Consider the following 72,089-nt stretch of genomic DNA (forward strand, 5'->3'; position numbering starts at 1 on the left):
TGGGGCCAATGCATAGTGGCCGCTAATAATACACTATTAGCGGCCAAATACAAGTGGCCGCTAATAGTAGTCGCTATTTTATAAACTATTAGCGGCCACCTAATTGTGGCCGCTAAAAATGGACGCTAATACACAAAATATTAATATTAGCGTTGAAATTCGGGTCGCTGCTGATAACTTGGTGGGGAGTTGCGGGAAATTCCGGGAAGCTATTAGCGGCGACATTAGTGGCCGCTAATAATCAACTATTGGATTATTAGCGGCCATTAATGTGGCCGCTAATAACTTGGCAGAAGCTGTGGGAAATTCCGAAAAACAATTAGCTAATAATAAAACTATTAGCGGCCACATAAGTGGCCGCTAATAATTGATTATTAGCAGCCACTTTTTTATGGCCGCTAATAGTTGATTATTAGCAGCCACTTTTGTCATGGCCGCTAATAATTGATTATTAGCGGCCACTAATGTGGCCGCTAATAACTTGGCTTGAGCTGCGGGACAGGACAGCAATTGAATAGGGACAAGACATCCCTTTTCTTTAGCCATAATACCGGGTAGGCGGATAGAAATACTATATTACAAGGTACGAGGGTTAGTGCCATAGCCCGGTATGAGAAATATCTAGGTCTTCCAGCCCTTATTGGGAGATCTAGAGTGTCTACATTTAAAGGGATTAAAGATAGGATTTGGCAACGTATTAACGGCCGGAAAGAAAAGTTTTTATCTCATGCCGGAAAGGAAATCCTCCTTAAGTCAGTCATTCAAGCCATACCTACCTATACTATGAGTGTGTTTCGACTCCCCAAAACTCTTTGCCGCGATATTAACTCTATGATGGATAGATTTTGGTGGGAGCATAAGGAGAATGACCGGAAGATGTCATGGATGTAGTGGAAAGGTTTGGGTCAAAATAAGCATTCAGGTGGTTTGGGCTTTAGGGATTTGGAAAGTTTTAATACTGCACTTCTTACAAAACAGTGTTGGAGATTCACTCAAAATCCTGGTTCATTGGCAGCACTTGTATTCAAAGAAAAGTATTTTCAAGGTGGAGATTTTCTGAATTCAACTCTTGGTTCGCGGCCTTCCTATGCCTGGCATAGCTTGTGGCAATCTAAACCAACTTTACAAGAGGGTCTCCTATGGCGGATTGGGGATGGTTCTCAAGTGAAAATATGGGGTGATAATTGGCTACCCTCTACTTATTTCCACAAGATTCAAGCACTAGTTCATATTTTAAGTGCGGACGCAACAGTCAGTGAATTAATCAACACAGAGAGTAATTGGTGGAACATACGATCTTGTTGAGAGCATTTTTCCTGCTGCTACGATGGAACAGATTTGTATCTTACCCATCAGTCCTAGGATGATGAGGGATCGGTTGGTTTGGGCGGGTACTAAATCGGGGCAGTTCACGATTCGAAGTGCTTATCATCTGGAAGTTGAGCGACGAGCTAGGCCACGGTGGAGTGCATCGGCTACGGCTTCTTCCCAGTCCATTTGGGAATTACTTTGGCAGTTGAAGCTCCCGTGCCCAACCCTGTTATTCATCTGGCGTGCTTGTAATGAATTACTCCCGACTAAAGAGAAGCTATATAGGCGACGTGTTGTGGAGGACCCATTCTGTCCTCTCTGTGGTAATATGGTGGAGTCCGCTTGTCATGCCCTGTGGGATTGTGCAGCTTCTCAGGTTGTCTGGTCCGAATGTTCACCTCGGATAAGTAAATGTAACTTTTCTGTAGTTGACTGTTTGTCTCTGTTTGAGCATTTGAGTTCCAGACTGGAGAGGGAAGAATTGGAGTGCTGGGTGTTTATGGCACAAAGAATTTGGCATAAGAGCGGATTTTTTGGGTGCTATGTGTTCGATGCAACGATATATCAGTGATCCTGCCACGGCAGAGGCTTTAGGTGCCCTTCGAGGAGCGGAGTTTGGGTGTTTTATGGGTCTTCAATCACTGATTCTTGAAGGTGATGCATTAGAGGTGGTCCTTGCTATACAACGAGATGATGAGGGGGCTGGATCGTATGGTAACTTAACATTGGACACCAAGGCTATTCTAGCGGGGGTTGTTTCCTGGACTGTCCAACATATTGGGAGAGATGGAAATCGTTCTGCTCACCACCTGGCTAAGTTAGCTGTGTCTAGTCAGTTGAATCTTGTTTGGCTTGATTCGTTTCCTTTGTGTCTTTCTGACATTGTAAACTCTGACTCTATTTTGTCTGATTATTAATGACATTCTATAGTTTCAAAAAAAACGTTCGTGAATGACAAGCCACGTGACATGAAAAAGAATTTCCAATTTGTTTTTGTCAAAAGATTTAAAAAAAAAAAAAAAAAAAAAAAAAAAAAACGGTTGCCGTGAATCATTAAATGGATTTCGGGCGTTCTTTCAATTTTGGCGTTTCTTCTTAAAGAGGTAAATCATTTATGCTATGAAATTAAAATTAAATATTATTTAATTTAAAATTATATTTTTATTTGAAATTCATTTTTCTCGCTTTTTGAGATACAAAATTACTTATTAAGTTTTTTTAATATTTCTTTTGCAATTGATAATATGGCTAATCTATTTAATATTTCTTGTGATATTGTTGATTTTAGCTTTTTTGCCTTAGATGAAATGAAGAAATGGTGGAAATTGGCTTACTGGATCTCGCCTCATTTGGTTCGCGGAATAAATTCTTGATGGAATAGTCATTCTTTTGTTTGGTAACTATTCCATGGTTGGAATACCTATTCTTTTACGAAGATGAATAAACTACATTTTTCACAAAAACCACTCATTATTTTATATTTTCTCTCAATTTTTTTTTTTAAAAAGAAAACGAAAAAAACAAAAAAGGGAAAAAAAAAAAAAAAAAAAAAAAAAAAAAAAAAAACCCTTACAATGGCTGGCCCACCACCCATTGGAGTGGCCGACCGGCTACATAAGGAGTCGGGGGTGGTGCGACCACCCTCGGACTATTTGGGGGTGGCCAGGCGACCCCCGATTTTCATCGGGGGTGGTTGAGGCCACCCCGGACCTTTGGTGGTCAGCCACCCATTGGTTTCCAAATTTTTTTTATTTTTTTTTAATAATTTGATTTTTTTTTAACTTTATTTTTAAAAAAACTAATAATAAATAATGTGAGGTTCTTTTAGTAATTTTGATTAAATTCCAATTAAAGTATATGAGTTGATACCAAACTAAAGAGTATGAATAGTCGTTCCATTCCGCTCTCTTTTATTCCTGGTAAGAACTATTTCATTTCTCAATGGAATACTCATTCCGCAAACCAAACGAGGTTTATGTAGGATTTTAATTTTTATGATAGGATTATCTAACACTTTTAACCTGCACAAGGAAAAGCAAATTAGTGTAAGAATATTTCCTAAAATCGAATAAAAAAATTAATGCAAATTATGCAATTGATTGATCGAGTTTTTGGTAACTAACCATTTCTTTTGTTTTTTATTTATTATTATTTATTATTATTCTTTTATCACTGATCAGATATGAAATGATTTTAAGGACTTTAATAATAAGTTATTGGGAAATAATGAAATTGGAGAAGAAGAGATAAATTCAAATTTGAATAACACTTGAATATGGAAATTGAGATTAAAAAAAAGAAGGGTTAAATATATTTTAGCCCCCCAAACTACCACCCTTTCTCCGGATGGCCCCCCAAACTACCAATGCTTAGATTCTGGCCCCCCAAACTACCACTTTCTGATTTTTTAACCCCATCCGTCTATTTATGCCGTTAATTATAACAGAAATTGGTCAAAAACCCGAAAATACCCCTCCCTTAACTGTGAGAATTTCAAAGTGTAGGAGGGGTATTTTCGGAATTCTGTTTAGAATTGACGACATAAATGGACGGATGGGGCCAAAAAATCAGAAAGTGGTAGTTTGGGGGGCCAGAATCTAAGCATTGGTAGTTTGGGGGGCCATCCAGAGAAAGGGTGGTAGTTTGGGGGGCTAAAATATATTTTTCCAAAAAAAAAAAAATGAAAACTTATAAAGAGTAGGATTTGTAATTGAATAAAATATTTAGGGACTTTCCATCTTTTTGACGTTTAATTTTTTTTTTCCCATTATATTTTGGTTTGATTCAATCATAAATGCACAATTTTTGAATGTTGTGTACGTATTGAAGCAACACATGTAAGAAAGAGGAAAAAAAATAAAAAATCATATCTCATGCAATGATATTAATGCATTTCTTAAATATTTTTTTACTAGAATTTTGGGCCTTAATTAAAAAATATTGATGGTAATTAAATAAAATATTTAGAGACTTTCCATCTTCTTAGCATTTTTTTTTTCAATTCTATTTTGAACTTGGGCTCAATCATAAATGCACTATTTTTGAACGTTGTGTGTGTACTGAGCAACACACGTAAGAGAGATAGAGAAAGAAAGAAAGAAAAAAAACCATATCTCATGCAATGATATTAATGTATTTATTAATTATTATTTTTATCATAATTTAAGGCCTTAATTAAATAATATTGACGGTAATTAAATAAGATATTTAGAGACTTTTTATCTTCTTAAAATATTTTTTTTGGGGGATAATTGCATCGTTGGTCCTTGTGGTATGCCATAATTATTTTTTAACGTTGTGTGTGTACTCAAGCAAAGATGTAAGAGAGAGAGAGAGAGAGAAAATCATATCTCATGCAATGATATTAAATTATTAATGCATTCCTTAATATATTTTTACCATAATTTGGGGCTTTAATTAAAGAATATTGATGGTAATCAAGTCCTTGATTTTTTTTGAAATAAATTTCGATTAATAGTTCATAATTGGAGGCCTTATTTAATTGGGGTCGCTTGCATGGTATTAATGCATTTCTTAATTATATTTTTACCATAATTTGGGGCATTAATTAAAGAATATTTATGGTAATTAAGGCCTTATTTTTTTTTGAAAATAAATCACCATTAATATTTTTTAATTGCGGGCCTTATTAAATTGAGGACCTTAGGCAGCAGCCTAATCCGTAGGGGTGTAAACCCAGAGTGGATTCCCGGGTATTGGCTAAAAACCAGGAACCGGCTCCGGGTCCCCGGGTTTTTTGTTTTCAATACTCGGCCCCAACCCGAGACCCGGGTACCCCGAGTATCCGGGATACCCGGATAACCGATTTTACCCGGGTACCTGGATAAAACCGGTTATTCGGTTCGGGTGTTATTTAAAAAAAATATATATATATTTTGGACTTATTTTAGCATTGGACCTACTTTTTTTTCAACTTCATTTAAACTTTTTTATACTAGTAATGCCCAAAAGCAACACTAGAAAGCTTATGCAGTGCTTCATTGGAGCTAGCTTCCATATCTTTCACTGCAGTGCCCGGGCTTTTATACTCAAACAGGAAGGAGAAAAAAAAAAGTTAAATGTTTTTGGTTTTTGTTAATGAAATAACTATAAGTTACATGTTTTTGTTAGTAAAATAACTAGAATATGCAGCTTTAGAAGAAGTATTTCTCAGCCATAATTCTGAACACGAACCTATAGCCTATAGCTTGATGCACCGTGGTTCAGAAGAGAGATTTAGGAGCCACTCTTCGACTCTTCGTGAGTGATATCTGTGCCACTTAAGGCAGAGACAATTATCAACATAAATGAAATATCAACTAATCCACGCTCAAAAACAATATATCCACATTTGGCAACATCATACACCAACATAATTAAAAAAAAAAAAAAAAAAAAACAATAATGCAAATATAAACATATTACAAATTACATATTAAAAAAGTTCAAACCCAAAAGTCCATAAACAATAAACATACAAAAAAAGTTCATAACCAAAAGTCCATAAACATATTAAAAAAGCTCATAACCAAAAGTCTATAAACATATTAAAAAAGTTCATAACCAAAAGTTCATAGAATCATAAACATATCCCAGCATGGTCCGGTTTCTGGCTTTTTGTAGCTTTGCTCTCAATCATCTATAACTACAATAGAAGGAAAAAAAAAAAAAAAAAAAAAAAGAAAAAAAAAAAGAAAAGAAAAGAGAGAATTAGTTACATGAATAAATAACTAAAATGAATTAATAATAATGAAAACTAAAATGAATTTATAAACATTTACCATGCTCATCAAATATTTCAATAAAATTCTCATACTCCAAGTCTTCATTGCTCTTTAACCAATCTTGTGTGCAAACCAAGGCCTCAACTGTAAATGGAGATAAAGAACTCTTAAAGGGATCCAATATGCGTCATCCGTTGTTGAATGCAGACTCAGATGCAACTGTAGAAATATGAATGGCCAATATAGCACGGGCTATCTCTGCGAGGATAGGATATTTAGGTGCATTAACCTTCCACCAAAGTAAGATTTGTTGATGCTTCACACACATCCAAAAAATAATGATCCACCTCCGACATACACTTCGAGTTGTTCTCTTCCTCAAGGTGTTTGATGAAAAACTTCATATATTTCGTCTCTGTAAGTGCATCATCATCATCAACACTAACATCTATAGAAGCAACACTTGAACTTTTCACACCCGCATCAAGGTTAGACATACGCCTCCAATATAACTTATTGTATTGCTCCCACAAACGGTTTAAGAGGTCTTTCACATAAGTCTCAATTTGTTTCGCCCAATCAGGGCCACTGCATTTTACCAAGTAATATTTTAACGCCTTCAACTTGGTACGCGGGTCAAGAACATGAGCAATATACAACAATAAGTTAATCCTTTCCATAGTCCCCCAATACTTTTCATTTTTTTTTTCATATCTCAACTCACTGCACTAAGGATAGGATTACAACTCATACACCCATTGGACAATGTCTTTATAATAATACAAAGTTGAATGAAATATGAGTTAGAGGTAACATGAGTTGAACTAGAAAACTTCAATGTGGCTTCATAAAAAGGTTTCAAAAACTTCACAAATTCCCTAGTATTTTTCCACTCATCATAGCTAGGAACAACAAAAGGATTACCATCTTCCTCCCCAAGTCGAGTAAAAGCTTTTTCGTACTTCTCAGCCGCACTCAACATTAAGTACGTAGAATTCCATCTTGTTTGAACATCTAGACACACTGTCTTCATACATTGAATTTTTTCACACTTTATGCATTCTTTAAACCTTGCCATTCTCTGCGGTGAAGACCTCATAAATTTCACTGCGTTCCTAATATTAGAAACACAATCACCCAATCCTTTCAAGCCTTCATTTACAATAAGATTTAATATATGAGCGGCACACCTCATGTGAAGGAATTCACCTCCCAAAATAGAACCTCTCTTGTCCTTCAACTTCCTTTTCATATAATCAATCGTCACATCATTGACTGTCGCCTTATCAGCTGTAATAGTGAACATGGATTCAATCTCCCATTCTATCAATATATTTTCCAACATTCTTCCAATATTTTCACCCTTATGACTTGAAATCAAGTTAAACTTGATTATTTTTTTATACATTCTCCAACTAGAATCTATGTAACTAGTGGTAACAACCATGTAGTTCAAATTTTGAAGAGATGCCCATGTATCAGTAGTGACACAAATTCTTTTACCCCTCAAAGAAGCCTTCAATTTAAGTTTTTCTTCCTCATAAAGTTTCATGCAATCTTTTTGTAGAGTAATGCGACATAGTAAATTGAACCTTGGTTCAATTCCATTTATCAATTCTCTAAACCCACAACTCTCCACATGCCTAAAAGGTAATTCCTCCATGATGAAATATTGAACAACCAACTTCCTTATTTTAATCAGATCGTACTTCACAAATCCTAGTTGGGTGGTATGGCAACTACCGCTCTCTGACATTTTTTGAAATGACTGTTGCAAGAAAGTTTGACCTTTGGGTACATTGGATTTTTCCAAATCTCTAATTGGAGAGGTTGGACAGTTATAGGTAAGGTGGTTCTTCAAAGCAGAAGTGTCATGTCTCCAGTAACACCCTAACATCTTATTGCAATAATTGCATGCTACCTTGGGCTTTTCCTTGTCAATTGGTGTCACTTTTGTAAAGTGCAACCATACTTTTGACTGATTCATAGCTTGTCATTTGTTTTTGGAGGGATCCAATTCGGTTTGCAAGGAAGGCGAGGAGGTTTCAACATTTGTAGTTGGAGGTCAGCATGTATACGAGCTGAGCTCGGGCGAGTAGTGGTTGCCCAAGCTCGGCTCGTTCAGAATTTTCACGAGCTCAAGCTCGGCTTGAGCTCGTGACGGGTTTTGATAATGGAGCTCGGCTCGGCTCATCAAGTGTAAAATCATGTTCAGGCTCGAGCTCGAGCTCGCTTTTTTGACGAGCCGAGTGTTTTATCGGGCACTCGGCTCACCCGACTCGTGAGTATACGACGGCCTCCTTCGTATGCCCTTCCGTTCACTGAATCTGACCTTCGTCCAAGAGTACGTAATAAAGAGAAAGAGGGAGGGAGAGAGGGGTATTGAAGCTTGAAAGGAAGAAGTTGAGAGAAAATGTGAAAATAGAAAAGTGGAAGAAGTGACGTTGAAACTTGAAAGGTAGAAGATGGAAAATAAAAAACTTGAAAGGTATAAGATGAAAGAAAATAAAATAAAATAAAAAACTTGTAAGGAAGAAGATGAAAGAAAATAAAAGACTAATGAAGAAGATGAAAGAAAATAAAAAAAAAAAAAAATAAAAAAAAAAAAAAAAAAAAAAACTTGAAAGGAAGGAGATGAAAGAAAATAAAAGGACAAATGAAGAAGATGAAAGGCGTTGAAACTTGAAAGTTGAAAGGAAGAAGATCAGAGAGAAAATAAAAGACTAAATTAATGGAAACTTTTGGAAGTTAGAGAAAATGAGAAATGATGGGGGCATTAGTGGGAGGCTCGAGAAAGTAGAGTTCCAACGCGTCAGAGTATATACTTTCCTCTGTGTGAAATATTTACACGAGTTTTGTAGAAATTTTGTACTAAGAACCGTTTAATGTGTCATATTCCTATCAATATCGTGGAATATATTAAAAAAAAATGATAAAAGAAGGTGCATAAATAATAATTAAAGTTTTGAAGGCTTGAAAAAAAAGTGTTCTTAATTTGATATTTTTATTATTGGTAGTGTTGTTATATAGTAAATAATTTTGACTTTGTGATTCATGTGTTAAATATGAAATAATATTTGTAAGAATGTCGTGATCATATGATTATTACATTATACATTGTGTCATATGACATGAGATTTAATGTCATATAAATTGTTATATCATACTTAAATTTAATAAAATGAATTGTTAGATCATATCACCAAGCTATTGTTGTTAAATCATAGTACATTGTTAGAACTTGGATCACACTTAATTATACAATGATACAAAATAAGTGTTGTTGATATCATTATTACATTATACATTGTGCAGTTATACTATATGACATGAGATTTAATATCATATAAATTGTTAGATCATACTTAAATTTAATCAAATGAATTGTTAGATCATATCACCTAGCTTTTATTGTTAGATCATAGTACATTGTTAGAACTTGGATCACAATTAATTATACAATGATACAAAATAAGTATTGTTGATATCATTATTACATTATATAATAAAGATATAATGTGCTATATCACATAAGGTTTAGGGTGCGTTTGGGATTGCGATTTCGTAAAAAAAAATTGCGATTTTAAACCAAATCGCAGAAAATAAACCGTTTGAAAACTTCGTTTTTAAAAAATTGCGATTTAAAAACGCAAAAAAGTGCTTATTTAAATCGCAGGTAATGGGATGCTTTTTTGAAAACGCAGTATTTTAAAAGGCTAACCTGCGATTTTAAAGATCAAACTGCGATTTTACCAAACGCTTAATTGCGTTTTTAAAAATCATTTTTTTAAATCGCACATTTTAAAATCGCTATTTTTAAATCGCACTTTTTGAAATCGCAAACCCAAACGGACCCTTAATATTATATAAATTGTTAGATCATAAGCATTTCATATAAATTCTAGTGATAATATATACGATCATATGTACTTGCGGAGCAAACCTTTTCTGGATGATTTTATAAAATATCTATGATTTCTCAATATATATATAAAATATATAATGATATGAATTCTAATAATTATACATAATTTGTGATTATAAGAAACACATTGTTAATTTTAATGCTAATAAATTGATTTGGGATTATACCAATTGCATTGTCATTGTATAAAATATGATTATTTGAATAATAGGACTAAGTATCAAGATTTTCATTAAATCATATGATTAACAATTTATTGTTAATTCAACAATCATTAGATATTTAATTATTAAACTTAGAGTCTTAGTCTCTTAGATCATATAAAATATAATCATATTAATTATCTTTTATAATTAAATTATATATTATATAGATACTTATAGATATAACTAATAATTATATATTTTATAACAATAATTAATTATTGTTAATTAATAAGTGATATACTAAATAAGTTTTATATATATATAAATATGTATATTAATAAATATATACGAGTCGAGCTAATAAGCGAGCCGAGCCTTTTTACGAGTATGTTCGCGAACTTTAAACGAGCGAGCCGGGTTTTATACGGGTATGTATCGTTTAATAATCGAGTATAGTTTCTTGTCCACGAGTAGCTCATTTAATAACCGAGTCGCGCACGAGCCGAGCCTTATCTAGCTGAGCCCGAGCGAACTCACGGGTACCTTTGCTTCGTTTACATCCATAATTGGAGGCTTGTCATGTGACTCATTGACATTTTCCATAATAGGCCTAGTTGGAGCATAAAAACAATATTACACTTAATAGTACTAACCATACAATTAAGAGCCATAATAATATAAAACAACATTAACAACATAATAATACAAAGTTTCTTGCAGTCATATTCATCAATAATATGAAGAACATGCATAAATTTAATTGTTTTTTTTTAAAAAAAAAAAAAAAAAAAAAAAAAAAAAAAAAAAAAACCTAAATTTCAAATTGAACTAGCATTTTTTCAATACTGTTTACCCACAAAACCTAAACAATTTAATGTAGTGTATGAATCATAATCCATCACGCAATAGATCAGTTTATTTATTGTCGTAGAAGACCCATATCAAAAAATGATGCAATTTTTTTTTAAAAAAAAGTCGACTATTAATATCAAACAGATTATCAAGTAGATGAAATATCATACTTAAAAAAAAAAAAATTAGAGAAAAAAACCTGATCTAACTATTTGAGGATCTCCTTCAAATAGACAAATATCCTTCAAATATTTGCTTGTTCTGCTTCAAAAATACAAAATCTGAATAGAAACAGAGTGAACGTGAAGAGTGAGCGACGAGTTAGAAGAAGAACTAAGAAGAAGAAGAAGAACTGAAGAAGAAGGTTGGACCGGCTGGTTACCTGGTAGGCGGCGAGGAGTTGGCGACGGTCGGCGAGGAGTGGCGAGCGGCTGAACAAGTGAAGGGTAGACTTTTTCAGTTTCAACGTGATGCGGTGAATCGGTGATGGAGAGTAAAATGGAGAAAGAGATGAGATGATTCAGACTCTCAGAGAAGTTGAGCGGCGGCAAAGTTTTGAATCTTTTGATTTTTGAATGGATTTTTGTCTGAAGGTGAACTTGAGCGGCGGCAGTGAGCAAAATTGAAGGGTCTTTGACTCTTTTGAGTTTTGATACTTGAATTTGATGATAGGGCAACAAAGTTTTTACGAAAATGACGAAACGCTCCTCCCTCTTCCTAAGCCGTGTAGTTTTAGGATAAAAGTGCAGGGGGTAATTTTTCTTTTTTTAATTAATTAACCTACCCGGAGCCGAGTACCCGGGTATAACCGAAGTTTTTTGAAATAAATACCCGGCTCCGGCTCCGAGTACCCGGGTACCAACCGGCTTTCCCGGTTTCCCAGAGCCGGTTAATGCCCGGATCCGGTTTCTCGGCCAGTTATATCCGGTCCAGATTTACACCCCTACTAATCTGCCTAAAGCTCCAACCAGTCTTGCATACAATAAAAATAAATAAATAAATTTTTGGGAAAACTTCACTTGTAACATCTATCTTTCATCACTTTTGTAATTCAATTATCCATCTTTTATTTATTTTTTATTTTTTATTTTAACCATCCGTTAGAATTTTCCGTTAAATTCTATCAAAATTCTCAAAACAACTTCTTCTTCTTCTTTTTATTTTTTATTTTTATTTTTTTTTAAAAAAAAACTTATAAAAAATTTCAAAGATTCAGACATAGGTATTTTTTCACATTTCGTTAAATTTTGACCAACACCTAAATCCTGACAATTTTTTTTTCTTTTTTTTTTTCTCTAAAAAAATGGGTATTTTAAAAATTTTCACAGGATTTAACGAAAAATTCTAACCAAGTGTTAAAATTGAAAAAAAAAAATGAAAGATTGATACCTTAAATTAATATTTTTTAAATATTGATACCCTAATTGTAAAAATGATGAAAGATTATGGGTTATATTGACGTTTTTCTTAAAACAATTTACTTGTTTCATAGTTTTGATATATAATATTTTTTGTTGTAAAACATTTTTAACAGAACATTTATCTAAACCAAACTTTGACAAAAAATAAATAAATAGAAATACAAAGGACCAGCGAAATTGGAATTAAGAAGCTAGGAAGAAAATCAAGATTCTTCATGAGCCGGCATGAATAGAAACAAAACAATTTCCGTCTTTTTGGCCCAAAAAACTCACGTGCCACGCACGAGAGTGCATTTCCATTTCATCAAACGGATCAATTGGGCGGAAAAAAGGTGGATTGCAAATTTCTTGAACTTTAGGGGTTGCAATTGACGCAATTGAAACATTGGTACCAACATTATAAATTGGTGTCAACTTCATGAGGGTAAATTGTAATTTTTCCTTTATTTTGTGTTTTTATGATTTCTCATTTTTTAATTGATATGGTGGTGTTGACTCAAACAAATGTAGACGTGTCAAATTTGATGGTATATGATGGGACTATCAGTTAGAAGTATACAAGCAGGGCAGTTATTAATCACTAATAACTACTAACAACCCCATAAACCGGTTGGGTTAGGGATTTTAGTGGTAGGAAAAAAAACGGTTAATAACCACTAACCGGTTTATATTTATATTATTATATATATTTGTATGGTTCGATATATATATATATATATATGTAGCTTAATTTGAAACCAAAACTGACCAGGTAAAAAAAAGATGCTATGCAAAAGGAAATTATGTTCTGTCATGAAATTATGCGCATAACGCCTGTTGCGATTAACTACAAACTGACTTAGTAGTTGCGGTTAATTAATTAGAAATAATAATTGCTTAAAGCGGTTGCAATTAAGAGTGAATAATCTCAATCGCTTGTAGAGCTCTACTATCAGCTTAGTTGTCATTGTTCACACTTAAAAAATCTAATAAATCTAATGTAACGAGTGATTTAATATATTTTAAACCTAAAGAATGATTTAATAAAATGTTGAAATACATTATCAACACAATATTTTTTTTTCAACTATCTATTTTGAGAATGAGTTACGATCGATTAGTGGCAATGTTATTGTTAATTGTTGTTAAGGCATCTCAGCTCAGCTGCATAAAACAAGTGGCTTTTTCTTTTATCCAACCACAAAATATTTGAACGCATCCGGATAAAGTACATGTCGGTGCATTTAGATTAATGGAGTGGCATTTTTTTAATGGTCACAGCTTCATATTTTGGTGCTATTTAGGCCAAAACGGAATATTTAACAACCACATGATCGGTGTGCCTCTATCTTCAAGAGTTCACACTCATTTATGTGAATGATCATGAGTGAGACGTACACTAGCCACTTTATTTTTTCCATATATTTCTGTACCATATTTAAAGATTGATGTCTAGCTGCCCCCACAGATTTTAACAAAAGTTTGAGTACTATTCAATGAATGACTAATTGTTTGCATCTTTCTTTTATCCATTTCTGCTGCTATGCGCGCGATATGTAGTAAAGTCACCGGCCTAAGTGGGAAATGGAGAATACCATGTGGGATTTCCCCAAGTTTATCCAAAGTAGCTGACATATGACATGACGACATATATATATATGATTTTAGTTCATAATATAAGCTTCTCGCCAGCTGAATTGGAGTGTCTTTTAATTTCTTCGAAGTAGAAAAAATAAAAATAAAAAATGGTGCATTTTGCTTATACTACGTACTACTGAGAGTTATGCCTTGATGTGGACTATACGTACGTGTACATGTTAAATGACCACAATTATGTGGACGCCCTTCATTTCTTTTAATTGCTTCCTTTTGGTGGGAATAATTTAGATATGGACGCCTAATTAGGATACATAAAAAAATATTAATGGAAAGAATTAATATTAATTGCAGAATTAAGCTTTTAACTTTAATATGTTATTCTAAGATTTCATGCAATTTGAAGATGGCGAATGCGTGGCCGGGGAATAGCTAAATTGGTTATTTCTGACCACTAGCCTTCACGAGGAACAGTCTTGGTACATGCATTTCCAAACTTTTGAGCTCAATAGGACCCAGATGGACCCCTCCTACACATAAAAAATACTCAAGAAGAACACTTCATTGACTTGGAAGTGTGTCTACACCCTTTTACCAAAAACAGCCAAATGCGTAATGACATATGACATGACGTAATATATTGGCTCTGTTGCATTATAAAAGCCCAAGAACTCTAGTTGTTTTCAACCATCAACGGACCAAACATGAGTACCAAATACTGTCTAGTGTTGCTCCTCGGGGTGGTGCTTCTCAGCAGCACTACCTCACTAGTTGACCACCATGAGCCTTCCAAACATGACCCCAAATCTCCATTTCACAAGCCCCATTCTCCTCCTAAACACAAACCTCCCACCCCACTTGATCACAGGGACAAGCCATTCCCTGAACACAAACCACCTCTCAAAGGTAAAGGAGAGAAGCCTCCACCAGAACACAAGCCACCGCATGAGGGTCATCCTGAACGCCATTTAGTTGAAAACCCAAGTTTGGATGGCAAACCTCCTAAGAGATCGGAAAAACCTCCACCCCCAAAACACAAGCCACCAACCAGCTCACTTGACAAAGAAGATAAGCCATTCCCAGAACACAAACCACCTTCTAAGGGTATGGGATCAGAGAAGCCTCCACCAGATCACAAGCCACCACATGACCATCACCCTGGACGCCATTTACTGGAATCGTCCTCCCATGAACAAAATTCACAAAGTTTTGATGGCAAACCTCCCAAGGGTAAAGAAGAGAAGCCACCTCCAAAACACAAGCCACCTCATCATCATCACCCTGAACACCCTTCAGAGGAGGATGCCAAAGACTCCCACAGCACGCCTCAGAAGTTGAAGCCTCCAACTACGCCTGAAAAGAAGCCGCTGAGTCCCTCTCACAAGCCACCCCACAAACCTCCACAAGCGAACTGAATGCATGTTAATTTATATATGTAGAAATAAATAAGAGCTGCATCATATGCTACCATTCGATCATGTGAGTCACTGTTCTATACATGAACAGTTACTAGCTACTGGTAGTCTTGATCTATGTTCACGTTGTGTACTTGTTTTAGTGTTTCTACTTATGATTTAATTTGTACGTAGTTTATGATCATCGACATGCAGTTATGCGCTTCCTGTGTGCAGAATTGTCGCCTAGTACTACTACCTCATTTTAATGAATCCTTTTCTGTACGTCATTATATATATGTTGGAGACAAAACAAAAAAGTCACATAAAGCTACATAAAGCTGCTAACTATTCTTATTGTTGACATATATAATTATCACGTGTCTCCACGGTAAAATCTCATACCTTGTACAAGAACCCACTAAATAATTACAACTTGCCACTACTTGCCGTTCAAAACTTTGGACTTACAGTTGCAAAATTATTATTCTGTGTACTAATTAAGACGCTATAGCCCTATAAGCATGATCTAATCGATCGTATGAATTCCGTTGCTTTGGAAAGTCCCAGAATTGGTTGGGCATTGGAAACTTATGTGATATTTCGTTGCTTGCTTCGTTTCCAAGCATAGTACAACGACGTCGTTTGCCTTGTAAAGAAATTCGGACCATCAATTTCTTTTAATTGGACATATCCATTAATTTCGTCCACATGGGATGTGTAACGGATATATTAGTTAATAGGCAGCCTTAATAATTTAATGGTGGGCCTTGGGTCTTATTATTTAGTGGCCTATTAGTTTAGTGCCTTTAGGTGGGTCTATATAGTAGTTTAATGGGCCTTATGCCTTATTAGTTAGTGGCCTATTAGTTTAGTGGCCTTTAGGTGGGTCTATATAAACAAGACTAGTTAAATGTTTTAGGCATAAAAATTGATATCCAGTCTTTGGCTGAAAATGGATGGGGAGTACCTCGAATCACTCACGGAGGTTTTAGGCATCCTCGAATTTGCCTAATTTCAGTATAATATCATATTTCCAATTTTATTGTTCTTCATTGTTCTAACATTTCTTCCATTCCATTTCCATTTTCCTTATTCAATTTTCCATTTCAGTAATCTGCGTGTAACAATTGGTATTAAAGCCTTAGATCCATGGCTTTTTTCTATCAAGCAGCCGAGCAGCGACGATTCAGGGCATCACTCGATGATTTTATGTCAAGATTGGAGCAAATCCAGAATGAAATCTTTAGGAAGTACGACCTTAGGACAATTGCAATTCTAGCAAAAATCCAGGACGAGGCAGAAGCGGCTCAGGCAGTCTGATTGGAATTCCCTACGTTTAATGGTGAAGATTCGGAAAAGTGGTGTAACAGATATATTAGTTAATAGGCAGCCTTAATAGTTTAATGGGCCTTGGGTCTTATTATTTAGTGGCCTATTAGTTTAGTGCCTTTAGGTGGGTCTATATAGTAGTTTAATGGGCCTTATGCCATATTAGTTAGTGGCCTATTAGTTTAGTGGCCTTTAGGTGGGTCTATATAAACAAGACTAACTAAATGTTTTAGGCATGAAAATTGATATCCAGTCTTTGGCTGAAAATGGAGGGGGAGTACCTCGAATCACTTACGGAGGTTTTAGGCATCCTCAAATTTGCCTAATTTCAGTATAATATCATATTTCCAATTTTATTGTTCTTCATTGTTCTAACATTTCTTCCATTCCATTTCCATTTTCCTTATTCAATTTCCATTTCAGTAATCTGCGTGTAACAATTGGTATTAAAGCCTTAGATCCATGGCTTTTTTCTATCAAGCAGCCGAGCAGCGACGATTCAGGGCATCACTCGATGATTTTATGTCAAGATTGGAGCAAATCCAGAATGAAATCTTTAGGAAGTACAACCTTAGGACAACTGCAATTCTAGCAAAAATCCAGGACGAGGCAGAAGCTGCTCAGGCAGTCCTATTGGAATTCCCTATGTTTAATGGTGAAGATTCGAAAAAGTGGTGTAACGGACATATTAGTTAATAGACAGCCTTAATAGTTTAATGGGCCTTGGGTCTTATTATTTAGTGGCCTATTAGTTTAGTGCCTTTAGGTGGGTCTATATAGTAGTTTAATGGGCCTTATGCCTTATTAGTTAGTGGCCTATTAGTTTAGTGGCCTTTAGGTGGGTCTATACAAGACTAGTTAAATGTTTTAGGCATGAAAATTGATATCCAGTCTTTGGCTGAAAATGTAGGGGAGGTACTCGAATCACTCACGGAGGTTTTAGGCATCCTCGAATTTGCCTAATTTCAGTATAATATCATATTTCCAATTTAATTGTTCTTCATTGTTCTTACATTTCTTCCATTCCATTTCCATTTTCCTTATTCAATTTCCATTTCAGTAATCTACGTGTAACAGGATGTCAGCCAGAATGTACTTTATTTCATGGGCTCTGACATTGTTAACATTACTAGAAAATTCCCGTGAAAATAAACGTTCAGTCGGGGGCAAATCATTGTTGAGTATTCTTCTAAAATACATATTACATTAATGGATTTAATGGATTCTCGCTATTTTGGTCTAAAGTCCAATGCCAATTTCTTTGCTTGTTAAGACAGAATTGATACAAATTAACCTCTTAGACACCCTTCAATACACTTTCAGTTTAGGTACTATTTAGGGAAAAAAATCCTTAGAAATCTCTATGGTTCGACCCTCTATTAAATCATTCTATAGGGTTTTGTTGGGAAAAATACTGGCCTTTTCGGGATTGCAAAGCCCATTGGGTCCAACCGAGCCCTTTAATATCATTGGGCCCAAGTCGGATCAACTGGTCCAAATTGCCGACCCGGATACAAGTTGAAGCCCACATCCGCGTATATCTCGGATGTATCCGGAACCTAAGGGACACGATGCACGACACCAGACTAGATCGTGCGTCCGGAGCTTCATCGATAGCATGTCATCCATCGAGGATCGTGCACCCGGGATAAGCGGCCATGAATCCGAAATGTTCGTGCGCCCGATGCCACGTCTTCATCAACCGCCTGTTCCCTCACATGCAGGGAATCAATTAACTGCCCCTAATAACTCTATAAATATTAGAGACCCATCAGATACTAAGGTAGGCTGATTAATCCTTGCTATTACTCTACACGTTTATTCTCAAAAACAGCACTCTCATTTAAGCATCGGAGCTGGATTGTCGGAATCCCCCGACGCAGCCCCTTTTTTGCAGGAGAAGTAGGACCGTTCCGGACAAATTCCTGATTGACACGTCACCTACCGGAAACTGTCTCAACAGTTTGGCGCCGTCTGTGGGAACGACTTGTGTTGTTTCTCTACTACAAATCCGTTATGGTGAACACTCGATCAGAAGCGAACAGAGCGTCTCGGGATGATATAAATGCCCGAGAAGAAGGAAACTCAAACGATCTCTAACTAACCCGGATGAATGAAAGGATCGAGCAAATGGCCAACAAAAGTATAGAGGATTTGGCGACTATGAATGCTGTTCTCCAGGCTCGGGTTCTGGAAATCCACCAGGCAGTCACAGATCCAGAAGTCCAAGAGGTCCACGATAGTCATATTGGAGAGCGACGGGAGGACGAAAAACCCGGAGGCAGCCGAGTCGAGGAATCCGGAGAAAGAAACAACCAAGAAGAAGAAATTCCCGTGCACCTTCCTCCTCCTCAAACCGAGGCAGAAAGGGCGGTGCAAGGCATGATCACCCGGCTAGAACAAAGATGCAATGTTCTGACTGCAGCTATAGAACGGAATGACAACGGAAAAGCCTCCCTAGTCGAGAATCTTCTACAAAAAACCATTTCTCCATTCACCGATGATGTGGCCAACATTCGTCTCCCTGAGAAGTTCAAAATCCCAGAGATTTCATTTTATACAGGCCTTGAAGATCCTGTGGAGCATCTGGACAACTTCCACGCCCACATGGACCATTATTGAACGCCCGAGATGGTAGCTTGTCGAGCCTTCCCTCTGACCCTCTCGGGTAATGCTCGCGACTAGTTCCGGAAGCTTCCTCCAAACTCCATCCATCACTTCGATGACCTCGGGAGGATGTTCCTGACGCAGTTCATGGCCGGGAGGGTTAGAAGGAAGCCTTCCAGGTCCGACGATGTCATTACACCAGGGACCAGAGGAGTCTCTCAGAAACTTCTTCTTGAGATTCAATCAGGCGAGGCTTGAAGCTGAGACCGCCACCGACGACTTCATATATGGAGCTCTCTTCCAAGGAATACAGAAAGATGGAGCTCTTATGGCTGATATAGCCCGAAAGACTCCACAGAATCTAGACGGCTTCATGAATAAAGCCGAGAAGTACATTAACCAAGAGGAAACGTTCTGAGCCCTGCTAGGATCCGAGCAGAATCGTACTTCCACGTCTGAGAACCAAAAAAAAGAAAAAGGATCATCGGAAAGAAGAGCGCAAGCGTGTCCCAGAAGAGGAGGCTAGGCCAAAGCGAGATCAAGAGTCGCAAAGGGGTCATAACTGGACACCCCTCAATGCTCCCATCATGGATGTTCTCCTGGAGATAAAGCGAAACCCTATGTATCGGAAGCCCATGCCAGTGCTGGTAAACCCGAATTCACCCCATGCAGATCAATATTGTGCTTTCCATGATACCACTGGGCATCGCACCGAAGCTTGTATTTCTTTGAGACTTCTGATAGAACGTTTTATAGAAAATGGAAAGCTCGTACGTTTCCTTGCAGATCAAAGAATTAACAGGATCCGGGGCACGGCAATCGTCCCCAGGAAAATTACAATCGGTTCCATCAGAATCGGAACAATCCTCGGAATGACCGAGGAAGAGATCAGGAAAGGGGCAGGGAACCAAAACATAGGCCGGACCCTCGGTTCGCACGAGAAAGAAGCAGGAGCCGTGTCAGACCAGACGATCTCGGGGGGTTTTGGAGGAGGAGGAGAGTCAAACTCGGCACGGAAGGCATATGCAAGGCAGTTACGGGATTTCGAGGTATACTCGGTGCAGAAACCTCCAAAGTCGCAGAAACGAGACGCCCAAGTGATCGAATTCTCGGATGATGATTATGCGGGGGTATCTTTTCCCCATACCGAAGCTCTGGTACTAAGTTTGGTCATTGCCAACCATAAAATACATCGTATATTGGTTGACACAAGAAGCTCGACTGACATCCTCTATAGGTCAGCCTTTGAGCAAATGAAGATAGATCGAAATAAGGTGATCCCGGCAAGACATTCACTTGTGGGATTCACAGGGGAACAAGTGCTCCCGCTCGGTTCTATCGAGCTCCCGGTGACAGCAGGAACGTACCCGAGGCAGAATACGATAATGGTACGATTCTTAATAATAGATCGTCCATCGGCTTATAACGCCATCCTTGGAAGAACAGCTCTCAACAAGCTTAAGGCGGTAACTTCAACCTCCCACCTGAGCATGAAATTCCCCACCGAAGGAGTCGGTGTCGAAAAAGGAGACCAACAGATGGTTCAAGAATGGTACAACACAAGCTTGAAAAGGCTCCCAGAAGCTGCAAGACTCGGAGAGAGAAAAAAAGAAGACGAAAAATAGCAATCACCGTTGGGGGAGCCAGTAGAAGAGTTGGAAAGTTTTGAGCTCGGTGACTCGAAGAAGACGATCCGTGTAGGCTCGCAGCTTTCCCCGGCGATAAAAATGGCATTGGTAGCGTTCCTTAGACAAAACCAAGACGTTTTTGCATGGAGCCATGAAGATATGCCAGGAATACCCCCATCCGTGATTGTTCACCAACTAATGGTCGACCCGAGTCACCGGCCGGTTAAACAGCGAAGAAGAAGTTTTGCTCCCGAATGAAATCAGGCTGTAGCCGAGGAGGTACAGAAGCTCCTGAAGGCTGGGTTTATCTGAGAAGTAGTTTACCCAGAGTGGTTAGCCAACGTGGTACTAGTAAAAAAAAACACCGAAAAATGGAGAATGTGCATTGATTTCACTGACCTCAACAAAGCATGTCCCAAAGATAGCTTCCCTTTGCCTCGGATCGACCTGCTGGTAGACTCTACATCCGGGCATGAACTACTCACATTCATGGATGCTTTCTCAAGGTATAACCAGATTCACATGGATGAGATCAACCAAGAAAAAACATCTTTCATTACCGACCGAGGCTTATATTGCTACAAGATGATGCCGTTCGGTCTAAAAAATGCAGGGGCCACATACCAGAGGCTAGTAAACAAGATGTTTCGGGATCAGATCGGGCGGAACGTAGAAGTGTATGTCGATGACTTGCTTGTCAAGAGCATTCGAACCTCCAGCCATATAGAAGACCTGACGGAGACCTGAGGGACATTGAGGAGTCACAAGATGAAGCTCAATCTAGCGAAATGCGCTTTCGGCGTCTCTTCCGAGAAGTTCTTGGGGTTTATGGTCTCGCAAAGAGGAATCGAGGCAAATCCCGAGAAGGTTAACGCAGTCCTCGGTATGCAATCGCCTCAGACGACCAAGCAACTGCAACAATTGACCGGAAGAATAGCGGCCTTGAATAGATTCATCTCTAGATCTACAGATAAATGTCTACCATTCTTCAAGATATTGAGGAAAGCGTTTGAATGGAATACTGAGTGCGAGGAGGCCTTTGGGAAATTGAAAGAATACTTGATCAATCCCCCACTCCTGAGCCGCCCGGATGAAGGAGAAATACGTTATCTCTACCTGGCAGTATCACCCTCGGCTGTAAGCTCTGCTTTGGTTCGCGAGGATTCCGGGGTCCAAAAATCGGTGTATTTCACCAGCAAAGCACTTCATGAAGCGGAGGAGAGGTACCCCAGGATAGAAAAGCTAACATTCTCTTTGATTGTCTCGGCACGAAGACTCAGGCCATACTTTCAAGCACATGCCATACGGGTGCTGACCGAGTATCCATTGAAAAAAATATTGCAAAAACCGGACCTCTCGGGCAGGCTGGTGAACTGGTCGGTAGAGCTCGGGCAATTCGACATAGAATTCCATCCTCGGACATCCGTCAAGGGTCAGGTACTAGCTGACTTCCTTCTAGAATTCAAAAATACACCCGAAAGCGAAGAGCTGCCCAAGAAAGAGACATGGGTGGTATGTGTCGACGGTTCCTCAGCCAACCGGAAAAGTGGAGTCGGTGTTGCTCTAGTAAGCCCGAATGGAGAGAAATTTCAGTATGCGATCAAATTAGATTTCGTTACTACTAACAATGAAGCAGAATACGAGGCCGTATTGGCCGGGTTCTCTATAGCTTGCGAAATGGGAGCAAAGAACGTAGAAATCCAAAGCGATTCACAGGTAGTAGTAAGCCATGTACAGGGAGTTGCCGAGGCCTAAGGAGAAAAAATGATCCAGTACCTCAACCAAGTACACAAACATCAGTCTAACTTCGAAAGGACCACCATGACAAAAATTCCTCGGGAGGAAAATATCCAGGCAGACGCCCTCTCCAAGATAGGCTCAGGTACCGGACTTGATGTCAAAACATCAGCCTACGGGGTGGTGATACAATCCGAACCATCAATTACTCCTAAGTTAGACGTGATGGAAACCGAAGAAGGATCGACCGACCCAGAATGGGCAACTGATGTAACTCAGTACCTCCGAGACGGATCTTTACCCAAGGACAAACTGTTGTCTCGTAAGGTAAAAATGCACTCAGCTCGGTACGTGCTTATTGGAAGAGTACTTTACCGAAGAGGGTACACCGAGCCGCTTCTCAAGTGTCTCACTAACTCAGAGGCAGAGTATATGCTGAAGGAAATACATGAAGGAGTTTGCGGGAACCATTCAGGCTCTCGAATGCTAGCACACAAAGTAATGAGAGCCGGGTATTACTGGCCAACAATGAACAAGGACTCAGTCAAGCTAGTTCAAAAATGCGACAAGTGTCAAAGGTTTGCTCGGGTGATGAAAAACCCTCCTGAAAAACTCAATCCGATCAGCTCGCCCTGGCCATTCACGAAATGGGGGTTTGACATAGTCGGACCAATGCCACCGGGAAAAGGAGGATGAAAATTCCTTCTTGTCGCAGTAGACTATTTCACGAAGTGGGCCGAAGCCGAGGCGTTCGCTACCATCACCACTGCCAACGTGATAAAATTTCTTTGGAGCTCAGTCGTATGTCGTTTCGGCATTCCCCATGCCTTTGTCACCGATAACGGAAAGCAGTTTGACTGCGGACCGTTTCGCAAGTGGTGTGCGGAACTTCGAGTTCGAAATTACTATTCCACTCCGATTCATGCACCGGCGAATGGACAAGTAGAAGCCACCAACAAAACACTCTTTAAAACACTAAAGAAGAAACTCGGCAAGAAGAAGGGAGCTTTGGACGAGTATGTTCCCGAGGTGCTCTGGGCCTATCGTGCTACAACACGAACTCCCACAGGTGCTACTCCTTTTTCTTTAGCATACGGTTCCGAAGCAGTCATCCCCGCTGAAGTTGGATCACCAAGCTTCCGAGTGTCACACTACAATCCAGGATTAAATGATGAGGGAATCAAGCTCAATCTGGATTTGCTACAAGAAAGAAGAGATGAAGCACAGGTCGCATGGGCCGCGTACCAAGACCGAGCCGCCCGTTATTTCAATAAGACTATAAATCCTCGAAAGTTCAAACTCGGGGATTGGGTCTTGAGGAAAGTAAGCCCGATAACCAAAGATCCAACTGAAGGAAAACTCGGACCCCAATGGGAAGGCCCATACAAAGTGATACAATGTCACGACAAGGGAGCATATCATTTGATTGATACAGCCGGTAGGGTACTACCGAGAGCATGGAATGCCGAGCATTTGAAGAAGTACTTTATGTGAATCACATGTAACCACATGATTTCAGTAAGTTCAAATTTAGAGTTTGTACAGCTCAAATTTTATCCAACTTATTTCTCAGCTCAAATCAAAAGTCAAACCAGCTCAAATCAAATCAAACCAAATGTTGTGTTCCTCGGTTTGAAATACAACCGTCTCGGAACCTACTCACCGGTCATACTCCTCGGCAATAACTCGGACAAATCCAAAGTTTGTTCAAGTCATTGGGGGTGACTCGGACCAGCTCAAATCAAAAAATCAAACCAGCTCAAATCAAATCAAATGTTGTGTTCCTCGGTTTGAAATACAACCGTCTCGAAACCTACTCACCGGTCATACTCCTCGGTAGTAACTCGGACAAATCCAAAGTTTGTCCAAGTAATTGGGGGGTGACTCGGACCAAGCTCAAATCAAATCAAATGTTGTGTTCCTCGGTTTGAAATACAACCATCACGGAACCCCCTCACCGGTCATACTTCACGGCAATAACTCGGACAAATCCAAAATTTGTCCAAGTCATTGGGGGGTGACTCGGACCAGCTCAAATCAAATCAAATGTTGCGTTCCTCGGTTTGAAACACAACCGCCTCGAAGCATAAGCAAAACACATTCAAATCAAAATAATTCTTTTAAATACAAAATGATAATTCTATGTACATTCCAGCCCGGCAGCAAAATTTAAGATTTTTAAAAAAAAAAATTACAAGTTCGAACTGCCTGGAGAGACAACTTCATCACCAGCCTCAACTTCGACGGTATCTTCATTCCCGGGAGTACAGTCTGAAACAGATGGCCCGGATGTCAAGTCATCACGGTATGGATTGGGAGCGTCCTCGGTCCAATCTGTCACGTCCGGAAAGAACTCCATGCCCAAGGTTTGAAGCTCGTTAGTAGCACTCTCAGGCATCTCAATGAGGTCGGGAGTTACTGTCTCTGGATCCACTTCAAAAATTTCCGGATGAAGGAGCATTGTTCCCAAGCTCTTGAAACCCCAGTTTGACCCCCGACCCCAGCTAAGGCCTCGGAGCTAGGGAACCAAATCGAGTTGTTTCTTCAAGCGCTTGGACTTGGAATTGTAATGGTGACTCTTTTTCCGAAGCTTCTTGTACCGGGCATGAGCTTCCTTTGGTTTCTCGGCAAGGGCTAGCTTCTCGGATACCAACGAGTCCTTCTCCATCTCCATTTCGGCCACCCGGGCAGTCAGAGCGGCCTTGCGTTCGTTGGCCTCGGTAAGGTTATTCAGCACCCGGTCGAGGGTCTTCTCGCTTTCAGCGGCCTGGAAACGAGCCTCCTCTGCCTGCTTCCGAGCTAGTATCAGATCCTTATCCCGAGCCTCAATTGTTCGGTCTCAGAGTTGAATGTCATTTTTTAAAGTCTCAATTTGAGACTCTAAATCTTCGGTCCTAGACACATCGAATTCCAGCTCCTGAATTCGGGACTGCATCTCGGTAACTTTGGCCGCCAAAGAAGGTTGACTTGCAGAAGCTTCCCGGTGGGTTCGCCACAGAGCAACCGTCTTTATTATACCCTTAAAAAAAAAAAAAAACAAAAAACAAAAAAAAAACAAAAAAAACAAAAAAAAAAAAAAGGTAACAAATGGAAATCGTGGGTATGAGAAGTTAGGCAAGCAACTTACTTGAAGTTGGACATGAAGTATAGCCTCTGCGAGTTCTTCCTGGGACCGAACTCCTAGCACAGATGAAGACCCTTCCGGGAGTATCTCCCTCAAAGCCTCCAAGGGACATGACAATAAGTCCTCCCTTAAGGAGTCTATTAACGCTCCCGGTCGAGAGGCACTGGTATTCCCAACTCTGTTGGTCCCCGGTGGAACCAACGCTTTGGTCGAATTTGATTCCCCTTGAACCGGCTTCAGAAAATTCACGGTCTCGGTTTCCATATGATCCTGGGTTCCCATGCCATTTCCAGGACTTAGCAAGGTTTCGGGTTCCACCAGCATTTGATCCCCAAGTATCAAGCCCGCACCAGATTCCGAGCAAGCTTTGGCCTCGGCAATGGGTGATCGATCCGCAGGTTCCCCCGTAGGCGGTACAGCTAAAGTATCATAGTCCGAAAGGGAAGACATTGCCAGGATCTCCTTTGTAACCGGTGCTGTTGGCAAAACAAAGCGCGGCCAACCAAAAAGAAGCTCGGCTTCATTGGCCCGAGTCAGCGCATACTTTCGAGGATCCGAGGCAAAGCGAGTCCTCTTTATGGACCCTTGCACTTTCTCTTTTCCTTTGCGTTTGGCCGCTTTTTGAACCGAAGGAACCTCCCCCTCCGGCTCTTCAGGTTCGTCTTCGATTTCAATCACGTTGGAGTCAGGGGCACTGTCGGCTCCGACCGGGCGTTCCTCGGATGAAGCAGTGGGGACTTCTTTCTCGGATGTTTCTGCCATATCCTTTACAAGCGTGGTGGATTTCGATGGGACAGCCGGGGCAGAAGTAGTATGAAGCTCCTTTCCTGAACCTCCGGTTTCATGGGCAGAGACGATAGGGGTGCGGTCACCTGCTCCCGGAATAATGGTCTGCTTCCCGACCTTCAATTTGGGGGCGTCTGTTTTTGGCTTAGCACTCTTCTTTGGCTCGGAACAAGACACCAGGACATTAACTCGGGGGGTAGGAGCAGCCTCGTTCCCGGATTTCCTCACCATTGTTTTTCCCTTCCGGTCGTACCAAACCTTGCCGGTGGGAATTTGATATTTGAGAACTTTTCGCATGTTTTCATCGGTAACAATGTTGTCATAGTCAATCTTCAAGATGTTGACCGGCGTTTGGGAGAAGGTCAACATCGTGGCAACCCTCCTCCTCCCAGTTGCATTCAGGGCCGGAGGTTCCCTTAGGTCAATTTGGATTGGTCTCCACTCCCTGGACATCCTTTGGTCCTCTGCCAGGGGTGTAGCCGACTCCCATTCACCCGAGACCCTAAAGAATTCAGATCTCCACCCCCCGTTGTTTGAGTAACTCTGGGAGAGAAAAATGAAAATTGGGTTCTCCCAGACGGTGAACTCAACAACACCTTCCCTCTTATAGTTGACTCTATATATATTGAAAAACTCCGGAATCGTCATCCGAGCTTCCAGCACTGTACGCTATAAGATGAAAGATGCGAAGAGGTATCTCCACACATTCAGCGCGATTTGACTCGGGGAAACCCCGAGGTACAACACTAGCTCCCGAGCTATGTCGGGAAAGGGAAGACGAAGCCCGGCTGTGAGCATCCACTCGTAAATAACTATGTCACCCCTTTGGATCTCCAGGGTGACTGGATTCTAGAAGTGGAGAAGAACTGGCGGAAGAATGTCATAGTTATTCCGGAGACAGAACTCGTCTCCAATACAAATCCTCGAAGCCCCTCGACGATCGAGGGGCACAAGAGGCCAGTTGATGATCCCTCCCTGAACTAGATTGTCACCTAGTTCGGGCATCACCTCATCGTCGGACAGAGCATCTTCCTCTTCAAGCTCCGAGACGTCGACTACTTCAAAGTCTTCCAGGTTAGACATTTGGTAAAAGAAACTGAGTGAATGACGAGTGGTATAATTTAGGATAAGGTCGAGAGAAGATTGGAAGGCTAAAGAAAATTCAAGGTGAAAATGGGCGGAATATGGAAAGGATATTTATAGTAGTAGGTAACCTGGGTTAGCCAGTTTAAAGTCACCGGTAGTCGAAGCGTCTCGCTTAAATTACCTCCCTCGAAACCGGCAGTCGAAGAATCCCGGTTGCACGCCTGACAGCCGCAGCACGCCTCAAAAGATGAACCGGCGTCCAATCGCATTTAATACGCTGCACGCGCATGCCGACAAACTTCGAGGCTCGCGGCTATCGATAAAAGAGAATTTGAAATTTAAATTTCAAAAAAAGAAAAAAAAAAAAAAAAAAAAAAAAACGGGATTTTTATACAAAGAGAATTGGGGGGTAGCTGTTGGGGAAAATACCGGCCTTCTCGAGATTGCAAGGCCCATTGGGTCCAACCGAGCCCTTTAATATCACTTGGGCCCAAGTCGGATCAACTGGTCCGAATTGCCGACCCGGATACAAGTTGAAGCCCACATCCGCGTATATCTCGGATGTATCCGGAACCTAAGGGACACGATGTACGACACCAGACTAGATCGTGCGTCCGGAGCTTCATCGATAGCATGTCATCCATCGAGGATCGTGCACCTGGGATAAGCGGCCATGAATCCGAAATGTTCGTGAGCCCGATGCCACGTCTTCATCAACCGCCTGTTCCCTCACATGCAGGGAATCAATTAACTGCCCCTAACAACTCTATAAATATCAGAGACCCATCAGATACTGAGGTAGGCTGATTAATCCTTGCTATTACTCTACACGTTTATTCTCAAAAACAGCACTCTCATTTAAGCATCGGAGCAGGATTGTCGGAATCCCCCGACACAGCCCCTTTTTTGCAGGAGAAGTAGGACCGTTTCGGACAAATTCCTGATTGACACGTCACCTACCGAAAACTGTCTCAACAGGTTTAAAACACATCCTATCACTCATCGATTTGTACAGCCACTACATTATTTAAAAAATACCACATAAAAAAATTTAAAAAAAAAAAAAAAAAAAAAAAAAAAAAAAGAAAAAAGAAGAAGAAGAGAGAGATGGTCGGGGGTGGTCCAACCACCCTCATAGCGGAATGGATGTTTTAGCCACCCTTTTGGAGATTGATGGTCACTCGACCACCACCAAATGCCAAGTAAAGGGTGGCAGAGCATGTTTCAGACTCCAAAAAGAGTTGTCAGACCACCCCCAAAGGCCATTAGGTCGATTAGAGGTTGTTTGGCCACCTCTAGTGACCTTTCGGCATAATCCGGCCACCCACTTTGGAGTTTGGGGGTGGTTCGACATTCTCCAATATCCAAATGAAATATTTCGACAACCCTTAACCACCTCTCTTTCTCTCTCTGTCAACTAGGGGTATACAAGTTGGACGATTATTAACAACTAATTAATAACCGCTAACAACTGTTAATTACATAGCTATCTAGACCGGTTGCGGTTAGCATTTTTATGAGTAGATAAAAACAGTTAATAACTGTTAACCGGTTTATTATATATATATGTGTGTGTGTGTGTGTGTGTGTGTGTGTGTGTGTGTGTGTGTGTGTGTGTGTTTGTGTGTGTGTGTTGCTTTGAAACCAAAATTAAGGAGAAAAAAAGATGCCATACATGTATGCAAAAAGAAATTGTTTTCCTTCATGAAAATATATTTTTATAGATAGTCGTTTAATTACTTCGGTTTAAAAGAGGAAAATGACGTTCTCAAACCACCAAATTAAAGCAAGATGTCTGTAGTATTTTTTGTATCTCAATAGAGGAACTTAATTTTTATGTCCATCTCATTTTCACGTTGCTTGTAGAGCAATAAATGTATAGTAATGCAAACACGACTTGGAGTGTTTTTTAGGTCTTAAACACGAAAATATCTTTTTATAAATAGTCGTTTAATTAGTTAGGTTTAAAATTATTTTCCTTCACGAAAATATCCTTTTATAAATAGTCGTTTAATTAGTTCGGTAATAAACAGTAACAACAACGTCGAAAGGTATTGGTACGTACCATTCAATTAATGACTAATTGTTTGCATCTTTCTTTTGACAGCATGTGCTGTATAAGCTTTTCGCCGGCTGAATTGGAGTGTCTTTTCCTCAAGAGTAAAAAAAATGGTGCGTTTTGCTTATACTTCGGTTCCTACTGATCAGACGTACGTACGCCTAATATATATATATGGACGCCTAATTAGGATATTAAAAAAAAAAAAAAAAGATCAAGGGAATAATTAAGCTTTTAACTTCTTCTTCTTCTTCTTCTTTTAAGCTTTTAACTTTAATATCTGATTCAAAGACTTCATGCAATTAGAAGATATATGCGAATGCGCGGAGAAGAGCGAAATTGGTTATTTCTGATTGATCACTAGCCTTCACCAGGAACAGCCTTAATTGTTGCATGCATTTCCAAACTTTTGAGCTCAATACGACCAAGATGGACCCCTCCTACACATATAGAAAATACTCAAGAAGAACACTTTTATTGACTTGGAAGTGTGTTTACACGGTTACACCCTTTCAGAATGAAAGCCAAATTAATGCGTAATGACATGATATGACGTAAAATATTCGCTCTGTTGCTTTATAAAAGGCCAAGAATTCTAGTTGTTTTCAACCATCAACAGACCAAAAATGAGTACCAAATACTATCTGGTGTGCTCCTCGGGGTGGTGCTTCTTAGCAGCACTGCCTCACTAGCTGACCACCATGAGCCTTCCAAACATGACCCCAAATCTCTATTTCACAAGCCCCCTTCTCCTCCTAAACACAAACCTCCCACCCCACTTGATCACGGGGACAAGCCATTCCTTGAACACAAGCCACCTCTCAAGGGCAAAGGAGAGAAGCGTTCACCAGAACACAAGCCACCACATGAGGGTCATCATGAACGGCATTTAGCTAAAAAACCAAGTTTAGATGGTACACCTCCTAAGAGATTAGAAAAGCCTCCACCCCCGAAATACAAGCCACCAATCAGCTTAATTGACAAAGAAGAGAAGCCATTCCCAGAACACAAACCACCTCCCAAGGGTAAGGGATCAGAGAAGCCACCACATGATCATCACCCTGGACGCCATTTACTAGAGTCGTCTTTCCATGAACAAAATTTACCAAGTTTGGATGGCAAACCTCCAAAGGGTAAGGGTGAGAAGCCACCTCCAAAACACAAGCCAACCTCATTACCATCACCCTGGACACCCTTCAGTGGAGGATGTCAAAGTCTCCCACAACACACCTCAAAAGTTGAAGCCTCCAACCACGCCCGAAAAGAAGCCGTCGAGTTCCCCTCACAAGCCACCCCACAAACCTCCATCAGCCAACTGAGTACTGCATGTTTATATATGTTAGAAATAATAAGAGCTGCAGCTTATGTTACTTTTCATTTTCATGTTAGTCACTGTTCTTACTAGCTACTGGCAGTGATCTATATATATATATATGCTCATGAGCATCGTCGTGTACTAGTTTCTGTACTTAATAACTTATGAGCATCGACTTGCAGTTATGGGTTTCGATCGTTGCCTAGCTAGTACTTCGGTTTTAATCATTTTCTATCACGTGCGATACTTACTCCTTTTCACTTTTTTTTTTTTTTTTTTTTTTAAATTTTCACCATTTATAAAAGAAATAGGGGCATTTTGGACACTTTAACAAAAAATATGTGAAATTAAGAAATAATGCATTACAAATTTTTAAACTTCAAGATAATAATTACAAAACCGTTTATAATTGAGAAGTGTAATTGAGGTTTTTTTAAAAGTAATTTATCATAACTGCATAATTAGAAAGCTATAGTCATAGAATTTATGCAATTACGATAAATTACTTGCCTCGATAAGGGGTGAGGAACAGTACCTACCCCGATAATCATGCACATTCGTGACCCATGTACAATGGATCACGTTGCTTGAGAATTTTTATTTATTTATTTATTTATAATTTTTAATTATTAAATCAATGTAATTTTTAATTTTATAAATATCTTAGGGTATAAGTGATATTTTACTCGTTAACTGATTGATTTAACGTTAAATTTTAACGAGAGGGTTAATATTGTAAGAAATTGAAAGATTGTCACCTTAAATTGACATTTTTTAAAGTTTAAGGGTATGATTGCAAAAATGATGAAAGATGATCATGACAATAAAAGTTTTCAAAAAAATATATATATAAGAAAAGTCATTTGACTCATTTACTTTTGCCTACTTTATTTCATGAAAAGCACATTTTCTCAAAACACTTGGGGTCTCTTGCATGCATGCACGATTCATGATCCTAATGTTGGAAGATTTGAAATGGTTAACTTAATTAATTAGGGTTAAGAATAGGCAAGTCAATTAATCAAAAGTTATGTTAAATTAATATCATAAGATTTTATATATATATATATATGAAATCTTTTAGAATGTTTGATCCAATTTTTATTAAGTTAATTAGGCCCAATATAAATTGCCTACACAGCTAAATCCAACACTTCTAACTACTAGGCCCACACCCTAAGGTAAAGGCGCTACAAATTAACATAATCGTAGTAACTATATATTCTAAATTAACTCATCAAATTAATATGGACCTCATCCCTAGCTTGCGTCATTCTGCAAATGCAAAAGGACAAGGTTTTGGTAATTAAGATTCCTATAAAATACTTTAGAATATTTTAGAATGTGTTCAAGCAGTTTGATGAGTTCTGTCGGTGTCAATTAAGCATCACTTTCTCCTCTTTGAATGTGTATTTCATCTTCCATGGTCGAATGGTTCGTATAAAAAGTTGAATAAAGTTGAATAATATTTTACTTTTTTCAAAAATAAATCTTATTTTATTTAACATTTTCAAATTTTATCTCACAAAGTCAAACCTCGTAATTCGCGCAGTGTATTCGAATAATATTCGGATTCAACACCCAAACGCACCATTTAACTTGTTCTATGAGAATTACGTAATATCTCAGTTTCATATTAAGAATTTAAGAAGCGTAACTCATATAAAACCGATGGATTATAAAAATACTTATGAGTGTTAATTAGCTTCACATTAATATATTCCTTACTTGATGAGACTGGCCAGACTTTATAAGTGATTTAAAATAGTTATAAATTAACTATTTCTTTTGGGATAACTTCACAAAAGGGTATCAAACTATACCGCGTTTTGACGGAAGGGTACTGAACTAGCAAACCTATCGAACCCGGGGTTTTAACTATCAAAATGAGTCCCAGAAGGGCATTCCATCTGATTTTGGCGTTAAATCTTCACAGAAGTGGAGTCACGTGACTTTTTTAATGTCATTTGCCCGTTTTGCCCCTCACTTTCATGCATGTAAACACAACTCCTCAAGCTAGACCCACTCTCCACTCACACATGCAGATTGTTGTCGTCATCATCAACCCAGAGAGAAGCTCTGAACGGTCCTTTGAGGAGTGGAAAAACCGACATGCATGACGACATTATAGAGACGAACCAGCCACCAGCCAGGAGGAGACCGGCAAACGAAATTGGTTCAGTGAACGAAAAATGCCGCATGGTGCCGACGCCCCCTTCTGGGACACGTGTCTTCGCAGCTAGCATTCACCTTCGTTTTCACCTTCCTCACAGTCATCGTCGTTTTGCTGAGTGCTCCATCAATAACTCCAAGGTTACATGCAGCAGAACCTAGATAAAAGCAGAGGAAATTCCATGGCAGCTATTAAAATCCAGTCTAACAGCGCAACCTTCTTCAATTGCAGAATAACTGGCAGTACAACATCCACTAGTCCAATTTCCTCTATTTCATTCCTCTACATTATTTGGCTCAAATCCCCGTAAACAACTTCAAATTGGTGAATTCTTTGAATTACAACTTCCAAATGCCCCCACACCTGCCATAAACATCGCACTCAGTCTCCAAAGTTGACCACACGACCTCCCAATCCTCCCCATTGTCGAAATATTTTTCCTGTAGATTTCCTTGCGCGTTCAAGACAAAATCCTTTCGGAAAGACTCGTTCGGATAGGAAAAAGTGAAATAGAATGTTCATTCTTTATCATCTACAAGACTAAATCCATCAAGATATATAGAATTCATTTTATGTACTCCAATAAAGACCCGGCTGTTCCATGGACTGCTCCACCAATATGGGCTACCGTCATTCCAAACAAAAAATTCGGGAAGATTACGAACATCAATACCGGCAGAGAAGTTTCCAAGGGATGGATCAAAAGGATTTTTCCATGATGTTAGCTGCACTTTCTTACTCGTTCCAACATCAGTACTAATTTTCAGAAGGATGCTGGAAACTCTCCCATATGATTGTCCCTGTAGTGTTTCCTTGCAAGATAAGGTTTCTAGAATCTAAAAGCTGGGCACTCGAATTCACGACAGAATTTGTTAAACGTGATGACCAAAGAATCTTCTTTTGCCCATCTAATACTACCAGATTGCCATCTTCGGATATGGTTAGAATTCCAGAAGAATTCTTGATGGGCTTGTTTCTGTTAGCAACCCATTTGACAGTGGGCACAGGAATTTGAGACAAAAATCTGACTATAATTTTCAGCTTCCTCTGTTTTAGCTTCATAAAACAGAGTATAAGAGACTGAGTTATGTTCAACTCTTCCACCAACCATAATCATCCGTTCCTTTTTCCAAAGGAATTCCAGCAGGTTTGCTGCTAAGTTCCTCAAATATTTTTTCCAGATTATCAACACGCTGTTCCTTCAACTGTGTTTTTCTCATTGTTCCTTCAACTTCCTTGGTCGTTACGGATGATGCGGGGGGTGGGTCTAGTTTGGCAGATACTGTGGACGACGTCCGGACTTGGATGAGACGGATGGAGGAGATTCAACAACGTCAACGTGGAGGTTGAAGGTGGCATGGTTTATGGTTTTTTTTTTTTTTTTTTGAAAGAGCTAAGGGGCAACACGGGTAGAATGGGTTAAAATAATCACGTGAACGTCACATGACTCCACTTCTATGAGGATTTAACGCCGAAATCAGACGGAATGCCCTTCTAGGACTCATTTTGATAGTTAAAACCCCGGGTTTGAGAGGTTTGCTAGTTCAGTACCTTTCCGTCAAAACGCAGTATAGTTCGATACCTTTTTGTGAAGTTATCCCATTTCTTTTTATAAATGGTATTAAAACAACTTTTTTTTTTTTTTTTGACATGTCCACACAAGAGTGAGAAGAAGTTATTAAAACAACCTAATAACTTTATGTGGTACTAGACTATTGCATGTTGTGGTCATAAAGAAGACGTCAAGAATTTTAAAGAAAAATTATAACACCTCAATCTCACATTTAGAAAATTAATGAATAGCTACATCTCCAAGAAGCGCATTTGCATATTGACAACTCTTGCCTCTTTCATTTGTGCAAATACCAAAATCAATACTATCGTTTGAAGCAAAGGTTTTCAAAGGGTTCACAAAGAACCTGATTTGCCACCTTAATTTCCTTTTCATTTTTACTTGTTTTATTGATATGGGATCTGCATTTGTCAATCAGTCCATGGGCCGAGCCCCACGTTCCCACCATCCCTAAAACACACAGCTAATTATAATTTGGGTTATATATACTTAAATCTCTAACTAGCAAGTGTGACACTTAAATATATCAAACTATAATTGTATTGTAATTAAGCCACTTTCTTGTCATTCTTTAAAAATTGCCCTTATTTTCTTTCAAAAAAATTAAAAATAAGAATTAAAAAACTAAAATCAAAATTTCAAATTTTGGTTTTAGTTTGTTTAAAATTATTTCTTTTTTTAAAAAAATATGGGTATTTTGAAATGACAAAAACAGTGACTTAATTGCAACAAAATGAAAATTTGATGTATCCAAGTGTCACACCTGTCTTTTTTGTTTTTGTTTTTTTTTTTTTTTTTTTTTTATTATTATTATTATTATTATTATACTACTACTACTACTATTCGTCCACCACCACCCATGCATGCATCAAAGTCTCCATCTACATGAGAAATCAAGAAACGCGTATGCTTAAGGCATAATTTTCTAGTATGAGATAAGAAAGTGCAAAATCTTCGAAAACGACAAGTGTAGTGGTCCAAGCTCGATCAAATTCGGCCTAACCAAAAGCAGTATATAAGATCATGAAATTACCACCGACACTTTTTGATTACCCAAAATCAATCATGCATTGTTATCATCATATGGTCCACGTACATGTTGATCATGACATTTACTACTAAAAAGCAGATCGAGTTTAAATTTGAAAAACCCTCACATTTTGATGAGATGAAAAAATGTTTTGATTATCAAAGGAAAAATCTGAATGAGAGTAAGCTCAGAGTCAAGGCCGGCTCAATATATAGTATAGGCAAGTGAATTAGGCAACTAATAAGGCCCGAAAAAATGCCCTTCATACTAAATTTAAATTTGTAAACAAAAAAATAAAAGAATGTGAAAGGCCTAAGGAAAATTAAAATGAGAGAAGGTCATGATTTGGCATGCAATCAGGACTTAAAAAAAAATAAAATAAATTAAATTAAATGCTCCAATTAAATTACTAAGCTATATAAAAAATTAGATTCTTTTTAAAATACCTCATTTTAACTTCTTTTTTTTTGGGGGGGGGGGGGGGGGGGGGGGGGGGTCCTTGCCCGGCCTCTATTTTCATTATTGAGCCGCCTCACACGTACGTAGCTAGTCAAAATGAATAGTAATATAATGTTACCACTCAAATATTCCGACTAACCTGGCCTCTTTGCTCAAATTTCCAACTTTTCAACTAAGAGGGACCCAAACGGGTCCCATTGTTACCTAAACTTTAAGAAATTATGCATCTTCGCAGATTACGTGTGGAGAGAAAGGCACGACTTTGACACCATACACTGCCGACGATGGCGCCAAAACCACTATAAAATGGTATCCGTTTCTCCAGTTTTGAATCATCAGAACACAATTGCCGAAGATCATGTCTAACACACACTTGCTAGTGTTGTTTCTTGCCGCCGTGGCTCTCACGGTCACTACTCCCTCCAATGCCGATTACCAAAAGCCACCGGTTCCAATTTACAAACCACCTGTTCCCATTCACAAGCCACCAACTCCTCCTGTTTACATACCTCCTCCAGTGAGCAAGCCACCACCCACAGAGCAAAAGCCACCGGTTCCAATTTACAATCCACCTGTTCCCGTTCACAAGCCACCAACTCCTCCTGTTTACACACCTCCTCCAGTGAGCAAGCCACCCCCAGAGCAGAAGCCACCGACCCCAGCTTATAAACCTCCCCCCGTGGTGAAGTCACCCCCAGAACAAAAGCCACCGGTCGAGAAGCCACCAACTCTACCTCCCAAAACTGGAAAATCTCCACCAGAGTACAAGCCACCAACCCCGGTTGAGAGGCCACAAGTACCAGAACACAAACCACCACCAAAGCACCTGCCATCTCCACCTTACGGACACCCTCCCCCGGAAAAAGGTCAAGATCCTCACAAGCCACCCCGGAAGGTTTTCCCTCCACCACCATACGGGAAGCCACCTACAAATGCCTAATTTGCACTACAAGCCTTAAGATCAACACCTATCCATCAGGTCTGAATTTACAGTGAGAATGGATAGATTATAGCCAATAGAAATAAGAGCTTGTCACTACTCATTATGCTTCCGTGTGTCATGTTCGATCTGTTGATCAAGCATATTTAGTGCCATCGTCAGTATTTTCCATAATACATATTTCTTTTTACCAATGCGTTTAATAGTACCCTGCTAAGCTCAACAAAATTCGTTTTGTTTTCTTTTTGCTGCATGGAAATTTGGTTGGTGGCCGGACAGAAAAAATCAGAAACGTCACATTTAGTAATATAATGATTAATGATGACATACATAATTATTTATCATCATCTATCCTGTTTACCAAATGTCAAAAAGAATAACTAATTAAGGCCAAAAACATGAACTAGCTAGGTTAGTTAATTAATACAAAGAGACTGGTATAACTCGGCACTTCGAACAAGCATTCAAGCTTACTACGACCGTAAGCATTAGAATAATAATTAAATAATTAAATTTATATATGTTTTTCTAGCTCAAAGTGGTAATTTAAATTTTTGGGATAAAATAAAATGATTTAACAGTAAGATCGATAGGCTCAATATATACCGATCCAGAATTCCGCTTAAAAAATTCAAGATATTTTTTTGGTTGTGAAACTCGACAATCAGCGCGCACCATCACCCTGGTGACTACTTTTCTGTCAATTTTAAAGCAAGCTAGATTAATGAGAGATTGTTCTACTTCTATGGAGCCTCTTGTGTTAGTGGTATAAAATGATCACTGTGAACCAGAGTGCTTGAACACCGAGGAACATCTATATCCTAGCTAGGGCGTTGCTAAACGGGAAGTGATGATGATGATGAACTAGTAAGGATGCGATTGAAATTGCATGCCTCCATTAATGTGGCTTGCAAGTTTGAAACCAAAAGGGAGAGACATTTACAAGAAAATTGCAACAAAATCTAAAAGATTTGATTGTCATGCTCCCCCTTTTTTTCAATGACTTAAACTTTAGTAATTATATTGTGAGTTCCTACCTCTGTTACGAAGTAAAATACAATGCAAAGTTTAAAGAACAAAAAAAAAAAAAAAAAAAAAAAAAAAAAACACCATTCGCATGTGATTAATTTTGCCATATTCTAAAACATTCCATAAACGCATATGCATGTAACATGGAGGGATTACATACCGAATGAAGTGAAAAATCATGTTAAGGGATCGCATCAATCCAACCTATATATATATCTCCTATTGTTAAAGTATTGATTAAGTAATTAAATTTACTTCTTGCTATAAATTTAAGCTTTTGAGATAAGTGATAATTTAACATGGTATCAGAGCCAAAAGTCTTGAGTTCAAACCTTGATTCCATCATTTACCTCTCATTTCAATTAAATATTTCACGTATTGGGCATCATCTATTAAAAAGAAGTCTGAACTCACACGTGAGAAGAAGTGTTAAAGTATTGATTAAGTGATTAAATTTACCTCTTCCTATAAACTTAAGTTTTTGAAATAAATAGTAATTTAACACCTATTAAATATAGTTAATACCCGATCACAATTTTTTGCAGAGGGTTAATGTGCTATTCTTATCAGAATAGCACAAAACATTAGTTTCATATATATATATATATATATATATATCTAACTTGGTTCAGGATCGGAGCCTAGCCCCGATTTTAGGATATGGCCATGTTTGCCTGGCCCATGTCCCAACAAGGTCAGTAAGAAAAAGAAAAAGGGAAAAATACACATAACCCCCTCAAACTACCACCTCATTAATTGTCAATGTACCCCCCAAACTACCAATTGTGTCAATGTCTCCCCTTAAATTACCAAAAAATGTCAATGTCCCCCTAATGACAAAAATGCCCTTTATAAAATTATTAAAATAAAATAAAAACTAAAAAAATTATTAAAAAAATAGAAAATAACAAAATTTTATTCCAAAAAAATAATAAAAAAATTAAAACTGTTTTTTTATTTATTTTATTTTAAAAAAAAAAAATTAATTTTCAGTTTTTTTTTCGATTTTTTCTTTTTTAAAAAAAAAATTGTTCTTTTTCGTTTTTTTAATTTAATAAAAACTGGTTTTTTTTTCATTTTTTTTTTATTTTTTTAAAAAAATTAGTTATTTTTTGTTTTTTCGTTTTTTTTTCTTTTAAAAAAAATTGTTCTTTTTTGTTTTTTAATTTAATAAAAACTGGTTTTTCTTTTTTCATTTGTTTTTTTAAAAAATAAATAAATAAATAAATTTCTGTTATTTTTTGTTTGCTTTTTTTTAAAGAATAAAAAAATTGTTCTTTTTATTATTATTTTATTTTTCGTTTTTTATTTAATTTTTTTAAAATATTTTTTTTTTAGTTTTTATTATTTTTTTCTCTAAGTTTTTTAATTTTAGTTTTAATTTTTTGAATTTATAAGGACATTTTTGTTCCATTCAAAAAAAATTAGGGTCATTTTTGTCTTTTTGTTGGTCTTAGGGGGGACATTGACATTTTTTGGTAGTTTAGGGGGGGAACATTAACACAATTGGTAGTTTGGGGGGTACATTGACAATTGGGTGGTAGTTTGAGGGGATTATATGTACTTTTCCCAAAAAGAAATAAATTAAATAACAAATAAATCATAGAATTAATACTATACATTATAATATCAAACTATATATATATATATAGGAAAATAAATCAGCATTTGATACGGTCTATATATGAATTGTAAGTGATCTCATCATAATCATATTTCTGATATCTTTGATGAACACATTAGCCGGCTTATTACTAGATGCAATACTAGATGCAAAAAGAGAAAGGCGCGCAGAAAGTTTCATGGTGCACAAAATGGCAATGGATCTCGCTGTGTTCAGTGAATTTATGGAGAACATTATTATGGAAATTTTGAATCGCATTGTCACGAAATGCTAAATCAATGATCTGAAGGCCATATCAAGTGAACTCGATCAGCATAATTAGATTTTGATATTAGTCCAATAAAGTCAATTTCCAAAATACATTCCGAATATATTTTTGAATATATTCTCACAACTAATTAACTAGCGTAGCCATTCAAATGAGGTAGTTCATGGCAACAATGGACAATCTATTGACAACAATCAAAGGCTAAAGGTATATTAATTAATGAGTTTTGCTTCAACTATCAAAAGAAGATATAACATTTTTTTTTTAATTTTTGGAATATGAACAACGATCTAGAATTAAACAAATTTGGAAGAATATAAACGAGAGGTACGAGTTGAAGAGATTATTCCAAGAAAGGCCTGGCCTTCTCACTTGGAAGAGAACTGATTTTCGATACCTAAAACAGTGCTTTGGATGCCATGAATCTCACATGTCAAGAGCTCACCATTCATTTTAGAGTCTGAAATAATACTAGGAAAAAAATAAAAATAAAAAACGCTAGCCGCTGTATCTCTCATCCTTGTATTTTGGAAAACGGATTCTCTCCGGTGTAAAGAAATCGGTTATTATTCAATTTCTTATAATGCAGTGACATTTTTATCTTTTAAATTTTTTTAGAACAAAAATATTCTTCCATTATAAAAGACCGAATACTCTCCTATTCAAAAAAACAGGAGAGTATCCTAATACTGTGTTTTGTGTGGGTGGTATATTGGAGGAAGAGAAAATGGTCAACAACGTTTTGATCGAAAAAAAATGGGAGGAAAAAAGTCGGTTTTCACTAGCCTTTTACCTACCCTCACCTTCTTGATCTTTTCAATTATTCTCAGGTGCAACCGGTTGCCAATTATTCTCCACATTTTGACGCAGAAAATAAATAATTAAATAAATCAAAAAGGAAAATTAAAGCTCAATCTGTTCTACCCAATTACTAATGCTTTGTTTTTGTTTTTATTATTATTATTATTATTATTATTTTAATTCAGAGATCCCTTCCGATATATATAAAAGAGACCAAATGATTTAATGTTTATGGTTACAATGACTCCCCAATAAACTAAGTTAGAGTCTCCAAATGGACAAATGGTAGTTCAATAGGCTGAAAATCACGCCTCATGAATCGAAGGTCACTAGTTCGAATCTCCATCCCCTTTCTTGTGTGGACATGTCAAAAATAAATAAAATAAACTAAGTCAGAGTCAGGGGTGCAGTTTCCTTCACACAACTGCTAAAAAATAATTTGGACTACAAAAGATGCATCTACATTACACGAATACTTATAAAGATCTAAGAGATGACACACATTCTAAACTATAAATAGCTTAATTTTACGGTTCAGATTTGATATAAAAAAAAACATAACAGGTTGCATTAGAATACTACTAATAAACAAACAAACATAAAAATAGAGATCATGGGAGACGGTTGATGTAGAAAAATCGGACTCCCTTCTAAATCGCCAGCAAAATGTGCGCCTAGCTTGAGTGGAAAAACCGTATCCTTAAACTCCCCTATTTTCTGAGGGTGAGAAAAATGAGTAATGCTGCATATCATCTCTTTGTCCTCCTTTTATCATCTCAAAATTGATGTGGCTCTTAAAATCACCATTGAATTTATGATAGATCATTATTGAATTTTGATCCAATGGTGATTTTAAGAATCACATCAATTTTGAGGGACAAAAAGAGGACAAAGGGATGATATGTAGCATTACTCGAGAAAAATTGTATGGGCACGTCATCTATAGCCACGACCTACTCCAACCTCAACTTGTTGACCCATCAGTGAATCGCTCCCCGACTCCGCTGCTTATCCCGTGCTTTACTGAGGAGGAAACGCGTCATATCTGTAATCATGGAGTGAACTGCTGCTTATCCTATATTTATCAGACGGTTTTTCCACCTAGGCAAGTCCGCTTTCCTCGGTCTGTTGTCCTCTAGCATGAGAGCAGTTACCTTAGACTCGTAACCGCTCCCCACCCGAACCTCCATCCAATCAGAGAGCCATGCACTTGCCATCGTCACAGCAAGCCTCCATGGATCGGAGGAGAGACCATCATGGAGTCCACCAACAGTACCACATCGAGAAAACCTGTTACAACTATTGACACTGGCATTACTGCCCAAACCTCCTCCAAAACGTGTTATGGCCTCGTGAAAATAGAACCCATTTACCATAATGAACCATGAGAGATGTCTCTCTCATTCCAACTATAAGAACACGAGATTGTGTTTGAATTGTTTTTGTATTTTGCCTTGCACATTACAGTAGTGTATCAACACATATATATACATGGGCGATGAGCTTATGTTACAGAAAACGATCCCACAGATTGTGGGGTAATAAATGTGCAAGTTATTGTCCTGCCTTATGCGGTGTGATTTGATTTCCTTGTAAAACGATTACTGATGTTCAGGCTTGATGTTTGTGTCCATTTGCATGTATGCGTGGTTCCACGCTGTGTATACTTTTACTTGCAGAATCTTGCCTTGTGAGGTTGATCGGATGAGTTGGTGTATCATGCTGAGCTGGGTCATCTTCCTGTGATTTCGGGATTGACTTGATATCATGCTGAATATCTGCTAGTGTCTTAATACCAACCCCTGCCTCCCGTCATGATCAAGACCTTCATTTTTTCCATCAAATCCAGCAGCCACATCATAAATTAACAACATATCCAACCCTGGAACAGAGTGGACAAAACGATATGCAAACTGTTTCCCTATAAGACATGATCTTCCCCAATTGACAGTACCATTCAATTCCTTACCCATAATCGTACCAACAGGCAATACTCCTCCGATATCAAGAAAAAACACCGTGGATTTGGAGAGATCCTCCGCCATGACGCCCCAACAAACCAAGAAAGAAAAAACACAATAAAAACAGAAAATCAACTTCTCCATCCCAGAACAGGACGTGAAAACAACTACTTTCTCCTTTAAGGTGACGACGTCGCCATAAGAGAGAAAAACATCATATCGGAAGCTAAAATCAAGAACCTAAAAACACCATGGTATAGCTTCCCTCCTCAACATGAGACCCTGTTTTCTTCACTCTTTGCTCTAAAATTCGAGAGAGTACTAATACTCTGTTTGTTTGGACATAAAATATTTTTTTAAGAAAATATTTTTGTATTTTTCGGTGTTTGGTGTAACTGAAAATGGTAGTCAGCAAAAATCATTTTCAGTTTAACTGTAAAAGCCTCTTTAATTTTTGAGAAATAATTTTTGGTTATACAAACCGTAAATCATTTTGTGGATTTAAACTCTTTATTTTTACACATAGGTTTGTGGGAATCTATCACCGCCGTGCAATGGAGTTTGTTGGTAGCCCGAATTTACTGTCGAAGGTTCCCGAATTTTGGTATGTTTGTGCTGGAATCCGGCGGCACTGGCTAGATTTCAGCGATGGACCGAAATCCAGCAACCAAAATCCACTAAAACAGGCCAGAATCCGGCTGATGCCGGAATCTGGTATTTGTGCCGAAAACTAGCGACGTTCGGCCACCGTCGCCAGATTCCCACTAAATTGGCCGGATTCCGGCCACCTTAGCGGGAATCGGGCCATTATCGCCGGATGTCGACCTCCATTGCCAGAATCCTGATAGCTAGTGATGAAATCTTGTCTTCGATGATTTTTCGCCGTTGGTGATTTTTTCGTACGAACCAAATGCCATAAAATATTTTTTGCGACATCATTTTTTAAAAAAAATGTTTTCATTAAAAATATTTTATGATGGAAAACATTTTACATCAAAACAAATGGAGCATAGAGCTCCATTTTTCCATACACTCCTTTTGACCATTGGATTCATTTGAAACAGTCCTCACTTTTCCTTCCTCTTAAACCTAACACTTCCTGATACGCCTTCTTAGTTCTTGAATTAATGTTCTTAGTTCAACATGTCTTGAAATCCTAATGTCCTTCTCACCGACACACTACCATTCACAATGCCTACTTCTTCAGTTCTTCCCCCTCATCTTCAGCCTTGATCCTCTTCTTCCAGAGAGCATCATGTCTCTTTTTTTTTTCTTTTTTTTCTATAGTTTGCTATTGGAACATTTGTAGATCTATGGGGTATTTATCATTTGCTCAGCAAACACGCCGTCAGTATGCATCCATCATCCACCTCCACTTCCGTTGCGGCTGGTTGCCACCGTGCGTGTGGTCCATGTGCCTCTCTGTTTTTAAAGCGGTTATAGTCGTACATGTATAGGTTTAAATAATCCCTAACTGGCAGTTATATTATAACCGCTAACCGCCCGAGGTGGAACAGTTACAGTTATTAAATTAGACTAATCTCCTACGATGGTTACAATTATAGGTAATATTATATTATAACCGCTAACCGCCCGAGGCGGAACAGTTACAATTATTAAATTAGACTAATCTCCTACGATGGTTACGATTATAGGTAATAACCGCTAACTATTACTGTCTTTTCATCCATACGAAATACTGCTTTCACAAAGTATTAAAAATTATGTATAAAGAAATATATGCTACTAGGGGTGTTAGATGAGACCATCTACTCGGCTCGAATAATAAATAAGCTATTTGTGAATACAATAATATGCTCGAATATTAAACGAGACTTGCTCATATAAATTAGGCTCGACTTGGTTAAAGCTCGTAAGTTCGGCTTGTATACGTTCGAATTAACTTGTTCGGCTTGAATCATTAGTTCGCTCGTATATATATATATATATATATATGTATGTATGTATAAAAATAGGTTTTATAAATCTAAGTACGAACATTAGTTATGAAGTGTTAATACTTTTATGATTTTGTTTGTGCAAGTTGATTCGCAGGGTTGGTGTTTTTGTTAAAAATTATGTTGGCAGTATCAAAAGAACGCCAAATATTAAACAAGTTAAAAATGTTTTTTTTTTTTTTTTTAACAAGTATTATGTGGTACATCCATTGCAAAACAAAGTCACAAGGCATTACAAAGACAGATAAGAGGTAAAAGACACCCCTACATCCAAAGTCAAAACAAAGTTTGACGAAGCAGCTGCCTAAAACAATACACAAATGTTATATGAACACTCTTTTGAGCCTCTCTTTACATTAAAGCACACACTAAAAAATAAAAGATGGCTGATCTAGCAACCACTGCCAACAAATTAGTCCAGTAAACATTTGCGCATTACCAAGATACACTCTGATAAACAGGAAAAACAATAGAATTTACACAACCAACAAAAAAAATTAAAAAAATCGTTGTCATCGCCAAAGGATGAGAATCCATCGCCGGAGGCAGCGCGTGCAGGACATGCGCCATCCCCTGAAGCACCCACAACAGCAAAACACCGCCGCAAACCAACGACCACCACCATCGAAGGCCTGAAAAACAGGGCATGACCTACACGCGCCTATTCAAGAAAAGAAACCCCATCACATGCAGGCCACACCTCGAGCAGGAACGAACGTCGAGACCACCAGAGAACGACGGCCGAACTAGAAGAAAACGGCGAAAACTCCTGGGGAGCGCGTGTCATGAAAAAGCCGGTAGAAAGTCACAGATCTGGCACACAAAGATAACACCTCTAAGGCTCGGCCAAAAAGAACAATGGAGACACGAGGAAATGGACGATCCCCGACTCCAAACGCTAACATGAAAGCCTTCCTGTTAGAGAAAAAAAAAAAAAAAAAAGCAACAAAACAAACACAAACTCCATAACCCAAAAGAGTTAGGAGACAAAACCTCCACCGAATCTAGTCCAGGAGGAACAAAAACCCCCTAAAAGGCTAGGAGGACCGAGCACTAGGAGTCTAGGAGGGCAAGAAATTTGTTGAAGAAGGAACGCTCTCTCTTTAGGAAAAGTCAGACTCAAAAAGTAGAGAGAGAATTAAAAAAAAATGTTTGAAAAGGCAAATTTCAAGGGGCATTTAAAGTGCAACCCACAACATCAGAATATACTCAGAGCATTCCCAGCAGACTCCCTATAGGAGCCGTATTCTCTAAATTTTAGAAAAAATTTCAAGAAAGTCATAAAAACCATTCCACAGCAGCTTCCCTAAAATTTTACATTCTCTGGAAAGTAAACAGTACTTCTCAATGCATAGAAAAGTACTGTTCCTTTCCCATTCAATTGTTTAATAATAAAAAATTAACCCCTCTCACCTCTCAGCATCTGTTCTTCCTATCTCTCTCTGCCATCACTGCTACTCTGTCCCTGATCGCCATCTCTCATCTCTGCTCCTCTTTTCCTTGTGCATATCTCCATTCCTCTTCTTCTTCGCTCTTCTAGAGCCTGCCTCAAGAGTAGATATCCTGAAGATTGGCCCTGAGCACGGCCCCGAAGATCTCCACCGCCGATTAGCCGTATAACGGTGGGAACCTGGCAAACATAATGTAGAAAATGAAGTCGGCGCTCCACATGTTGATCTTCTCGCAGTAGTCCCTCTCGGCGAGGATCTCTGGCACCACATAGTAGGGCGTACCGACGATGTCACTCATCTACTCGCCGTCCTTGAAAATCTCCACTGAGTCGCCTAGGGTGAATTTCTTGTTGACAGACTTTACAGGGTCGGTGTTGCCGTCTTCGAGCGAGAGGCACCGAAAAACGACGCTGAATCGTCCCCGACCGAGCTCTTCGTAGATCTGGTGGAGATCTTCGAGCGTGGTGGAGAGGTTGAGAACGCTTGAGTTCTATGGATTTTTCTTGAGGAAGACAAAGAGAATAAAAACAAAATAACAAAAATAACAAAAATAAATAAATAAAAAACAATATTTTAATGTTATAGGGAAAATAATTGGATAGTTGCTATGGGGTTTTTTTTTTATATAGGGAAGTAAAAAATAATTTTATTCTCTATATATATAAAAAAAAATTAAAAAAATTAAAAAAAATTAAAAGACTACTGTAAATGCTCTTATGCCAACCGAGAAGGTCATACCCGGCTAGAAGTCTAACACTAGAATGGGGAAAGAGCAACCCCACACTAGTCTTTGCATAAAGTAGAATGCCTCATTTGTCTCACATCGAAAAGGATATGCTGGATCCTACCTCAAACATCTATAAAAATGGAAGCCGCCCCTCTCGCGGACTGAGATCCCCTCAAATTCTAAAAGAATTTGAGATTCTCAAATTCTTTAATCTTGGCCCTCCATTTGATCCCATGGATGAAAACTTGCCACTAACTTTAAAATTTAAAATTCAAATTTTAAACCCATCCGACCAAAATTTTAAACTTGTCCAACCAAACATACCAAATACCCCTAAGACAAGACTTTAACAGAAAGTTTAAAGAAGAAGGTCGCATTTTTGGGTTTTTTGGTCGGATGGGTTTAACCCCGCTGGAGAATCGATCGCACCCAGGTGGAAGCTGACCTTGGGCCGCCCGCACCCACCGGTTGCCGAACCAGCGCCTGAGCGTGGGGAGCACAGAGAGTTTAACGGGCACCTGGACTTCCCCCGCAGGAGAATTTGTTGCCGAACCACATCAGCCCACGCCACACCCAGTTAGAAGCCGACCTCGGGCCGCTCGGGACCCCTGGGTTGCGCCATCCGATAGGTCCGGACCACGTCCATCGAATCCGACAAGGTTTCAGCGGGCGGCGATGGTGAGGGGATCTCATCGAGATCGATTCCGAGCCCCACGGGCTTTGGCTTCAGGTTCGGGTTCGGGTTCGGGTTCTCCTTGAGTTCTTTGCTTGAATCAGTGAGTTCTATTATCCAAGTCTCCGCTCTGAGTTTTTCTGGATTTTTCATGTACATCCCCTTTTGAAGTTTAAATCTCTGTGTGTTTTTATTTTTTTATTTTTTTTCTAATGAAACCTGCCTTGTGCTTTGGAAGACAGGTTATGCTTTGAGAGATTGCTTTGTGGTTTTTGTTGTTGAGTGTAATGCAGAAAACAATTTTGTTGTTGTATTTTGAACTCTTTACTTTGTTTCCATAGTTTACAATTGTTGTTGTACTTTGCAAGTGTAATTACATATACTAAATGAGAAGCTAAAGTATGGTATCGATTGAACTAGCATTTCAAACTTGGATTCAGACTCTGATGTTTATATTCAGGAATGGTTGGAATGATTCATACTAGTTGCTTTGTTCTTCTTTTCTATTCTAGCTTGTTTTGTTTTGGGCAGTTTGAAGAGGGCTGTGTTTTGTCCTGAAGCAAGGGATGCTGCTGGGTTTCTAGTACAGATTTTGCTTGAATTGTTGATTTCAGGTTGCTGCAACCTGAAAACACAAAGAACATAACAAATCCATTTGGGCATTTGCAAGCCGTCTATCCAAACGCTATCTGCCTTGCCATGAATTACTCTAGGTGAATGGATTACCATTAAAGCCCATGTAAACTAGACCATTGTGATGAACAAAATCGACAAAGGCATTGTATGAGGCATTTTCAGGTTGCTGCTAGAGTCTGTACTATTTATAGAGCTAGAATGTATGAGGCATTTTCAGATTTTGCTTGTATTGTTTTAAGATTTTGTGTTTCATATGGCTAAATATGCCAACCTAACATTACAATGATAACAAAATTTCCACCAATATATCAACAAACCCAATTTAAACATAAAACATCATAATATCAACAAACCAAACACAATTTTCATTTACTATATGCAATTTGAAGCACGAACACCATTTGGCCCAATTGCAAGTCTTACTGCAAGCATCCAATTGCTAGAAAATTTGGAGACAAGCCCCGGTCGGTTATCATTAAGATGTGTTCTCTGTAGGTTCATATAAATTTCCAACATCATCTGCCATTGTAAATGGTAAGGACTACTTCTATAGAAGCTAGGCATCGGCTTATCAAACGAGTTTAAGAGAGGAAACAGACATCAACCACAACGACAATTGTATAATCTCATGAGCAATGTAACATAATTCCAACACAAAATAACATAATTCCAACACAAAAATGTTATACATAGAACGCCAACTCACCAAAACAACAAAAAATTACAATTCTTGACCACCATTTAAACTTGCACCACTACACGAACTTGCTTAATTTTTCCAAGTGACGATAGAGAAATCAATGTCCTGTATATATTTCAAAATCAAAGTTAATTTTTAAAATTAACTCAATAAGAATATGCTAAAGAAAGAAAAAAAAAAATCTCTAATCATAAGCTTGTTACTTACCAAAAAAATTTATGAAGTTCACATTTGCATTTGTGCTATTAGCAAGGGATGTTGGTGTAAGATTTAACTCATTAGTTCCCTAAAAAAAATAAAAAATTAAAAATAAAATTAAAAAAACACACACACACACACACACTATCATTTAATAAGGCTCCTATGAGATGCATTATTGTTTTCAAAGCATGAATAAAATGTATATTTTTACTTGACTAATATAGGCATTATTTGATATTTGAAAAGATAAGGGCAATGAACTTTTATCAAATGTTCCCTACATAATTATCACAAAAATCACATAAGAATGGTAAAAATTGTCTCTATATAATGACAATAATCACAAAAAAAAAAAAATAAATAAATAAAATTAATTTGTTGGAAGAGTAAAAATGGTGAAGTGTACCGGTAGAAATTCATTGAGGCTAATTTCGCATCTATGTTGAAACGATTATTCAAATGTTGTCCTTGGTACTGAATAAGGCACTTAATCAATTTGCTATATTATAAAACAAAAATAAAATCTCATTAACAAAAGCCAAAAATAGAGAATGGATTTGGACCTATCATAATTTTGTAAAATGATTTTAGGCTACTTCTTCTTCTTCTTCTTCTTCTTCTTCTTTTTCTAAGTAGGCTATTTCGCTATAAACTCAAATAATTCTTACTTGATGAGAATGACTTTCTACATGTAAGTTAGAGTTGCCATCCCGAATGTTAAGAGAGCAATTAAGTTTCTGTGAATAAGAAGAAAATGTGATTAATCGAATAATGAAACTCAAATCTAATAGACGAATATGAATTTATAAAGCTAGAATGTTACGTGAGATAAATCTTTTCCAATATTACTCTTTGCTGTAATTTTTTTCTTCTTTGATTGCTTCTCAACCCAACCTTTAAATCGTTTTTTACCCTTTCGACCTTCCTTTTTCTTAATCCCTTTGACTGTTTCAAGTAATTTCTCAATGGATGGGGTGTGATTTGCATTTCATTGCCATCTGACAATAACAATTGAGCTCCATTATCAAGAGTGGCACTTGAACCCTTTTTAATATCTTGAACTTGCTTTCGCATTTCTTTTACCAACTTCTTTACAAAAGCATATGCATCTTCATTGTCAGCTGCTTCGATGGCTAATTCCACTAGCAATGGACATAATCTTCTATATCGTTGTGCAACATTTAAATTCACATTTTTCGTCATAGTATTTATAATGTATTCACTCTTCGCTTTTCTTGTCCACCTCTTCAAAATGTATGTACTAGGAATTATCTTTATATCAAGCCAGTCAAAAAATTTCAAAGCATGGCAACACAAAATTCCAAATGTTTCGAACTCCTACAACTACATGAAATTATCTGATTGGCAGGCTTGCAAACTTCTTTATACTCTCTACTTTCATCAAAAATCCAAACAATATATTCATGAACTAACCGGCTATCATTACTATGTTTTATGATTGTTGTTGATGCATAGTCATACTCATCATGGAATTTTAAATATCACAAGACTATATGTTTGAGCTACCTGCTTCAACAAAGGAGAATTTTTCAATCCTAATGTAGGCAATTTTTCTCGAACATTAAATTCAACCTCCAATTCCTTATTTCGCTTTTGCTCTACAACCCGTTCAAAATGCTGAAAAAATTCAACCATACTCAAATCTAATTTCAAGTACCCTTTCAAGTCAGCATTCAAACTTTCACTGAGTTGAGTACTTCTCACTCTCAAAGTAAACGAATTCTTCATGTGGCACCTGGCCCATTTTGTCTTTAATTTGTATATACTGTCCAACCAACTAACTGAGCCGACATTATAGTTCTGAATCATTTTCTTCTAAGCATTTTCAAATTCAACTGAATCATCATACTCAAACATACAAGATTTAAAGTCTCATAGAAAATGAGAATCATCTTTCATAAAATTTCCCATATGCTTGATGCCATTTTGCATAATGTGCCAAGTACATAATCCATGCCAGGTTTCAAGCATCACCTCGCCTAATGCCTTTGCCATTGCAGCATCTTGATCTGTAAAAATCGATTGAGGCTTTTTACCAGCATGTGCATCTAAGAAACTTTCAAAAAGCCATTTAAATGACTCTACTGTTTCATCATATAGAAGTGCAGCCCCAAAAATCACAACCCTTTTATGGTGATTCAAACCAGTAAAGACAGCTAGGGGTCTCAATTCTTTATTAGTGCCGAATGTAGTATCAAAGGTCATCATGTCACCAAAATAGACATAGTCAGCAATCATTATTGCATCAGCCCAAAAAATGTTGGTAATTTTTTCTTCATTATCTAATTGGACTGCATAATGAAATGCTGGATTTTTATTAATTTGTTATTGAAAGTACTTCAATAAGCTTGCTGCTTTACCATACATTAAGTTCCTTTGCCGTTTTGTTTGAAGATATTTTTTTTATCAAGCTCAGTATATCCAAGATTTTCCCTACTACCAGCCTCTCTAATCATTAGCGCATGGGTTGCCTTAGGAGAGATTCCAGAAGCATAAGCCAAATCAATTTCAGTGCTTGAACTTCTGACATTTTACGATGCGACCTCATCATATAAATGGTTTCTTCAAGATGCAAAAAATGATTATGTTCAGCTACAAAATCATAAACCTTATACTTTCCAGTCTCTCGTACTAATGAAACATGCAACCGTACAGCACAATCAGTCCTTACTTCGTCTCAATGACAGGTGTAAAGATGATTTCGCTTGTCTACTCTTCGAACACCTTGCTTAAAACAAGTAAATCACTTTGATGTTATTTTTCCATCTAACTTACTTTAATTTAATAAAACCTTTCCTCACACCAAAACCCATTTGCTTTTCATAATTTCCCCAATGCTTCCATGCATCTTCTCTAGTATTAAATTCCATACCAACGTGAGGTGTCCAATCTGTTTGGGTATTCAAATTGGGAGAGGAATCACTCACAATGCCGTCCATCCTTTTTCTTTTTCTTTTTCTTTTTTGGTTCTTTTTCTTTTTGGTGTAAAAGTAGATTTCTGTCATTTAAAAAAAAATAATAAAAATCAAAATCAATATATGCCAAATAAAAATCAGCTCCTATTTATTCTTTCATTCTTTCTTCACATATATATTTCTTGTATACTTCAAGTTTTTTGTTTTGTAAGTACATTCTAGATATAGATTTTTTTTTTTTTTTTTGGCTAGCTTGAGAAATGAGAGGACTATGTTAAGATTGTATAAGGTCCACATTGCGGACCATTATTTTACTATACGGAAATGGTCCACAAATTTCAAACCATCAGTGGAGAAAATGTCCAAAACAATGGTTTGAGTTTGTTTCCTGAGCTACCAAAAATAGAAAGACGAAGAGAGAAAAGTCCTCTATGTTAAAATATATATATATATATAAGAGCCATGATTTCAATATACGGAAATGGTCCACAATGTCAGACCATCAGTGGAGAAAATCTCCAAAACAATGGTTTGGGATTCCTTTCCTTGAGCTACCAAAAACAAAAAGACAAAAAAGAGAAAGTCCTCTTTGTGAAAAAAAAATATATATAAGAGAAAAAGACATGAGATTAGGAGAGTACTTATAGAGAAATATTTTTTGCTTGAGGAAGAATTGAAGAACCGAAGAAGATGCTCCTACAAATTCTGAGGTTTGGGTTCTTTGAAGAATCGAAACAGATTTTTTTGTCACCTTCACGTGCTTGAGGAAGAAGTGGTTTCTGCAACAAAAGCTACTCTCTTTTCTCAAGTTTGCTTGAGGAAGACCTGCACGACTGAAGCTAGAAGAAGGACGTACAGTCTTTCTTTCTTTCCCTTTATTTTTTATTTTATTTTATTTTATATTTGTTTTGGAGGGAAACAAGCTTGAGGGACTGAAGCTAAGGGAAGGACGTACAGTTTTTCTTTCTTTTCCCTTTATTTTTATTTTTATTTATTTATTGTTTTGGAGGGAAACAAATTTTTCTTGGGAAGCTTTAAAGTTAGTGGCAAATTTTCATCTATTGGATCAAATGGAGGGCCAAGATTAAAGAATTTGAGATTCTCGGGGATCTCAGTCCCACTTTGTTTCCCAGCACAGCAGCACATGCTGACAAAAGGGACAAGTTGAAAATTTATTTTGATGTTTTTTGTTTTGCTGTTTAAGCTTTTCATGGCTGAGCTATTCGCGTACAAATTTTAATAATTAATTGTAATTGAGTTCGAGCGACTCGAGTTTGATTAAAGGCTCGGCTTGTTAAGCTAGCTAAGTTTGAGCCAAACTTGACGCTAGTTAAGCTTTAAACAAGTCGAATTCCAACAATCTTTTTAAACTTGGTTCGAGTTGAATTCAAGCTCATATATTATGTATTCGAGTTGAGTCCGGCAGCCCTAAGCTCTGTCAGACTTGGCTCGAATACAACCCTATATACTACACCCATTTTTACTTCTACTCTTAGGTGTGTTCCTTGACATGACAATAATGATGATTTTCATTGGCACATAAGAGTGGGCACTTAAAATTATCACAGTACAAGTATTCTAGCCCTATTTCCCATAAAGAAATAGAAAATGCTAGAAATACAACTAGTGCACAATTTGTACACTACCCTAAAGTGTCTTGGGGTAGTGCATAAGTTGTGCACTAATAGTGCATGAATCATTCCCCTAAAGAAATTTAAAATTTAGGTATAAACATTGGGACTCGTTGGTTAAAGTTATAAAGCAAAAGAGCAGTGCTTTCTTAACTCACTCTGTTGCATCTACTTTGTAAGATATTATAACCTGCATCATTACAAAACATATAGAATACCTCTTTCTTAGTTACTTAGTTGCATTGGCCTAATCCAATTTGTTTGAATAATTTATGTGCATTTAGTTAAGTGAATTTCATTACTTAATTAATTTTTTAAGACTCATTCTTACATATGAGATTAAATAACACATGAATTATTTACATAAAATAGGGTTTAAACTATAGAGTCTAAACTTTATATAGAGTCAAGTTTTATAGAGAAAAACTCTGTTTGAATTTTATGTTAAAATATTTATTTATTTTAAAGTTTAAATTGATAAAAAAAAAAATTATCTAATTAATATTTAAAAAAATACAAATTAACAAGAGATCTTAGCATAACATTTAATGACCTGCATCATTAGAGCTAGCAACAGTTTTTTTTAAACTTTTTTATTAATTTAGGAAACTAAACTACTTTCTGTTTTCCTATATAAATGCACTCTATAATAGCTTCTTCTTCTTCTTTTTTTGATCATTTTTGTATGCCATTTAAATATTCTTTAAATTAAATGCTAAGAGAAAGAGAGAGAAAATGAAATTCTTTTAAATATTGTTTCAAATAAATGCTAAATAAACGGGAGAAGAAAAAGAGCTTTTTGTATTAGAATAATGTTAAGGAAACTTTTATTTTCTTAGATTTAGGATACAACTTTTAATTTCTTTAATGTTTCTTTAGTTTAAGGAACAATAATAGAATCTAATTCAAGTGATTTTTTTTAAAAAATCCTTACATCTAAAAAAGGGAATAAAATTTAGGGTTGCTACTAATTCTGACACACAGTGGCGGAGCCAAGATTTTAGGTCAGGGGGGTCAAGAATTTTTTTTTTTAATGAGTAAAAAATATTTAAAGTTGAACAAAAATTAATTAAAAACTTTAATTAAAGGTCTTTTTTTATAGATATGTACTTCGAATATTGTCTTTTTTATAGATGATAATCAGAATTATTTTTCCTTAAGCAATGATTGGTTGTCAGATTTGCTAAATTTACTTCAATACGAGCTCGTTTAGAATTTGATTGTAGCTCAATTGAATCATTGTTCTCCATAATGTAATTATATAATTAAAATATGAAACAAAAACTATATATATATATATATATATTCATAAACACTTAAATATAAAAACAATTAAAAAAAAACAATTTAAATATAAAAGAACAATAAATTGAGAAAAACAATTAAGATATAAAAGCTTAAATCTTAATCAATATAAAAATTTATTACATACCTAAAATTGAAAGGTTGAGTTTTGTTTGAAAATTAATTTGAACGGTTTTACTTTAAAGGCTTATTTGAAAGATTGAATGCTTTGAGTCGGAAGAAAATACCATGTTACATTGTAATTGTGAAAAGTGTTTGATCATGGCATACTTTTGAAACTGTCAAAACCTACGACCCTCATGCAGTCATGCGTACATTATCCAGATCCCATAAATACTAAGTTTGCCATGTGGCTGCCATCGAGAAGGATTGGAGCATCCCCATGAAATATCCAGAAGAAGTGTTGAGGTGAATTTGGCGGTGGGAATGTATAAAAGGGAGGGCTTTTGGCCTTGGGGATACTTCTTGTGCACAGTGCGCAAGACAGTTTGACGCGGTTTTTACCCTTTCCTCTATTCTTTTTATTTTTTATTTTTTGCCTTTTTTACCCCTTTGAACTCTGAAAAAGCGAGACTAAGTTTGTAGAGTTGTAGACTAAATTATGACTCTTGAACAAATTTCTGACGACTTCTACACGGTGCGTTTAACAAATTGTTGTGAACTTAGCTTGTCTTCCCCCTTCAGCTTCGTCCCTTCTTCAACCTTTCAAACCTCTGTATTTTTTTTTTTTTTTTTTTTTTACCTATTTACAGGAATGAGAAACGTTTATAAGAAAAAAAAAAAAAAAAAAAAAAAAAAAAAAAAAAAAAAAAATCTATCTCCTACAGGTATCGGCGTGCATGCAAGACATCTGTCCTCGTAGTACACCTCAGCGCTGACGTGGCTATCATTTTTTATTATTATTATTTTAATGATTTCTTATATATATATATATATATATATATATATATATATCACCCCCTTTGGGCCACATGGCCATCCCTATTTTGACCAAGGGGTACCCAAGGCCATTTTTGGGGTTGGTTTGGCCACCCCCAAGGGCCAAAATGGGGTTGGTTTCGACTTGGGGCTGGCCGAGTCACCCCCATTAGGCTGAACCACCCAAATGACCCATGGAGTGGCTCGGCCACCCTCAAGGGCTAAAGTGAAAAAATTAAAAAAAAAATTAAAAAAAAATTAAAAAAAAAAAAAAAAAAAAAAGGTTTTTGACCTTTGGGGGTGGCCGAACCACCCCTATGGGTCACAGGGGTGGTTCGGCCAACCCCAAACTGGCCGGTTTAAACCACAATTTTTTTTCAATTATACCCCTGTGGTTTTATACATTTCATGATGTGCCTCATGTGATTTTAATAAGTACCAGAAATGGTACTTTAGTTTTGTAATTATATCACAAACGGTACTTTACACACAAATAATATTTTGTATATTTGGTATGCATGTTTTGAACCAAAAGTAAAATGTATGTCTGTTGTGTATCAAAATAACATGTTGACAAGAATTGAACCCTTCATAAAAAATAAAAATAAAAACAAAACAAAACAAAATACAATCAATCATGTGTAACAATTAGAAACACAAAATTATATGCGTGACCAATTGATATAACCCAAAAAATGGCCAAATGTTTCTTACTTAAACACAATTTTTTTTTTTTCAATATATTCCCCTGTGATTTTATAAACTTCATGAAGTGCTGTATGTGTTTTGAATAAATATTAGAAATGGTATCTTGCCCTTGGCCAAAATGAGGGTGATTGCTACCCCAGTTTTTTTTTTTAATATATATATATAAAAGAAATCATTAAAAAAAAAATTGTAGCCACGTCAGCGCTGAGGTGTGCCACGGGGACAGGTGTCGTGCATGTACGCCGACACCTGTAAGATGACGTGGCTGAACGTTAGTTTTGGACGGAGGTACCATTTTCATCTTTTCATATACCACATGTACCAAATTTGATAAAAAGTAAAACTGAATGGACAAAAATAAAAATCGTAAAGCACAATGAGTAAAGAGGTATTTAACCCCTTTTTTTTTTTTTTTTTTTTCTTTTTTAATATATCGTCAAGATAGGTCTACATGCACCATCGACACCGATTGTGAATGTTTGAAATTTCAACTTAAATCAAAAGTTGTCAATAAATGCAATTGCATTATTGGAGCTAAAACATCGGTGACTTAGGGCCCATCAGCACAGCAACTTTGACTTAATCTTTTTGTAATATTTGAATTCTAATGTATCTATCTTGTAATTAATTACTGTTGAAGCCAAACAAAATTATAGATACAAGCACCGCCACTTATTACGTATTCAGGTCCATTTACATTTTCTATTTAAAAAAGTGTGATTTAAAAATAGTAATTTTAAAATGTGTAATTTGAAAAAGTGTTTTTTAAAAATGCAAGTTAGTTTTAAAAAATTATGCGTTTTTAAACAATCGTCACATTGCCTGTGATTTGAAAAAGCAGTTTTCTGCTTTTTCAAATTGTTATTTTTTAAAAACGTACTTCCCAAATGGTTCATTTTCTGAAATTTGATCTAAAATCACACTTTTTCTTTACGAAATCACAATCCCAAACATACCTTTAATAACTAGCTAGGCAACATGCATTACACAAATACACTTGATTACATTATATGGTATCAGAGCCAATGCAAATCAACTAAGATCGTTTGATCTCAATGACCTCCTCCACCCAAACCTCTCATTTTTCATCGCCTACATCTACTATATACAATTACAAAGCCACTTGTCTCTCACCGGTTCAACTTGATCAAATTCAATCTTATCGGCGGGCGGCTTACGGCCACTTACGTCGAGTTTGAGAGGGACGTGTGTATTGGACATAGTATCGGCCGCCACTACTTTCTCTTGGGTTCACTTCTGATTCTACAACCACAACCACTCACATTCTTCTTGTTTTATTTTTTTCTTTTTTTTTTTGGATACTTTATGTTACCTTAATTAATATGGTCCACGTACATGTCAATCCTTGTACATTCAGAGGCGGAGCTACATTGCAAGGCAGGGCCCCCCTTAAAATTTTTGAACTCCTTTTCACTTTGTAGGCCCCCTCCCCCGGCCCAAGTTTTTGTATTTCGCCCTCCCAAAATATTTTGTCTGCTAAACTTGGTAGGCTTTAAAAAAAATAATAAAATAAAATAAAATTGTTAAATATGAAGCTATCTCGCTTTTTTATGTGCCTAGAGACAAGGGTTCATGAGAAGTAAGATTGCAGACTGAGGTGTGCACTGCTCAAGGTATACTTACTGAAACAAAAGTTGCTTATTTTATTGCAAACTTTTGGACACATAAGGCTAAGAACATGCCACGTAAATCCCTTATTTAATTTTAATTTTTAAACCAAAATTTAACCACTTTTTCTTTTTATTTATACCTTTCTCCCCCACCCTTCTGCATACATCTTCTTCATTTCTCACTCTACCCAAAACTTAGAAGAATTTTGAAAATTCACTTTTTCATCTTGCATGTTGTGATCATTCTTCAAAAAGTCTATTCCTTTCTCAAATCAGACAGGAAGAGAAGAGAGATTAGAGGTAGAAAGAGAAATAGAGAGATAGCTCTTTTTGCTATTTTTCCAAATATTCGGTACGTAGTACCATTTACTTAGGACGATTCTTTTTCTACCTTGCTAAACTATACACTGAAAGAAGGTATAGATCAATAGTGAAATGGGTTTTTGAGAAATGGCTTTGACTTTGCTATTAGAGTTGAAGTTGACCCTCCCTTACTGAAAATTCTGCCTCCGCCTTTGTACATTCTAAGAACCAAACCTCGATCAGCTCCACCGCTCCATTTGCTATCTAACATTATTGCACCAATAGTCCAACTTTAAGACTCAATATACCTATCACATTATAATCATATCAGCTCTGAACAAATTAAAGAACTGCATGGACCATATTTTGACAAGCCTGCAGCCAATAAAGGCATCAAACCTAGGGCCGGTTCAACCCTTAAGCCACTTTTTTTTTTTTGACGTGTTCACACAGAAATGAAAAAAAAAAAAATTCAAACTAGTGACCTCTGTTTCATAAAGCGTGATTCTCATCCGATTGAGCTACCCATTAAGAATAACCCTTAACCGACTTAGGCGGTCTTCCAAGTTCTCAATAAATTGAGGTCTCTAATTAATAATTATACGATGGTAAAAAGTTAATAAATAATCTCTAATTAAGGGCCTCAATTATGATAGAAGTTAGTATAATTTTATAATATTGTGGTCTTAAAAAATCTCTAGACATGAAAATGAGAATTATGAACTCTAATTTGTAATCATTTCATTTATGCTGATGTGTACGTACAATTCATGTTAATAAAGAATGGACTTTCCATAAAAGTAAAATTATTAATAATTAAAAACTCAAACGACATAAACTATTGCTCCAACGTCAATCTGAATTATATTGAATGTTGAAAAGAATATGGAGAGTCTTCAAAATGAATAAATTTTCGATTGTTTGCATTATGCAAAACAGACAGAATTAAAGGTAGATAACTCTTCAGCGTCCAGCTTTTTTTTTTTTTTGGTATCATAGTGCATTAAAAATCACTCTTTATAACTTTCAATTTTCTCTTCAATTTTTTCTTCAAGTGTATTCTTTTAGGTTCTTAAAATCTTATTTAAGAATGTCAGGAGAAAGATTAAACGTATTAGTTGTTAGATTATATTTGGACGATTACACTGAAATTAAGGATTTGATAAGAATTGTATTGTTTTTTATAAAGGTTATAATATCTTGAATTTAGGGATTTAATGATATTGAATCACTCTAAATTAAGGGATTTGATTAGGTTTATATTTCATCAGTAAGCTCTATAAATAGAGTCTTTTGTATTGTAAATTCAAAGCACTAAAAGCATAATGTAGCTCTTTGAGCTTTATCCTGTAGACGTTCCTGTGGATGTAGGTTATAGACCGAACTACGTAAAATCTTTTGTTCTTATTTTCTTTATTTTGCTTTTCATTTTATATTTCTGTAGCATTATCTTTTCTTTTATTATTCATATTATTAATTGATAGTGAGATGTTAAAAAATCTTGAATATAAAAAATTTAAAGCATTAACATCTAACTCGACAGATATTTAGCCAAAATTTAGCAAAAAAACTTTTTTTTTTTTTTTTTTCTTTTTTCTTCCCTATGCACTAAAAAGTTTCTGTGTATGAAAATTGGGTTTTCTCCGCGTATGTTGTAATAATAAATGTTAAATTATTAATTATATAATTGAATTCACATTTAATTACATGCACATAAAATACCCAACCTCTTTCTCTCTAACCTCAACCTGATGTTCGAAACTCTCCTTCAATCTTTATGGAAATACTCTTATGTTTTGGATCCAGCTTTAATGCCTGAGCTTCGACCATTGCCACAACTCCCACCCCTTCCAGGACTTCCCTTTCCACCTATTCCATGAATTGAAAGATTACAAATTCAAAACCTGCTGAACCCTTACAAGATAAAAAGGAAGCCCACCCGGACCTTTTCTTTCCACCACTTCTGCCACCTCCACTTATCCCGAACTCATTCCAGCCACCTCCACTTATCCCGAACCCATTTCAGCCTCCGCCAGCACCGTTTGATTCCCTTCCCACCAATACCAAGTTTAACTCCATCACCACCACCCGCCGGAGTAGTCCTCGGACTCCCTTGAGACGTCGTTCACGGGTTGGAACCCTGGGAGAGGGAGGCACTCGCAGGGCCTCGGTCTCGTGCTATCACAGACATTGAAGCTGCCATACACGCGGCACATGCTGCCGTCCCCAACTCACCGTAGTCCAGTGGCAGACGAGCTTGAAATTCTCTGTTCAAGAAGAATATGGCAGAGAAGACTTGTAAAATACTAGTGTCATTCATCCCCCAAAAAAAAAATGCTAGTGTCTGCATATTTCCCCATTTCTCAAAACAGCGTTTATTTTTCTGTGTTGTTTAAATAACTGAAACGACATTGTTTTTGGTGAAACAGATCTGGACCCTTTATTTTTGTACAGCAAATGTGTTGTAGTTTTAAACTACAGCACTGAAGCCAGATCCTACTCAAACAAATTGGATTAGCATAAAATATGATTAATCTATAGTAAAGAAGTATTCTATATGTTTTGTAATATTGATATATACAGGTTATATTATCCCGCGTGAGCCAAGGAAAGAAAAGATAGTATAAAGAAAATATAATATAAAAAAATATTAAAACGGAATAATAAAATGAAGACAAGAAATTTTATATGATTTAGTTTATGACTTGTGTACACAAGATAAAGTCTAAAAGACTATATTCTGCTCTTAATTCTCTTGTTATTTTTAAAATACATGAGACTCATATTTGTAGCAAAATTGTGGTAGATAAGTATGGTAATCAAATCAATCTCATATATTCTCTTACCAAAACCAATTATATGGAGAATATATTCTCAAACAAGATCTCTAGTATCGAAAGTCGAAGACCTTTTGGCAATTTTTCTATGTCTATTTTCAATTTCCTCTTTTACTAGTGAGGTTAGGAATAATTAATGGTAGGAAGCCTCATTTTTGTTTATTTCGAATCTCTCTTGTATTTACTTGCAATTTCTTTATATTTATCATTTGAGGCGACGGATTTTTCATATTACCCACCGAAAAATTAGTTCGAATTCCCCTTCCCCCTCTTGTGTGGACATGTCAAAAAAATAAAAAAAAAAATTACCCACAAAAAATTAAAAAAAAAAAAAAAATCCAATGTGCCTTTTTTCTTTTGGATACCTTGCAAGTTTGACAGTTATTTTTTAAATCAATAATCATATGCCTGTATCGTGAAAGATGTGATAGCGAAAATTCTCCACAAATTTAATTTGTTTTATGTAGTCACAAATTTGTTTGGCAATTCCTTCCCCTCATATTTGGGGATTTTTTTTTAGTGGTAGTAAAAAGTAATTGATGTGATATAAAATAAAAAGAATTTATATGAAAAAGTTTTTTAAAAATAAAATCTGTATTATAGTAGATTTTTTATTTATTTAAATAGTAATAAAAAATTACTAATGTGATATAACAAGTAAAAATATTTACGCATGTAGATTAATACCAAATGAGCCGCACCATTTGAATGTACCCTACTCTCTTTACCATGCATATATAATGCCTTAATATTGTCCACGTATACGTACATGTCAAAATTTGTTCTGAGGAAATTAAGTTTCCAACGGCTGCTTACCATATATGCATAATGCCCTAACATGGCCCAGATACATGTCAAAATTTGTTCTTCGAGTTCACCATACCTCCATCGGCACCGTACTGCTCCATTTTGGATCACCCCCCAATTTCTTAAAAAAAAAAAATTATTAGGAGGAAATTTTTTTTTTTTCTAAAGAATTAAAAAATATAAGGTAAAAATAAAAATTTAGCTTATTTGGCCCTTATCAAAAAAAAAATTTTGGCCATTGGCCTATGCCCATAAGAACTTTTGACTCCGTTCACCACCAGTTCAACTTTACGACGCAATGGGACCTAACAGTACCTATCACATTAATAAATCGTAAAGGGTACCCCAGGAGGAGATGTGAAGTGTGAACCTTATCTTGATTTGGATTTGATTGCTGCCATACATAAACACAATATGGACACAACACTCCTTCACATGATGGAGGCCCTAGTAATAAATTTAACATTTTCCATTTTGATTTGCTTTACAATCATACTGGGCCCTGATATGCAGGGGACGGTTTGACGTCCCTTTGTCTCTTCTTTTCATTAAATAAGTGTATTTTAATGCAAAAATATTTTTTAATGTGACATCAAAGAAATTTTTACATTAAAATTTATTATTTTAATACAAAAAAGGGGTTGGGTGACGGTTAGTTGTGCCTCACAAATCATATTTCATCATACTGTGTGGAATAAAATGAACCATCTTTGATCTTTTGATCCGTACGTCCACTGCCACCTGTATAAAAAGGTATCCATTCTTCTTGTTTTGCGCCATCAAAAATGCATGTCTTCTGCATACTTGCCAGTACTCTACTTGTTCCTTGGTTTGGTGGTTCTCACCACTCCAGCTCTTGCTGATTACTCCAAGCCTCCCAACTATGGGCACAACCCACGTTCTTATTTTCAAGCCTGGTCCAATAATTAGGCGTCTACCGCCGCTGCTCAGGCCGAAGCCGCCACCTATAGTGGTAAAACCACCAACTTATGGACAATTACAAGGACACCCTCCGTACGTGGACAATGTCGATATCCCATACAAGCCGCCTGGAAAAGTGTTCCCTCCTCCGTCACCATATAAGAAGCCACCCACCTCACCCTACAAGCCGCCCTACAAGCCCCCACCATCAGTTAACTGATAGAGTTTATATATATATATATATGAAAATGATAAATCAGATGCTAGAAATAAGAGCATGCAGTTGCCAAGTCATACTATATATGCATCCAGAAAATCATGTACCTCATGAGCTAGCGTATCCTAGTTTCTGTAATGTAAATTAAGGAGCGACTGCCTCCAGCAGCGTTATTCTATAATATATATTTCTTTCTTTTAATATGTTTATGCTTTCTGGCTTGCTATAATACACTAAGCTCAAAAAATTTTGTGTTTTCTCCGCATATGAAAACTTTCTGCGTTTTAATATCTAGTAAATTAAATATGTTTTCGGTAAAACGGAAGTAAGTGAGCTGATGATAGTCAAGAAATGGTCTTATTGTACTTGCATGATAATTTACAACGAAGCTGATTTACATGTATCAACCAAGCAGCTATTTATAATTTGGAATAATTGCATTATTAGTCTTAATTTGTAGTATGCCATAATTATTTTTTACGCTTTATGGTTCAAAAAGTTCATGAAAGGTCATTGTACGTTGTTAGCAATAATTATAAATCGATCACTGGATTTAAATTCCATTAAAAATTTTAACAGATTCCGTCAAATGCCACATCAGCGCCACGTGTCGCCAATAAGATGGCAACACATGTCTATCTTAACAAAAAATAAAAAATAAATAAACTTATTTTTTAAAAAAAAAAAACAAAAACAAAAAAGAAATAAAAAAGAAAAAAGGAAAGGCAAAGGGGTGGCTGGGCCACCCCCAATGGCCTGGGGTGGCTGTCGCCTCCCCAAAGGCTGGGGGTGGCCATCGGGCCACCCTTTCTCTTTCTTTCTTTCTTCTTTTTTTTTTTTTTTTTTTTTAAAGTATATTTATTTATTTTTTAATAAATTTATATTTTTTTATTAAGATGGACACATGTCGCCATTTTATTGGTGACACATGGCGCTGACGTGATATTTGACAGAATCTGTTAATTTTTTTAATGAAATTTGACTCCAGTAATCGATTTCTAATTATTGCTAACCATAATGACCTCCCATGAACTTTTTAAATTATAGGAAGTGAAAAATAATTATAACATACTACATGAACCAATAGTACAATTATCCCTTATAATTAATTAACTAGCTAGTAGCCCTAAGGCCCGCTAATAGATTACGGTTAAGCTAGGTTCTTACACATGGCTGCAACCCTGCAAGGGACATTCAATTTGGTTACCAATATAATGCAAGTGTTTCCAGGGACGGAGCCAGCCATTGGTATGGGGAGGGGCCAATTTTTATTTTTATTTTTTTTATCATTATATTAAAATAGAGAGATCAAATTATAAATGAAAAATATATCATATTTAAATATTAAATTAATAATAAAACATTAAATTTTTATAATAATGGAAAAACCCGGAATATCCCTCAAAGCATAAAAAATAACGTGTCAGTGTAGGGATTCCTACAAAGTTCTATCTTCCATATATACTCTCTCTCTCTCTCTCTCTCTCTCTCTCTCTCTCTCTCTCTCTCTCTCTCTCTCTCTCTCTCTCTCTCTCTCTCTCTCTCTCTCTCTCTCTCTCTCTCTCTCTCTCTCTCTCTGGTGTTTTTCTGCATATGAGGTTTCATGGAGGCCCTCATTTTGATCACTTCAACAGCCCCTACTTTCTTCTTGATGTTTCTCTCGCTATATTTCTTTGCTTTCTTTCTGATTTTTCGCAACTGGGATCCAAAGTATAGACCAAAAACTTCCAGCTGCCCCTACAAAAAAAAAATAATAATAATAAAAAAAAAAATCAAAGGAGTTGGGGGTGGGGGCCATGGCCCCTACCGGCTACCCCCCAGCTCCGTCACTAAGTGTTTCCTTTCTTCATATGCATCCGGCACCAATACCGTATGGTTCAGCTAATTGACACCCCTTGAAAAAGGGCAAGAATTATATGTAATTACGTTCGGCCTTTTGTGGAAAAAATGGACCCCAGCTCCTCCAAATTGATTCTAAGATCAACTTTAACACGGCTATTAGGAACAACTTTTCAGCTCAAGCTACTATTTATAGAAATTGCAATGGTGACATTATTAAGATGATTTCGCAAATCAATAGCCCTAATTCTCATGCTTTTGGTAAAGTTTTAGCTGCTCACTTAGCTACTTCTCTAGCAGTTTCTCTTTAGATTAATCATTTTATCCTTGAAGGAGACTTAATTATTGTTATTATGGCTTCACAAAATCCTCTTATCATTTAAGACTGTGGAATCTCTTCCCTAATCTCATATATATTCATCGACCCAATTCCAGCCTTTTCCTTTTGGGAAACTTTCAACAAAGGTACAAGCTTTTGTACCTCCTATGTGACAAAATGGGTTGCAACCATATCTCACTTTGAGTATCATTCTCATTTCCCCTTTATCCAAATTGTTAGTGGGAAAGACCCAGCCACCTTCCCTCTTGTAATTTATTTTTCTTTTTTGTTTGTTTTTGGATTACATGTACCTACAAAAAAAAGAATCGCTAAGGTAATTTTTTTTTTTTATTATTTTTTTTTTATAATAGTAAGAAGAGATTGATGTGATATAAAGTAGAAAGAACTTGTATAGAAAAGTAAAATAGTTATGTATTGTAGTGATTTTTTTTTTATTTGAATAGTAATAAAAAATGATTGATGTTAAAAAGTGCAAAAGTTTTGAAGATGATTTTTTTTTTTTAAATAAGTAAAAATAAGGAAAGTGTAGTTACCAAACAGAACCAAAATTTTTGAAAGAGGAGAGAATGGTTGAACTAGTAAGTACGTATAATAACGTCAACGGGATAGCAATGGCATCGGCAATTCGCCTTTTTGATTTAGAGAAATAATATGAATACATTTCCTACGTATACATATATTACACATTTCATTTTCAAATCTACCATTAGATTTATGAGACTCAATGTGGGTTCTACAAATTCAATGATGAATTTAAAACTTGATTGTAATGAGATGTATAGGGGATGCATGTATCATTTATTTTTTTTATTAATATCTTATAAAGATATGATACGTTTACAACTTTATACAATTCTTGTACAACTATAATAACTTTTTTTTTTCAAACTAATCATTGAATTTATTTTTCTATATGTGGATTTTACATATCCAATGTTTGTCCTCAATGAGTAGCTCAATCAGTTGGGGACTACGGCTTATGAAGCGGAGGCCACTAGTTCGAATCCTCTCTTCTCCTCTTGTGTGGACATGTTAAAAAAAAAAAAAAATACATATCCAATGACTGATTTTTTTAAAAAAAAATTATTAAAGTTATACAAAAATTATATAAAAGTTGTAAACGTATCATATATTAATGTTATACGTCTGCATTTGAAAAGAAAACGTAAAAAAAAATTGAAATTTTGACTTTTAATCGAAATTATCATAACTGAGGGCATAATAGACTTTCCATCGAAATTTTGATTTTAGCGTCCAAAGGATCTAAAATATCATTCACCCGCCACCCTCCACAATTCCCCATATTTCGCGAAGAGACCTGCTCAAAGTATGTCGATTTGAAAGTAAAAAAATGGATGGATCATATGTATGGAAGATAGAGAAGTAGCATTTTCCTATCGCAAATCTCCCAAATTTCCTTTTCCTCTCCCTCCTCTTTCTCTCAATCTCTTCTTTCATTGAAGGTACAACTTTCGCCTGACTTGGCGCAGCCTCGCCCTCGTCACGGCTTCTTCTGCCACGTCGTCCCCATCTATTAACATGAGGAGAATACACAGTTTAGTTAGTTAGCATAGTTGGTAATTAGTTTGCAATCAGTTTGTAATTAGTTCTTAAATTCTGTTTTGTAGAACAGATTTTCTGTTATTGTAAATCAGTATATATATACTGCAAGTAATGTACAGATGACTTACTTACTCAATACAAAAATCAGAGAATCATTTTTTCTCCCAAACTTCTCTCGCTCTGTTTCTCTCACTCTGTTATTTTCACTTTATTCTTACATATTCAACATGGTATCAGAGCATTGTCTCTAAACTTCCGCATTATTTTCTTCTTTCACATTTTTTTTTTCTTTCTCAAGCTTTATCTCTCTTCAAAACAATCATCAATGGCGAATTGCAGTTCAATTGAGAATCAATTTCATCTTCCAGAAATGGATTATTCAAATCCATTTTTTCTTCATCATGGAGATAGTCCTGGAGCTATACTTGTATTACAACAGTTAATTGGTGACAATTATGGTTCATGGAAGAGAGCGATGATAATGGCTTTAACAGCAAAGAACAAAATCGGCTTCATCAATGGCTCTCTACCTAAACCGTCAGATGTTTCTGAATCTGATCCTCATGGTTTTGCTTGGTGTCGATGCAATAACATGGTGCTCTCATGGTTGATAAACTCTGTTTCAAAGGAGATAGCAGCTAGCATCATCTACATAGACTCTGCTGCAGACATGTGGATGGATCTTCATGATCGGTTTTCTCATCTAAATGGCCCGAGAGTTTTTCAACTCCAGCAGAAGATGTCTTCTCTTTCTCAAGAGAACGATTCTGTAAGTACATATTTTACTTCTCTAAAAGGATTGTGGGATGAACTTGATCATCAAGAACCACTTCCCTGTTGCACATGTGGTGCTGTGAAGGCTTTACAAGCCAAGCACCAACGTCAATATGTGTATCAGTTTCTCATGGGATTAAATGAGAGTTTCTCCCATATTCGAGGACAGATTCTTTTATTGGATCCATTGCCACCGATGAACAAAGTGTTTTCTCTTGTACTACAAGAAGAGCGACAGCGAAGCCTTTCCATTTCCAGTGGTTCTTTTAACCACAACACTACTGCCTTACTCACGAAGACTGCTGTTTCTTCTCAACCTCGCACCAACAGTAAGGCAAACTACAAGGGTAAGGATCGTCCTACATGTTCCCATTGTGGAATTTCTGGACATACTATGGAGAAGTGCTATAGGCTTCATGGATTTCCACCAGGCTACAAATTCACCAAGGGCAAGAATGCTTCTTCTGTAGCAAATCAGGTTTCTGCTGAACCTGATCATCCTCAACTACCGATCACATATGAACAATGTCAACAGCTCATGAATATGTTCAAGCCTGCTTCTTTGGAACCGTCTCTCACTCAAAGTGCATCAGTCAATCAAGTGTCCTCTGCCTCTCCTCAAGATCAGCTTATTTCTCACATGGCTGGTAATATTTCAGTTACTTCTCATGTTTCTTTAGATACAAAACACTCTGTTTTTGCATCTTCTTCTTCTTTATTTCAGAAAACTTATCTTACAAATTCTGTTGATGCTCCTTGGATCATTGACACTGGAGCCACAGATCATATGATCTGTACTGTTTCTTTGTTTACCTCCATAACTTCTGTTGTTTCAAGAACAGTCAAGTTACCTAATGGTCAATTCGCATCAGTTACACATATTGGAACAGTTCGGATTTCAGAATCTTTTCTTTTAACTGATGTTTTGTGTATTCCTTCTTTCTCATTCAATCTGATTTCTGTTAGCAAGTTAATCAAAATGATGCATTGTTGTTTCATTTTTTTGTCTAACTTCTGTTTTATTCAGCACCTTACAAGATGGATGACGATTGGAGTGGGTAAAGAGGAAGGAGGCTTGTACTATTTGCTGCAAGATCCGGTTTCAGTTTCTCATTTTCATTCAACTTCCAATAAGGCTTGTACTGTATTGCCTTCACATTCTGTTTTGTTCAAAACTGTTGTACCTTCTATTTCGTCGAATAATGTTGTATCTTCTGAGTTTTCTGACCAATCTGTAGCTAACAGTATATGGCACTACCGATTAGGTCACTTGTCTGATATTCCTCTTAAGATGCTTTCTTCTGTATTACCTCATTTTACTCATGAATCTAATAAGTCTTGTAGCATCTGTCCATTGGCAAAACAACATAAATTGTCTTTTCCTCATAGTGAACATACATCTCAGCATTCTTTTGATTTGATTCACTGTGATCTTTGGGGACCCTTTTCCACTAAATCTATTAGTGGCTCATCTTATTTTCTAACCATTGTTGATGATCATTCCCGTTTCACATGGATACATTTGCTGCAACATAAATCACAAACCAGAACCCATATTCAGAATTTTTTCACTATGGTTGAAACACAATTCAATAGCAAAATTAAATGTCTTAGGTCAGACAATGGTGTTGAGTTTAACATGGCTGACTTTTACTCATCCAAAGGTACTCTTCATCAGCTTAGCTGTGTTGAGACACCTCAGCAAAACTCAGTAGTTGAGCGTAAACATCAGCATATTCTCAATGTTGCCCGTTCTCTTAGATTTCAGTCTCACCTTCCTTTACATTTTTGGGGTGATTGTGTTCTAACTGCTGTCCACTTAATCAATAGAATCCCCACTTCTATCTTAGCCAACAAATCCCCTTATGAAGTTTTATTTTCTGTTCCACCTACTTATTCTCATTTGAGAATTTTTGGTTGTCTTTGTTATGTCAATACTCTTTCACGACATCGTCACAAATTTGATGCAAGAGCTAAGCCTTGTATTTTTTTAGGATATCCAGCTGGTGTTAAAGGTTATAAACTCTATGACCTTCAGTCTAAATCTGTTTTTGTTTCAAGGGATGTCAAATTTCATGAATCATTTTTTCCTTTTGCTCTTCATTCCCCAGATCAGCAAGCTTCCACTCAAACCTCCAATACACTTGTTGTCCCTTTACCTACTCAAGATGTTGTTCCATATTCTTCTTCATATATTCCATCTTCCTCTCACAATTCTACCATTCCTGTCTCTTCTCCTTCCCCTCCTTTAGTTCACATTCCAGTCCATTCTCATCGAAAATCCTTAAGGGTCAAACAAAAACCTGGTTACTTGCAAGACTATCATTGTAATCTTGCTGCTTCCTCTTCATCAATTCCACAATCATCTTCATCTTCAGGTATTCCCTATGACATTTCTGCTTTTCTTTCATATCAGAATTTATCTTCTACTCACAAAATGTTTAGTCTTTCGGTTTCCTCTATTGTTGAACCAAAGTATTACCATCAAGCTGTGAAGCATGCTGAATGGCGTGAGGCTATGCACAATGAGATCAAGGCTCTTGAGTTGAATAACACTTGGTCTATTGTTGATCTTCCTCCTTCCAAGCAGGCTATTGGCTGCAAGTGGGTTTATAAAGTGAAGTTAAAATCTGATGGAACTATAGAAAGACATAAAGCAAGGTTGGTCGCCAAGGGTTACAATCAATGTGAAGGGCTTGACTACTATGAGACTTTTTCTCCAGTTGCCAAGCTTACCACAGTCCGCATATTACTTGCTGTTGCAGCAGCCCGAAACTGGCACCTCCATCAGCTCGATGTGAACAACGCTTTTCTTCATGGTGATCTTCATGAAGAGGTCTATATGACCATGCCTCCTGGATTCAGTAGCAAGGGGGAGTCACAAGTTTGCAGACTCAATAAATCATTATATGGTCTTAAGCAAGCATCCAGACAATGGTTTGCTAAATTCTCTTCTGCATTACTTGAATTTCAATTTATTCAGTCTAAGGCTGATTACACTTTGTTCACTAGGACTCAAGGTTCCTCTTTCATAGCATTACTAGTTTATGTTGATGATATAGTAATTGCTAGTAATGATTCAGTAGCTGTTTCTCAGCTTATTGTTGTTCTTAATGACAAGTTTAAGTTGAAAGATCTTGGTCCTCTAAAATTCTTCCTTGGGCTGGAGATTGCTCGAACTAAAGATGGTATTTCTCTTAGCCAGAGAAAGTATGCCCTGGAGATACTTGAAGACACTGGTTTATTAGCTTCTAAACCAGCTAAATTTCCAATGGAACCTAATGTTAAATTCACTAAGACATCTGGTTCTCTCTTAGAAGATCCAACTTCTTATAGAAGACTTGTGGGTCGTCTTCTTTATCTCACCATCACTCGTCCTGATATCTCTTTTGCCGTCCAAGTTCTTAGTCAGTTTATGGACCAGCCAAGAACTAGTCATTTGGAAGCTGCAAACCGTGTGATTCGTTATATTAAAGCCTCTCCAGGACAAGGCTTATTTTTTTCAGCAAATTGTTCTCTCCAGCTGAAAGCTTTTTGTGACTCGGATTGGGCCGGTTGTGTTGACAACAGACGATCCATCACTGGTTTTTGTGTTTTCCTTGATAATTCTTTGATATCTTGGAAATCTAAGAAGCAATCAACTGTCTCCAGATCTTCTGCTGAAGCTGAGTATCGAGCCATGGCTTCCACATGTTGTGAGATAGTTTGGCTTCGGACTTTACTTCAGGATCTTCTTGTTTCTCCTCAGGTTGCCTTACTATATTGTGACAGTCAAGCTGCCTTGCATATAGCAGCGAATCCGGTTTTTCACGAACGTACAAAACACATTGACATAGATTGTCATGTGGTCCGTGAAAAACTCCAATTGGGTATCATTCGCACCTTTCATGTTTCATCTGCACATCAACTGGCAGATTTATTTACCAAGGCTCTTGGCTATTCTTTGTTCCATTCTTTGGTGTCCAAGATGAGTCTTTATAACATTTACTCCTCATCTTGAGGGGGAGTATTAACATGAGGAGAATACACAGTTTAGTTAGTTAGCATAGTTGGTAATTAGTTTGCAATCAGTTTGTAATTAGTTCTTAAATTCTGTTTTGTAGAACAGATTTTCTGTTATTGTAAATCAGTAT

The 72,089-nt window shown here is 36.9% G+C and overlaps 3 protein-coding genes across 3 annotated transcripts; all 3 read left to right on the forward strand.

Annotated features, from left to right (window-relative positions):
• The first annotated feature begins 14,658 nt into the window (after positions 1 to 14,658).
• On the forward strand, positions 14,659 to 15,369 carry LOC133874944 (early nodule-specific protein 2-like). Its single transcript, XM_062312929.1, has one exon. It carries the CDS (start codon positions 14,659 to 14,661, stop codon positions 15,367 to 15,369), a length of 711 nt encoding a protein of 236 aa, XP_062168913.1.
• Positions 15,370 to 28,281: 12,912 nt separating this feature from the next.
• LOC133875025 (early nodule-specific protein 2-like) lies at positions 28,282 to 31,112 on the forward strand. Its single transcript, XM_062313040.1, has 2 exons — positions 28,282 to 28,446; positions 30,327 to 31,112. Exons 1-2 carry the CDS (start codon positions 28,282 to 28,284, stop codon positions 31,110 to 31,112), a joined length of 951 nt encoding a protein of 316 aa, XP_062169024.1.
• Positions 31,113 to 36,615: 5,503 nt separating this feature from the next.
• LOC133875103 (proline-rich extensin-like protein EPR1) lies at positions 36,616 to 37,197 on the forward strand. Its single transcript, XM_062313141.1, has one exon. It carries the CDS (start codon positions 36,616 to 36,618, stop codon positions 37,195 to 37,197), a length of 582 nt encoding a protein of 193 aa, XP_062169125.1.
• Positions 37,198 to 72,089: the final 34,892 nt, after the last annotated feature.

The sequence above is a fragment of the Alnus glutinosa genome, chromosome 1 (genome assembly GCF_958979055.1).
Source record: "Alnus glutinosa chromosome 1, dhAlnGlut1.1, whole genome shotgun sequence".
Classification (NCBI taxonomy): Eukaryota; Viridiplantae; Streptophyta; class Magnoliopsida; order Fagales; family Betulaceae; genus Alnus; species Alnus glutinosa.

Bases quoted from the DNA above. Each gene is read 5' to 3' on its own strand.
- LOC133874944 (XM_062312929.1), top strand. From the start codon at position 14,659: ATGAGTACCAAATACTGTCTAGTGTTGCTCCTCGGGGTGGTGCTTCTC.
- LOC133875025 (XM_062313040.1), top strand. From the start codon at position 28,282: ATGTCATCCATCGAGGATCGTGCACCTGGGATAAGCGGCCATGAATCC. The intron at 28,447-30,326 runs GTAGGCTGATTA...AACCATCAACAG, and splicing joins GAGACCCATCAGATACTGAG to ACCAAAAATGAGTACCAAAT.
- LOC133875103 (XM_062313141.1), top strand. From the start codon at position 36,616: ATGTCTAACACACACTTGCTAGTGTTGTTTCTTGCCGCCGTGGCTCTC.